Here is a 72,089-nt window from a genome sequence, read left to right as displayed (position 1 = left end):
ACAAAATAATTATCCCCCTATTTGTCAATATAAATTGGCAAAGGTACGAAAACTAGCGAGATCATAATGAAATTCTCAAAGAGATTATTCATGACTAAAAGAGAACCTTGGTTTTGATGATTTCACATAGTCTAAACATAGGAAGATTTGGCTCTACTATGGCGCATCTACTATTTCACATAATCAAGCGACTTTAGATGAGTTTTGACACAGTAAAATATGACAACCAAACTTGACATACCAGCGCTTGGTGAGTTCAACCGAGCTATGCTCTAACACACTCCCCAACTATTGTGATCTAGGTTCTCTTGTATGTAAAGTTGGATTTGGCAATGCTTTTTATTTTTCCAAAACCACTTTCAAAATCAATAATTTTTTAAATTAGTGTTTGGCAAAAAAAAAAAAATTAAGGCGCTTTTTATCCAAATCACTTCTCAAATTTGTCAACTTTTAAAAGCTGGGGAGGAGAAGCTTTTAAAAGCTATGAAAGCATAAGCTTTGGTCTCACCTAAATTTGATGCTTGATTTATCTTTTTTATCCCTACTTTATTTTATAAATGGAAAAAGTTACCCTTAAATTTATATACAATTATTTTATTTTTTATTATATTTTATTTAAAAGAATTAAAAATTTAAGAGAATTTACAAATAACTTGTCGGCAACCTAGCAACGAGCTCGGCACCAACACCTTTTTGAATAACAATTCCTAATCTATGGAAAAGAAAATCACTAATTTTAACATTCATATCATGACTACTTATAAAATTCATAGTATCTTCGTTACAAGGAGCAACACCACTAGAAGTAAGAACTTTAATTGCAGCAGTAAGCCTTCCCTGACTTAATTTTCTTTTACATAAGCGTAAGTTAGTATCTTCTTGCTTATGCTTCCTGCAGGATAAAGTACGACTGTACGATTAGTGAAGAAATCATGGTTTTCAAGTAATTCCTGAACTAACTTGATGCAACTATCTGGATCTCTCCATTGTGTAAGAGCATGATTTATTGAAACAAACTGCATCTTCTTTCTCACCCCAGACTTCTCTTCAAAACTACACTTGGGAATGTAATTAGGATACACATGGGAAAGAGAAGCAACTTAACCCAAGAGGATACATCCATAGGGTTAGAAATAACACCATCCATAGTATGTTTAAAAGCCCTGGAAAAACTAAGCCTACACTTAGCAGGTATATGTCTTACAATATGAGTTTGAGACCTAAAAACTTCATCTAGTAATTCAATATCAAGACATGTCATTCGGTGCTCAACATCCATACAAATATTTTCATTAATAGAGAAAGTTACCTCTTCAGCTGGTTTTGGGATACCATGAATGAGGAATTCGACATCGCCACCAGTGAAGGGTGCAGGTACTATAACACTTCCATGTACTTTGCAGCATTTCCTCCAAGCATGCAAATGCATACACTGCGTGCATAACCACATCTTAAGCCGCTGAAGTACATCTTCCCATAACGCATATACCGCACCATTGTTTTGAATCCTATCCCTGCATCTTTCTTTACCTTCATCATTAGACAAATGCTTATCAGTGAGGTGTTTGACAATATAGCCTCTAACAAAACCCCTACCACCAACACCATTCTTGCAACCCTCAAATCCTCTGAAAGGGCACTGGAACAAATCGTTAGCATTCTGTGAAGCAGAACATTGAGAGATGGGACTCAAACATGGCTCTGGACAAGAACAATTAACCCTAGGCATAGTGTAAAAAACAGAGAAAAGAACAAAGGTCGATAATTAAGGTTTTAAAGTATGGGAAATTAAGATTTCAAAGATCAGAAGAAACCTCAAAATGCCATACAACAAAACTTAATTAGAAAGAAACTATGCAAACGAAATTGGAGATGGTGAAACAAAGAATTCCAATAACAAAAAACCTCTACTGCAAAATCCTCTAGTTCTCTGAGATGAGAAATTGGAGAAAAACAGAACACAAAACCCCTACTGCCTCTTCTTCGACCTCTTGATTCCCTGAGAAGAGAGAAGCAAATCCCTAAAACCTCACTGCAAAACAAAAATCGTTTACTCAACCCCCTAATTCTCTGAGAAAGATGATGAGAAATTGGAGAAGACAAACAACAAAACCCAAATTTCAAAAACCCGTCTTCCAAACCCTAATCTTTGCTACGATTAACAAACCCCTATTGCTTCTTCTTCGACCTCTTGCTAACCACAAAACCCAAATTTCACTCTTCAATTCGTGAATCCCGTCTTCCAAACCCTAATCTTTGCTACGATTAACAAACCCCTACTGCTTCTTCTTCGACCTCTCGCTTACCACAAATCCCAAATTTCACTCTTCAATTCGAGAATCCTGTCTTCCAAACCCTATTCTTTGCTATGATTAACAAACGATAATATATACCATTTTATTTATTAAATATTATTATATTTTATTTTCAAACTATTTTATATACCATTTCATTTAATTGTCAATAATAAAAATAATAATCACTTAAAATTTTTGTTTTATTTTTATTTTTTGATATTTTTTTTTTAACAATAGGGACAATTAGTAAATTTAATCATATACTCTCTCCGTCCCACTATTAGATGACCTAGTTGTAGTTATCTCATTATTAGATGACCTATTTCAAATAAATAGGGTGAATTTCCAAAATTGTCCTTCTCCTTAAATTTCACGCATTTTTTCCTCGGTCTCACTCTGTTTCTCCCTTCATTTTTCCTCAGTGTCACTCTCACTCTCACTCTCCATTTCTTCGGTCGTGTCTCCACCACCACCATCACCATCAAGCGGAATCTCTTCTTCTACTACGATGACCACCATCATTTTTAAACCCAATAAAGTTGAACAAAATTATTTTCAGAGAACTTATTTTTAGCTTTTAAAAGTTGAACAAAATTATTTTCAAAGAAATGTCTGTTTTTGTCATTTGGTACAACAACAATGGTTGAATCTAGTGGGAATGTTTTCATATTGTACCAAACATACTTTGATTTCTTTTATAATCAAGTTTAATTTTAATTAATTTTTTACCAAATGTTTAACTGTTTTTTTCTCACAGCACAACATATCAATACACAAAATTTTTTACAAAAACCGCAGCAATACCAAACTAAACCTTAGAAAAAAGTCTAATACTTTATAGTGACTCTCTTTTATCTTGAAAGAGAGTGAGTCGTACAAGTCCCAAAACCCTCCATAATTCATCCGTCAAAACCGCTCTTCTTTGGTCAAAACTACTAAATCTCTTAGAATACCATCTTTAATCCTCTGAACCTTTCTTATCAGATCTATCTTTTCTCTTGATTCCTCATCTATTTTTCTTCTCTCTTTCATTCATCTCTCTACTTTCTCATAATTTTTGTGTCTTTGTAAGGTTTATCATCTTTATCTTAGTGAAAAGTCTCTGTTTTTGTAATCTCTTGTTTTTATCATCTTTATCTCAGCGAAAACCCCTTGATTGCTCATGAAGGAAGAGTTGATGTGCCAGTTGCTTAATCAATTGGAGCAAAATCTTAGTTCTCGAGAACCCTTTGTCAATCAGCTTCTTAAGATTAATGCTCTTTGTGATCACGCAGAAGGATTTGCTACCTCAAGTAAACTGATTCACGAGTTAGATAACCTTGTCGATGATAGTCATGTTTCTCTTTCTACTTGCGTTGTTGAATATTCAGAGTGTTGTATCACTTTTCCGGTAACTGAAATCAATCCTACCTACAATCTACATCAAACATATCCGATTAATCTTATTTCTTTTGGTGATAAGAATCAAGTCAAGTATTGGGATGGAAAGGTGAAGGGATGGGTCAAGACAATCTACCTATTTCTCCATGCTTTTTTCCTCTTCTGTTTCATAGAGGTAGAGTTGTTTTTTCAAATGCTAGAAGACTCAGAGAGTTATAATAATCTTCGATGTTCTGAAAGTAATCTCTCAGGTGACCTATACTTAGTTCCAGGAGATAGAAAGCAGTTTACCTCCGACAAGATTTTCTTCTCTGGCGGCTCTTCTAAACCGGCGGTCTATAACAGTTTTCAGGCAGATGTGGATGGTGATTCAAGTGATCTAGTCATGAGTCAAGTCTCCGCTTTTGACTATAAATGTATTGGTCAAGTCAACTCTTGGGTTGGTCAGGTCAAGGATTGGGTCAAGTCAACAACTGGAGTAGCTAACGGTATCCGGTATGCCCTAACTGAACTCTATCGGTACTTACCCCCTATCTTTTACTATGGAAAATGTATACTTGCTCATATGTATACAATGCTGCTTTATTTCCATTTAATCCTGAGACAAGCTCAAGATTACTACCCATGTGAGATTGATGAAAAAGATTTTTGGTGTGATTGGTTTATGACTTCTCCGAGGCTTACTGAATTAGTATATTCTCAAGGTGATGATATGATAAGTTATCTGGCTGATATGGATTATGATTGTCTAGGAGGAAATCTTAAGGATGGTTACTTTCATAAGGATACCTTTAGAGCTTACCTGGATCTTGCTGTTGGGATAACTACTGCCTCTAGACAAATAAAATTGGATGCTTACATGTTCTCTCGTGATTGGAATTGTTCCTATATTTTGGTCCTTAGAAAGAACGACACGAGTTGTATGCATACTTTTGATGTAGAGTTTGTCTTGCGTACTTCTTATTCAGGATGGCACCTGAGTTTTTACTTTAAAATAGACGATCTTCTATGGCTAATACTTGTTCTGAGAATTGGTTTTTTACTTCATTCCTGTGGGGTTGAGAAGAAAACAAAGTTGAATGATGAGATTTGTCGAGGCGTTGATCATAGTCATAAAGATGGTCTTGTTTATGATTGGACCTATAGAATCTTCTGTAAGTTTTTAACCATCAGAATTATTGCTTCTCGACAGATAGAACTAGATCTCTATTTATTCTCTCGTGCGTGGACTGGTCTAGTTTCTATGACCCTTCGTGAGTATGTTATGAACCTAATGCTTATCATGGAGGATGAGGTGGTTTGGGATGAGGTTGTTGGGTTGTCTTCTTATAACAATGGATGTCTAGGAGTTTGTTCAGACTCTGCTGGTAGTTCCTTGATTTTTTGGGATGATTAGTTGATTTTCAATTTACTCTTATATCGAGCATATTTTGTTGTCATACGTTTAAGCTAGTTATCACCTTCGGGGGCTTGGGATGTTAGTTCGTATAATTGGTACAAGTGTAAGGAGAATATGGGCAATGATCATGAGTGGTCTGTTCGGAGTTTTCAGTGGTTTGGATCTTCTTGTTGACATATTTCTGAGGAGTTTTTCATCTTGTTCTTTTTTTCCATCCGGTCTAATACAATTATTCGATTTGGAGGGAACAGGTCTTGGTTCACCTTTGTGAGTCATCTTTCTCTCTGGAGAAGTGATGCACCTTTGTATGTCACGCGTGGCTCATTTATGAGAATTAAACGTCAACATACTCACATCTTGAAAGAGGCTCCAGTAGTGGTTTATTGTAATCATGGTCGAAGTGGCGTTGATAAAGTATTAGCGAATTTGAAGATTTCTTCATTAGAACTGGACCGATTGAGTATGCATACTTTACTTCCTGGATGCAGCAACTCTTGTCTCGACACATATCTGCAATTTCTTTTGTTTCATTTTCCTCTCTGTTATTGTAGCTTACTTTTCTTGTCTTGTGTTATCTCTTGTAATGGTTCGGCCTCCAGTTTAGGGTCTATTATCTGTGATGGCTAATTTGTAATCGTTTGCTTACTAAAAAAAAAAAAAAAAAACCTTAGCTTCACTATTTAGCACTTGGGTTATAACAATAATGGAGAATAATATACTCAAGAGGTATAGATGAGTGCAGCAACATTAATATTGTAATTTACAATATATGTCTTTTTTACCACTTCTATATGACGTCGGTATTCTTATGTTTATTGGGACACAATTTTATTTTGAACATAAATTGTTAACTGTTTGCTCATGAATGCTAATCGAGGATACCAATTCTTTATTTGGGTGTGTACCAATTGGTTTAGACATATGAATGTCATTTATTCCTTTGAATATTACGCCAAAGGTGGGTTGGAGATGAACAAGGGAATTGTTACTCAACCTAGAGCTTCTCGTTTGCCTAACCTGTCCACTGGAATCACAAAAGGGACATACTTTTTGTATGTTAGAAAGTACTGTCTTAGCATTCTGTGGAGATTTCCTTCCTTCATGCAATGTGTACCATTTTTGACAAGGGGGTATATGCGTATCTTTTCCACAAGAAAAAGACCTTGACTTTTTTCTTGGATCTTCCTCGGTCACAGTTGTGGATGATGAAGATGGTCTAGAGAACTTCCTGAAACATCCTTGAACTGATAGCATGTTCAAGCGATGTTTGATTTCCAATATATTTCTTTCAAGACAAGCCTTAAGAAAAAGCAGAGCTTCAGATTTTTTGGAGTTGTAGTCTCTTATTTCCCCAAGAAGAATTTCGACATGTTGTTTCAACTGATCAGCTTGAACTTTAACAAAACTTATCATCAGTTCACTCTCTTTAGTTATTTCCCGTTCATTTAGAGAGAAACACTCTTTTGAAGGGTAATCGTGATAACACATGTCAGAGCATGTCTGTCTTGTTAGAACACGTGGTTCGTCTATATTCGAGATTGAAGAATCTTTCTCTTTAATAGAATTAGACAAGACAAAGCCTTTATTTCTGGTGATGCGTTTATCAGAGATACTATCGTCCATCCTCAGATCGCTACAAACACAGACTTTTAAGGTCTTAAACGTGTTTTCCTGCTCTGATGCCAATTGAAAAAGTGGGGGTACAACAACCACACCCAATATTTCTCTTAGCAATCTGTATGGACAAACTCCAATATACTTTCTAGAGAATCAACTAGACAGTCAGACTCAATCTAGATAAAAAAGTATATCAAAGAGTTTATATCTCAATCTCTCGATTTGATATATACTCAAGCAAATATAAATCTACGAGTCTTTATCAAATACTAGAGAGATAACTTGGATGGTACCAAAGACCAATATCCAAGTGTCAATCAATTTAAATCAACAACCAAAAGGTCAGATATTCTAATTGATTGAACAACGCACAAACTGTGATATTTCAATTATATAACAAAATATAATGCGGAAAATAAATAACACAGACACCAGAATTTTGTTAACGAGGAAACCGCAAATGCAGAAAAACCCCGGGACCTAGTCCAGATTGAACATACACTGTATTAAGCCGCTACAGACACTAGCCTACTCCAAACTAACTTCGGTCTGGACTATAGTTGAACCCCAATCAATCTCACACTGATCCAAGGTACAGTTATGCTCCTACGCCTCTGATCCCAGCAAGATGCTACGTACTTGATTCCCTTAGTTGATCTCACCCACAACTAAGAGTTGCTACGACCCAAAGTTGAAGACTTTAATAAACAAATCTGCATCACACAGAAAAGTCTATCGTGATAGATAAACTGTCTCCCACGAATATACCTATGAGTTTTGTTCCGTATTTTGATAAATCAAGGTGAACAGTAACCAATTGATAAACCATACTTATATTCCTGAAGAACAGCCTAGTATTATCAATCACCTCACAATAATCCTAATTGACGCAGCGAAAAAAGATATTGTGGAATCACAAACGATGAGACGAAGTGTTTGTGATTACTTTTAATCTTTCCTATCGGAGATATAAATCTCGAGCCAATTACTACAATCATACTCGTAACGATAGAAGACGCAAGATCAGATCACACAACTACAAGAAAAGTAGTATCGGTTTGGCTTCACAATCCCAATGAAGTCATTAAGTCGTTAACCTGGTTTTAGAAGAAGAAACCAAAGGTTAAAGGAGAATCGACTCTAGCTATGCAACTAGTATCACACGTAAGGTGTGGGGTTAGGTTTCCCAGTTGCTAGAGTTCTCCTTTATATAGTCTTTCAAATCAGGGTTTGCAATCAATGTTAGCTTGGTAACAAAGCATTCAATATTCACCGTTAGATGAAAACCTGATTAGATTCAAGCTAATATTTCTCAACCGTTGGATCGAAAACTTAGCTTGTTACACAAATGAAATGTCCAATTTTGGGTTTACGAACCGTTCCCAAACATTAACATTTGTTGGTTCAACAATAGTTAACCAAATGGTTAGCCATATGATCACTTTCATATCCATCATATTCTTCTTCACCATAACTAGTTCAAATGACTCAAAGAACTAGTTAGAGAGTTGTTCAATTGCTTAGATCTTATGTAACTACACAAGACACAATCGAAGCAAAAACGGTTTGATTCACTCGAATCGGTTCATGAACTTTATAGACACAGTTTGCAAAAGCATTCCTTAGTTTAAATAAACATAAGTTCAAGAACAACCGATTTTAGATATAACCTGCTCAAGTTCGCGGACTGGGTTCACGAACTTAAGCTCACAGAAGGAGTTCACAAACTCCAGCAGAAATTCTCAGGTCGAGAACTTCCGCCAGTTCGCGGACTGAGTTCGTGGACGTGGCTCACGCCACATTCCGTTTCTCTTAATCAACAAAGTTCGCAAACTTTGGTTCAAGGAATAAGGACTTATACATATATGTGTTTCCACAACAATGCTTATATCCTACCAATGGTTATATAATCTAAACTCTCATTTCAATCATTGAAACATTCTCAGAGGACGTTATGTAGCCGTTATTCACAGACCATTTTTCTTCAGAGCAATTTTCAAAGTGATTGAAACATAACATGACATTCGTCACTAGGTAAAGATGAATTTGGCTAAAGCGAAAGCTTACCAACACATATTTCGAGAAATAGATAGGCGAGGTAAACTCGGCTCGAAATAGCAAATGTGTATAATGAAAGTCTATACATCAACACGACTTTTGTCTCAAAAGTAGGAGATAGAATAGATAGACTTTTGAGTGACAGATAAGTTCAAGTCTCCACATACCTTTTAGTCGATGAAGATCCACCAGTTCCTTGAGTAGTCCTTCGTCTTGTATGATGATTGCCATGGAGTCTTGAGCTCAACTACACTTTCTATCCTAATCCGAGACCTTTAGCTATGTAGGCTAAAAATCAAGACTTATAGTTTTGATCACTAACATTGACAAACATGCTTGAGATAGCAACGCATGCGAGTTCAACCGAGCAATGCTCTAACACCGTGACCTGAGCCGTGACCCGTTTTTCAAACCTTGGTTAGGAATAACATATATGCATACACGATAGAGTTTCCAGCGAGCGATAGAGTGTCCATTACTCGATGGTCAAGTCAGCGCTCGGTGGTCTTTAAGTCGCCAGCGCTAATCAAGCTACCGCTCGCATCTCTGATCATCGCTTATCAGATCTTCATCCAACGACTATTATTTTCCCCCTCTATAAATACCCAATTTCAATCTCATTTCAACTCACACCAGAATTTTTAAACCTCTCTAGAATTTCTCAATCTCCAATTTTCATCACTCTTCCAATTCCTCAGAGAGTATGGATGATAATATGAGCATTGCTGAGTTCGCTGAGTTAGTAGCAAACCGACGTGCTGACGCAAATCGAAGAGTTGTTGATCGTTCCAATGTGGATAATTAAATTAGGAGAAGTCAAATTAGATTGAGAAATCAAAATAGAAGAAGTCAAATAAGGCGGAAACCAAAATTCACTGTTGCGGAAGATGAATGTATTTGCAGGAATTATATTTCTTCTATTGAGGATACTGTATTAGGAAATGCATTAAATCTAGAAACATTATGGCAAATGATTTTTGGGAAATTTCAAGAACAAACAATGAATCTCAACAATCGTGATGTTTCAGAGTTGAATTAACGCTTCAGTACAATCAGTAAGGAAGTTAGTAGAATTGTTGCTTTACTTCATCAAGAAGGTCCAAATTTGAGGAATGGTGAATCCATGATGGAATTTCAACAAAGATGTCGTGCGGATGGTGCAACTATGATGGAACTTCGACGTAGGTGTCGTGCGGAATATCGTCGCATCTACGAAAAGGACTTCCAATTTGAAAATTGTTTTGACATTTTAAAATATTTGCCCAAATATTATCCAATATTTATGTATTAATTTTTCGATTGTCCACTTAATATTAGGTTTTAATATTTAAATTGTATAAGTTAGTAGTTTAAGTTCTTATATTTTAATTTCATAATTTTCTAAGTATTAGGTTTTAATATTTGTTTAAATGTATCTCTTATTAAAATGTAAGATTGGATTAAGAATTGAATTAAGCTTAATTTTCAACATTACTCGCAAATTTTCAAATTCATTAAACTTCGATATAATCATTATATAGTCATTTTTTACAAGACATAAAACTAGACTTCTTTGCTTCTTACTTATTTCTTTATACTTATCACATATCTTCATAACAACACATTCAAGTACTACTCCCGAAAAATCAAGCTGTGTTGCCGAATCAAGTTGAGTTTGAAATTGTGACATTTGGAAAACTTCAAAAAAATAAATTAGATTGAGAAAGAGAGAAATAGAGAAATTTAGATTAAGAAAAAGAGAATTAGAAAAAAAAATTGTATAAATTTTTTTTGAGGTAAACTTCTGAGTTTGAAAATTACCAATTTATAGCGATAAAGTGTTAATCGCTGGCGTTATTCATAATATCGCTCGCTAGAACCTCTGTGACACAGTAGTTTTCTCATAGTGACACAACTCGCTTGACAAGCCACCAGGTATGCCAAACAACATTTTCTTTTGCCATACTCGTAGGAATAGGCCCTAACAGCGTTGCCTCTGCTCATCTAGGATCTCATTTTTGTCTCATTGCCATAAATCTATATATTTCAACCCAAGTTCCTTTTTCCTTTTCATTGGGTTTATGTGAAGTTCCCTACCCTTCGTCGATCTCTTCTGTAAAATTAGCGATTTTCCTCTCCTTGTATTCTTCTACAGGTTAGAATTAGGTTAAAAATGTCTTCTTCGTCGATGAGAACAATGTCTTCGTCTCTTAAACTTAAACTCCCCACCGCCACCAGAGTTACAGGTCGAACATATGCCCTAGGAAGGAGGGTTGATTTCAATGGAATCAATAGAGAAATTGCAAAATCTGGCCTGGTTGTTAAGTCTAGCATGCCATTTCAACCGTTGATGATCAAAAGTAGAAGTTTAAGCAAGTGTTGTTCCATAACCGGAGGAGGAGGAGCGCAGAGCGAAACTGTAACCCTAGAGACGCCAAATGTTGTTGTATCTCCCTTTATCGGGAAACAGAAGGATCCTGTGTTAGATGATGGTGGGTCAGGATTCGGTGGTGGTAATGAACCTCCACCGTATTATCGTGGTGGAGGAGGTGGTGGCGGCGGCGGGTTTTCTTTAGGTGGAAGTTTTTCATGGGGAGCGTTTTGGTTTTTCCTTGTTGTTCAGTTTCTGAAATTCTTTCTGATGAAGAATAAAGAAAGCGAAGAACGGTATACGATTGTTACAGGTAGGAGAAAAACAATTCGGCACTATTTGGATTATTGAATTATGGAAATTGAGGTACGAATTTCATGAATTAGGGTTCTAAAATGTATTCAGTATCTAATGGGTTATGATTTTTGATACTTTTAATCCTTAAACTGCATTAATATATAAGTACGAATTGTGTGAATTTTGCATTATGCAACTAAAGATTGTTTGTCACCAGAAACTATATTTTGATTAGCAACGTAATTACATATAGTTTAATTTATGCAACAAATTAACCCTGCAGTAAATGTTGCGCTGCAACTGCTATGTAAATTGTAATGCACTGCTGTTTCAAGTGTTTGCAGGCAGAAACCTGTTCTGATGAAGGGTTTCTGCCGAGCTCTTTTTACTATATCTTTAGTTCAGGGGACAGAATACTTCTCTTCATTCCTGCTCTTGATCTTGTATGAAGTGGCCTTGAAGGCAATCCTTGTAAGTTTGATTACAGGATTCTGGAGTCTGGAGAGAGTGCTGCAGCTGATCGTTTTTTGGAATGCCAATATTGTATGTTCTAATTTCTAGGCAGCAACCATGAGCTTAAACTTTCTTATCCTCAAAACTCTGCACCACTGAAGAAACCAAGAAAGGACTTGTAACCAGTCTCCCCCATTAGTCGAATAGTGAGATAGGTCCTGCCTAGCTCTTGAATAGTTGATGACTTCTTAAACCCTCCCGTTGGACTAGTTTATTCCCCTCTTATCAAGGCCACATTGTACATGATCAAGGAAGGGTTACTTCCACAATTTGTTTGCAACACTTCTATGTCCCATGGGTTTGGGATATTTTTACACTAATTTGTCGGCAACACTTTATACAATCAAATGAGAGCCAAATGTCAATGGTTTTTTCCCCCAGTCCATATAACTCTATTCCTTAAAAAAATGTTTCTTCATGTGATTTCCGTCTGTAGATTCTCCACACAAGATGTACCTTTAAACAACCAGCTTTGAAGAGGCTACGACTTCCTGAACTGGAGTCTGGTACTATTTATCAAAACAGATGGAAAAATTCCCCAGCATCTTACATTATCTCCTCTCATCCAAATTTGGAGATTACTTCTACCTTCAGCAGGCTGGTCCTCAAAAGGGTTATTAGCAAGACCCGCAAAGAACCAATGGCCATTTCTCCTGCAGCTGTTTCTTGGTCCATCTGGCTAGAGGGGAACATATCAGCTTTTTCTTGTAAAGAAAAGACCTAGATGTCTTGCTAGATGAAAATCCACTTCTGGGCAGCAGTTGCAAACCCTCGTGTCCCCCTCTCTTTTAATCAAACTGCACGCACAATTCATGTTTCTTGAAGTAAACAAACTACAGAATTCTCTCTAAGCAAATTCAGATACCTTCAAAAGTAAACACGACCTGTAAAAGGATGCACACCAAAGCTCTTTCACCATTGCAATTCGGACTTAGTTCAAGTACTATCAAAGAACACAAGGTGATAAAGAAAAATAATCCAGAGAAAAAAAGTGCAAGCAACTGAGAAAGACGTTGTTTTCAATACTGTCTAAAGTATACAATATATTATGTGATCACTGTTAAAAGGGAACAAAACTTATACTCAGAAATGTTTTGAGACATAGGTTACACACAAATAATTTAAATTGAATGACTACAACCAATATGTAGTGGACTCTTCGAGTGCTTGCTTTAGTTCTTGACTGCTTGTTGATGCTATAGAACAGCTCTTATTGGCGATAATTATTCAAGCTAGTATACAATATTCGTCAATCAAATCACCATCACAAGTCCAAAGCTGACAATCAAATTGATTTCATCTAATGAGCGAATCCCACCACCAGATGAATACCCTAAAACAGCCAAAACTGGTCTTTGCACAATTATAATAAGTGCCAGTAACAACTTACCTAATCTTTCTACACTCTTCACATGCTTGTCCAGTTGTTGCAGTCGTGCATTAAAACGAACAGGATACAATCAACAGGGAAACCAACTGAATTGTATCATAAAACAAGTGGAATACCGGATTCTTCTTCTGAAGAGGAGGGTTGTAGGGCACGAATTTTAACATTATACTTCCTCCTAATTGAAATTCCAGGGGCTGAACCTGAACCTGTATCCGAGCCATCAGATTCTTGATGATTCCGAGGAGCACTCTCTTCATAGGCATTACCCACATAATTCCCACACTTACGACAAAGGAGCTTAGTTCTTCTCTTTAACAATCCCAACGAATTTTTGGAAATAAAATCAGGTACACATGTAAACTCATCCATCTGGGTGAATCTGCTCTCATCGATTGAGAAAAACGAAATGATTCCTCTTTTCATGGATTTTCCATACTTCGACCCAATTGCTGAGGTGTTCCGGTCGGAGGACCGTAGGTTCAGTTCATAACCACAAGAACCACATCTGCATCACACAAATACGAAGCTCATTAAACTTTTAATACTTCAATTTGGTAAAACAAACACAAATTCTCATGACAACTATCAGAGACAAAAACAATCCAACTACTAATGATAGCTGCCTAGTTCTTCCCAAATTTCAATCTTCACATAGCAATTATTTCCAAATAATTCTTCATCAGAAAAGAAAAGAAAAACAATTATTCATAAACTTATTAAATTCAGACATTCATTTGGCTGTTGATAGTTGACCATTTCCTAGTTTACAAACTTCAGCCCCCTTCTCGTGATGGCAAACAGCTGGGATATACTTCTTAGTGTTCATTTAGACCCTTATTTTAGTATAAGGCGAAGTATACTCTAAAAGATTATGAAGCTGATAACCCTCAAAGTACCGCGATAGATACATCACTGCCTTGAAAGATATTCACTTTCTTCTCTACCACACTGCCTCAAAGATATTCAATTTCCTCTTTATTACACTGTTTCTTACACTTTTATCAGACTCCAAAGAAAAAGGATTTCATAAAAACTTTTGCTAACTATGATCAGCCTCTAAAAAGTTAATGATAAAAGAGCAATCAGAAAGAATGGTTTCTTGCAATAAAAAAAAACACACATCAAGGTAGAATTTCATTTTAGCCAGTCATCCAATCCAACTTGGATTGCACTTTTAGGGGGTAACAACAATCGAAATACACAAGGTTCCTTCAAAGTTCAACTAAAACAGATAGTTCCTCATTAAGGACAGTACTGTAAAGCAGTTCATGACTTAACCTACCAAGCAACCATATGTTTTGACATTGTCACCCCTTCGCCACCACCGCCACCACCCATCAATGCTGAGCCATCATGGATGATGTACAAGAATTTCAAAGTGAAGGGCGAAGGCTCAAAACTTCTTAAAATTACAAAATCCCAATTTCTTAAAAGGTGTTCTTTTTATCAACAAAAGTTAAACAATTTAGTTCCAGCTATTTTTTTTTTATGAAAAGAAATCCATCGATATACTGAGTGGCAACCTCATAAATCTATTACTTCATTATTTAAATCCAGAAGTGGAATCCCCACTCAATTTTGAATGTTATGTGAGATACCAACTCACCAAGAACTCCACTTTCCAACCTACCTATAGTAAGATTAACTACTCAACTACCAAATTTGGAACCCCAAAAAAAGAGGTCATTCTAAATTACATTCATTTGAAAGGGTACAGTACTAATCTTCATAATTAAACAATTTCACTCAAATTCATTAAAACTGTAAGTGTAAGTTGTAAAATTAGGTCTAAATTATTGGTACCATACACACACACATCAATTGATTGAAATCTAAACAAGATTAATTTATTAAACACCCAAAATCATTTCAACAATTAAACAAAAATGGAAACATGGATTAATTAAACCCTGATCATAAAAGTTAAAGCCTTAAAGAGAATATTTAGAGAGATAGCGGTGAAGTTCAAACCTGTAATTGACATCTCTTTGTGATGGAAACTCTTGATTACTGTTACCATAACGGTCTTGGAGATACATGGCTTGTGAAAATTCAAACGGCGACAAAGATATAAACAAAAACAGAAGGGTGGGTGATGGATTGATGAGAGAAAGAAACTCGATCAGTTTGGAACGGAGAGATTTAAACGTTACAGTGACGGCTTAGATCCAAACACAGTAAAACACTTAAGACCCGTTGGAAGCGTTTCAAGGAAGAAGAAGAATAATGAATGAGAAGAAGAAAACTTCCCTTGTTTACTTTGACAGTTTTGGTGTAAAATAGTACATCAAATATTTGATAAACGTCTGCTGAAATTGAATATTTGACACAAGGCAGTGTTTCGCTAGATGCGTACTGAACTTCGATGCCTTGAAATGCATTTAAATTATTTTCATTATTTAAAGAGCAGGAGCGGACTTTTCTTGTCTTTTTATGGTGACGTGTAATAACATGATGACCTGGAAATGAATTTTTACACATATGTCGGCGAGTCGGCTGCCGCATTAACTAGGAACGAAAAGGGTCCCACTTTTTGCTACGTGGTGTGAAACTACTCGCAGCTTACTTTTGGTCTTCATTATTCTATCCATGCTGCTGCCTTCAGCGTAAGCTCAAGGGTGTTTCTGTGCGGCTGCTAGAATGCTTAATTTGTTCGGCACTCGGCAACACAAGGGTGTTCGTTATGAGGGCATTTTTGAATAATTTGAATGCAAGCTCGGTCATATTAAAAATTGAAGCATGGAGCAAACACAATTTAGTTAAGGGACGTGAAAACACTCACAAAACTCATATTTAGATTTGGTTCGATACTAAATACTAACACAATAAACAATCTTGTACATTGTATTCTTATTGATTACACCAAGTTAAACAAAAAACAAGAAACGAATCCATCCATCTAACCCACACTTCAACCATCCATCATACAAATGATTAGTAAACTTATTTGCTAATCATTCTTCTTCTCCATCATCAGTTACAAACTTTCCAGAACCAGGATTTAAAGCAGCAATGAAGAAGAAGACAACATTGAACAACACAAGTGGTTCGATTTCACCGATTGGGACACCAGTTTCAATGTTTAGTTGTGCTAAAGCTCCTTTCCCTGTGATGATTTCTCCGATGATAGAGAATGCAACTCCAAGTTGTGCTAATCTTCCAACAAATAGCTCATTTGACTTTGTGAATCCAAATACGGGCCCTAATTAAACACACACACAAAACAAAAAAATGTAACTTGTTAGCAACTTTATACCATTTGCGTATCCGTGCTAAATGTGTAGCTCTGGGAAATATTTACCTCCTTCTTTGAGACCTAGAGCAGCTCTGAATCCCTTTCCGGGTGGGATGACGGCTCTGTCAATTCCGGTAGCAGGTGCATCGTCGACGAATTTACCACGGTCTCCAAGGGCTCCAATAGCTCCCAAGAGAGTGAACAAAATGAAGAAAAGAAGTAGGGGCTCTGCTTCATAAATTGGGATTCCAGTTTCCAAGTTCAACTGCGATAGAATTCCTTTACCAGTAATTGCTTCTCCCAACAAGGATGCCTGTGAAAACCATTATTAATCTCTCCTCTTCTCATAGAAAGTAGGTAAAACAGTTAAAAAATAAGTGAAAAGGACTGTAGAGGCAAATTGAGAAATGTACTTACGGCAAATCCCAACATAGCAACACGACCAACGAACAACTCGTTTTGCTTGGTGAATCCAATTCCTCCGGATGTTCCGAAAATACCATCTTCTACCTTTGGCTTTGGTGCTGGTGCGGCCTATAACACAAAATAAGTAAAGTTTATACATGTTTAAAATAAAATGTGCAACGCAAATTGTAACAGGAATGTAAATTTTTTCCCCGATAATATTAGTTTACGTACCTTCTTGGCTGGAGCTTTGGTTTTGGACTTGAACAAAGCAAAAGTAGTGAATGTTTTAGAAGAGGAAGAAGTAGAAGGAGAAGAAAGGCTTGAAGGAAGTAAGAAATGAGAAAATGGCTTGGGTTTCAATCTATCAACCAATGCTTCTCTTTTGAAGTTTAGACCTTGTCCTGCAACATTGGACATAAGCATCATTGATTGAGCCATTGTAATATTAACCTCTTCCTTTGTATTTTTTGAAGTCTACCTTTCTCTTCTTCTCTCTATATTATTTTCTATGTTTTTGATGAGAAGAAGATGAGTTTTTCTATCTCTAAGTCTCCTAGATTTTTTTTCTTTTGAAGGGTTGGAATTTAACAAAGAGATTTGGATAGGGTGTGTGTTATGTGATGGGCAATGGAAGCAACCACGTCAAAATATAAATGCAAGTACTTTTTTTGTGTTCGTAAGAAGATAATGTGAATTTTTTTGTGTGTTGTTTAAGTGGCGAAGTCACCAGAGAGTCCAAAAAGAGTCAAGTTTTTGAAGGAAATGCATGTGTGGTAGCGCTAAACATTGTTGGGTGTCTTTGGCTTAGAACCGATGAAAGGAGTTGAAGTGATGAGAACCATTAGTTGAATGTCTAGTATATTCCTAGTTTCTGGGATATAACAAGCAAATTTTGCATTTATTAGGACGTGGATGTGCCTCCAACACTTCATGGCACTTGTTCTCACTCGAACAGTTGCTATAAGGTAAATTAAGCAAAATTTGTTATTCGTGGATTGTCTTTGAGAACTTGGAAATCAACACCAAGTCTTGTGATGAAAGAATTCCATTTTCCATCTTTCACGCCACCTTAGTATTTGGAATGGTTCATGGAAGGTCAAATATAGTGGTGGAATTGTATAAACGATAATAAAGATCAGAAAATGGGCTATATAGCCAAAAAAGAGAGTTTTCTGGGCCATATAGACAGTTAGGATTCGGCCTGGGTCAAATAGCCAATGGAATCTTTTTAGTGTGGAGAGACTAAACTACCCTTTCTATCACTGCTACTTAACATTTCTTCTCGTCTTCTCCGCCTCCACATAACCAGATCTAAAAAAACCATTACCATCTCTCTCTCCATCAGCGTCTGCAACGTATCCTTCTTCTTCATTCTTCACAGAAACACCACCACAACCAATCCACAACGACACCATGACCACTCGACGTCTTTGTTTATTTTGGAAACTAAAAACAAGAGATAATTCATCTGATTTTGGGTAAAGGCGGTATAGCATTAGGGTTCTTATGTTTGATTTGAATTCGTTAAACGAGAATTGACTACTTATTAATTGCATGTTTGATTTAGGATTTTTTATTTTCTGAAAACTCCCGGTGTTGCATGACCTTTTCTCAATTCAATCTCTTCTGGTTGAATCCCCTTGGAAAAGATGTTAAAAGACTTTACCCTAAGAAACCCTAATCATCAATACCTATTTATCTTTCAATTCTGGATCTAATTTCTGATTGTTTCTGTCATGATGAGTTCCAACGGCGCCTCCTCTGGAAGTAAATTTCTTCATCGATATTCTATTTCTCATCTTCACTTTATGTTGGTAGGATGGGGTAATGTTGAAATCAGCAAAGATGTGATGTGATTGGGGAATTTTTGGTTGGATTCAAATCAGTTGAAATGCCATTAATCAATTGGTAAATTTCTTAAACTTAATTGTGTTTTTGATTGTAATTGATTTCAAATTTGGTGTAACTGGATTTTAGTTGGTTATTGTAATGAATTTAAAGTTTATGTTGTGGATGAAAATGGTTTGCATCTGGTTATGTGTATTGTATGGTTTGCATCTGGTTATCGAAGTCGTGCCGCAACAAGTGTTTGTAAGAAATGCCCAAGTGTGTTTTTATGGCTAAATGGTTAAGGATGTAACTGGTTTTCATCTAGAACTAAGATAGGATGTAACTGGTTTTCATATGATACATGCATATTTGAAGTTTTAATAAAGATGATAATAAGGAGGATGTAACTGGTTTTCATGTTATTTGATTCTGTTATTTGTCCACGTCCTAGTTTTCATGTTATTTGATGTAATTAAGTATCTTTATACTAGGATGAAAACCAGTTTCATCCAGGTTTAATTTGTGGTGTATATTTTTCAGCATCTTTATACTAGGATGACAACCAGTTTCATCCAGGTTTAATGCTCAAAGTTTAGTCAGTTGACCAGAGATCTCATAATTTAATGTAAACCTTTGCTCACAATTCAAGGTCTGGAAAGAGTTGTCGACTGTCCCTCCGATGGCTATAAGGCAGAAAAAGAAACGATCAGTATAATATAAACTAGGATGAAATCAGTTTCATTTAGATTTAATTTGTGTTGTATATAATTTCAACATGTTTAAACTAGGATGAAAATGGTTTTCATCCAGGTTTAGTATAGTAAAAACTAGGGTGATATCAGTTCTATTTAGGTTTAATTTTTGGTGTATATTGTTTCAGCACTTTTAAACTAGGATGAAACTGGTTTCATCCAGGTTTAATGTGTGAGTACGTGTTTAAGTAGTAGTAGTAGTGTGTTTACTAACCAGCAATATCATTTTATAGTGCAGCAGTTTCATAGTGCTAGTCTTAGTGAATCTGAACTTGTACATATCAGGTTCTTGACATCTTTTAGTTCTGTTTCAATCCCAATTTATACCTTATGCTTATCAATCGGTTACTTGTAGATTTTAGTGCAACATATTAAAACAGCACTTCCAAAGTTGAAGTCACGCATAAGTTCTTCACCAGTGGCCGTGGCGAAGGAGCATGCTAGCTATGGGGAAATAACAGAATCAAAAGTATGTATTAAATTTTCCTTTTGAATCGGCTGCATTTTAAATGTCTTGAAATTTGATCAAATCCGAGTAGTTCCACTGACCGTTGATTCACTAATTATCTGCAGGCTGGCCAGGGAGCACTTTTACTGAAAATTCTTTCAAAATTTTCCGAGGGTAAAATATATGTTTCCATAACCTTTTATCTTGTTATCAGAAAGCTAATTTCATATGTATCTTAATCATATCAGGTCAACCACAGGAGTTATTAAATGTGTATGAACTCGTGTTTTTTTCAGTGTATTTGAAGAATCGATTAGAGGAGATGATTTAAGTGTATAACCATGTATCTGGAAGTGATTATGGGTATATGGAAGTGTATAACAATCATCGTAGTTTTCATGTCAGCTTGCTGTACAAGCTCTGTTTTTGCTATTTTTTATGTACTCTGTTTTATGTGTGTATCTGTGTTACATACTCTGTTTTTTACTTTGTTTTATGTACTCTGTTTTTTGCTCTGATTTAGTACTCTGTTTTGCTTGCAATTAACTCGTAAAACAGAGCAAAAACAGAGCAATTAATTTTATTTTATTTTTGTACTCTGTTTTTTTGTTTTTTGTTGTTGTACTCTGTTCTTAAACAACCTAATAAACATTTGTAGAAGATAGGGACATATTGGTCTGTTCCAATTAATTAATAAAAAAGATTCTGGGTGAAATATCCATTTTGGCTAAATGAACAGTATTTTTCTGTTTTTTGGCTATATGAACAGTATCTAAACCTAAGAATATATTTCACCCAGGATTTGTTGCAATTGGTCTTTTTGACCAATTTTGTGAATAAAGATAGCGTTTGACGCTAATGAGAATAGCGTACAAAAAACGCTAGTACGAATAGCGCTTGACCTTGTCAACGGTCAAACGCTAATGAGAACAGCGCCAGACGCTATTAAGAATAGCGCTGAACGCTAATAAGAATAACTTTTTTCTAGTTTCATTACAGAAAACCAATGGGCTCTACTCTCTTCTCCAAATCACTCACAAGTCACAACTCTCTTCTTCTTCTGCAAAAGAAAAAAAAAACCCTAGTTTTCCCCCTTTTGATTTCTCACCACCATGAATCAAATCAAACCAATTGCTTCAAAGGGTTTGTTCGTTGGTTGATAAGGAATCTAACCATACTTTAATTTCTCAATTTGGTTGACAATCCAAAGAGAGGTAAGTTAATTTGTGTTCTCCTTTTATTTTGAATTTTTTTCATAATTTGATAAAAATAGTTGATTGTTTGATCAATGATATGATTGTTGAACTCAAATATGACGAATTTGACATGAAAACTTAGGGTTTAGATGATCAACATAGTTACTTTGCATGCTTTCTTACTTTCATTTGATGATTCTATATAGATTATGGATGATTATATGCAATTGAGTGGAAAGAATTGGGAAGATAAACATATTGCGGAAAGTATAAACCCAACTGATGAATCCTATGACATTCAGTCTAGAAGTAATTGGTAACAACAAGACGATTTTTATGATCTTGTGGTAACGAATGATAATGTTAGGGATGTTCTTCAAAGGTCCGGGCTTGCCAGATTTTATTTAAATAAGAATGAAGAGAAGTGATCAACAATTATCTTATGGAGTCTTAGAGAGATGGTGATATACCAGTAATTCATTTCATTTTCCAAACTTTGAAATTAGTTTTACCCTTAGGATTTCGTTCACTTATCCGGCATTCCTATTAGAAATGGTGGTACAACCTTGAGACATTGTTACAGGTGGACGGGCTCGTAGAGAAAATCAAGAAATATAGGAAGCTTTAATGTTGGTTTTTAGTTCAGGGTTAAAATTGTAAAACCATATATTTAATGCGTCGTCATTCTGCAAAGAAGATTGAGCCATTTAAAAGTGATGAGTTCCCAAGCCTCTTTACTTACATATGTATTGAGCAATTCAGTATATTTATATGAAATCTATTCAGAATGGTGCGTATAGCAACAACCCCAAATATTCTGTAAATTTCTAAGTATTTATTCTATGCCATGTTCCCCAGTTGAACTCTTAATACTGATATGACATGACGACTAATGCTCGCTCCCAGCCGCGTAGCATGAATCTCCTGAAGTGTCAGGATTAAGATGTGTGTGGAAGTACTCAATCAGAGGCACGAAAAGTTATGCTTCCCTTTGATATTAAATTTAGTGATTTTTTTTATCAATATGCAAAATTCACCCAAAATTGATTGATTTTGCGGCAACCCACAAAATTCAGTTCTTTAACCTAATTTATCAATTTGCAAAAAATTAGGTTTTAGCGCCCTGCGTAATATCTCGAACCCTATTGGTTGAGACCAAACCTATGTAAGCTAGGAAATTAATCCGCCATGGACTAGTAGGATCAAAGTCTTACCAAAAATTAGAAATCAAGAAATAAAAGAGGAGTTGCGGAAAATATGAGCAGCAACAAGAGGAGGCGTGGCCGCGCCACATGGCTGGCCAGTTCGCCCTAACAGGCACCACCTGTAGCCGGATGGCCACGCTCCATGTTGCCCTTGCCGGCCCCCCTTTCCCATCGACCAATCAGGTCTCTCTAAATGCGCCACATGCATTTAGAATGAGGCCGGCCCCATATTGCTTGTCGTCCCCCTTTCCATCGACCAATCAAGTCGCTCTAAATGCGCCACATGCATTTAGAATGAGGCCAGCCCCATTCTGCTTGTCGTCCCCCTTTTCATCGACCAATCAGGTCGTTCTAAATGCGCCACATGCATTTAGAATGAGGTGGACCCCATGATGCTTGCCAGCCCCCTTTTCCATCGACCAATCAGGTCGCTCTAAATGCTCCCACATGCATTTAGAATGAGGCCGACCCCATGCTGCTTGTCGGCCCTCTTTCCATCGACCAATCAGGTCGCTCTAAATGCGCCACACGCACTTAGAATGAGGCCGGCCCCATGCTGCTTGTCGGACCCCTTTCCGTCGACCAATCAGGTCGCTCTAAATGCACCACACGCACTTAGAATGAGGCCGGCCCCATGCCGCTTGTCGGCCCCCTTTTCATCGACCAATCAGGTCGCTCTAAACCCGCCAAACGCATTAAATAAATCCAAACCGCTCCAACACCTAGTGGTCGTCGCGTCAACATAGACGCACACACTAATAAGGGATTTTACATGCCAAACCCTAATTTAGTTAAGACCTTTATGCCGTCCCATGCCACCTAAGGCATTAAGTTTGATACGGCAACTAGAGCCAATATTGTTGGGCCATATTTGGATCTAACACCAACATGCCAAGATATAGTGGCCGCGCCATTATGCCACTATGCCACTGGAAGGCGCTAACGAGATGTGGCCATAATCAACGACCACCCTCTTCCATAAATTACAATCTCGGTCGTCCAACTTCGCCAACCGAATTGATGGACCTAGATTAAATCTCAGGCTACCAACCAAGACTAACTTAATAGCGTCACATGTTATTTCTTGCAGCAAGTCTCATGACTTAGCTCACCACACATGATCACCCGCAGCCTAGTTTGCGCGCGATTGGTCAGAATAACTAGGTCTTGCACACAAGACCCACTCATCAATCTGCTGCATATTTTTCACGAAAATACTCGAGATATCAAACATGTCACAAACTGGGGGATGCTCACTGGGGTATTGGTTTAGCGGTTACAGCGTGCGGCGTGCAACGCGCCCATTACGAGAAAGTGTCGGGAAAAGGCGGACGGTTAATGAGCAGTAACTGAGTAGTGGGTGTAAGGCTGACCAGTCTTCCCTCGTGATGGAAACATGATGGTCACCACTTTTTACACTTCTCCACTACTTAACTGTCTCCACTTCCTACGAGATCAGGTGTGCTCAATCATGACTTGTATAAATAGGTTTTCGACCTATTGCGACAACAAGGACACAAGTGTTGTCAACACAAGTATTCGTAAAAACACAAAAGAACTGATAGCTTACATTCTGCAATCCAGTTTCAAATTCTGATACAAGTCATAAAACAACCACACCTTCCAAAATCCAATATTTTGATCTCAACACCTTCTTTGCTTCCCCCCAAGATCAACCCTTCTCTTTCACTTTGTGACCGAAGCAAGTCTGAAACAACCATTTCTTGGTTTAGCCAGAATTGTACAGATTGATCTCTCGAATCTAAAGTACTCCCGTGCAATGCATTTGTTTAGGGTTTAGATTCGTTTCTCGGCGGCACACCCAAATTTACCATTTCCAAGAGAATCAGTTTTTACCCCAAAACAACTGGCGACCACAGTGGGAGATTAATCTCTCTGTTGCAAGATCAATTTTGAATTTCATTCTAATTTTTTCAAACTCAAGATGGTGGATCTTAGGTCTGGATCAGCAACGAATCCCAATGTTACTGGCTCCGACAACACCCCTGGCGTCAACATTCCTGCAGGTGACACCAATGTACCACCTACCAGCACGATCAACACATCTCGTGGCACTATATCCCCTGCCACCAACACCAGAGGCGCAGGAAACATTCCCTCCAGCGTGACACCTCTTGTCACCAGATCCAGGGCCGTTGCCGCCACTCCCAATGTTTTTTCGAGTGTAACACCCCCAATTGTTACTAGAGCCATCACCACTCCTCCATAAGGACGAGAGACTGGATGAGCCAGAGGAACCCTACCCCCTATTACCATTGTTGATTTGATGGAAAGACAAGAAGTTCTCGCTAAGGCTCAGACGGACATGGCCACAACTCAGAAAGAAGTGCTTACTTTCCTCAAGACACTAACAGAGCGGCTACCTCAAAAATCACGCCAACCCAAAATGGAGCCAACAAGGAGTAATTTTAATGCTCCCGTTGCAGGCACCTCAGCAGGACGCGCCTTTATAGATGAAGAGACTCGTTTTGCCCCTGAACGTCCAATGGAAAGAAATCAGCTATCCAATTTCATCACGCGTGAGGATCTGGAGCGACTTCTTCAAAATCGAAACAAAGAAAACCCGGTAGACCTGCACCAACATCAACCTCCGTATCCTCCTGATGTGCAAAGAGTTCCTCTCCCGAGAGGATATACTCTTCTCCTCAATTTTTCCTTTATGATGGTACTGGTAATGCTCGTGAACACATCTCTCTGTTTCTGGAATCCTTAGGGAAGCACAAATACAATCATGTCCTTCGCCTCAAAGAATTTTCAAAGTCACTTACCGGAAGAGCATGCACCTGGTACAACAACATCGCACCAAACAACATATCCAACTGGTCTGAGATGGTGACCGTTTTCTACAAGAAATATTTCTTTGTGTCTGAGCAAATCACCTTTTCAGACCTGGGAAGAATGTATCAACGAAATAATGAGCATCCAAATGATTATGTCAAGAGATACAGAATTCAGGCATTGGATTGTCACGATCCAAACGTGACTGAACAACAGTTGGTGGAGTCATGCATTAACGGTATGGTTCCTATTTATCACGCTTTACTATAAAACCTGCGCTTCCAGACGTTTTTCGAACTCCATGAAGCTGCAAAGCGGTCGGCTACGACGGCGCCAACACTGTTGGAAAGAGCCAAACCATCCAGGAGTGAAGATGCACGAGAGACTCGAGGGAACATGCGTCTCATTAACAAACAATACAATAATGGACCCTCTGTAAGTGTAGTGAGTGAATGAGGAAAGAGGAAAGCTCCAGCGGCGGAACAACAACCCAAGCGTGCAGCACCAGCGCACCAGACGGCTCCACTCCGGAAAGGCGCGACTAAAACTCCCGCACAACCACAAGAAACCGGAGAGGCTGCTCCAAACTTCTCGTTCCCTATTGAGGAAGTAATTGAACTCCTGGAAGCATGGATTCAAGATGATGCCAACAAACTACCTCCCCTCAGACGCCCGCTAACGGAGGAAGAAATGGAAAATCCCAAGTATTTCCGTTAACATAGATTCATCAATCACCCAACTAATTAGTGCAACAAATTGAAACGCATCTTCAAAGAGAAGGTGGATGCGGGAGAACTTCAGCTAGGCACTGAAGGAGTTCACATAGATCCCCTTCCTGTCAGGAGCTGCATGATTTCTGGGGACTCTGTCCACAAAAATGTGCAGTCTACGATGGAGCATTTATGTGAAATTCTATATTTCTCCAAGGCACATCGTCAAGACATATTTGCATCCCTCAACCTTATTGTATCAGGCAAGCGGCTTTTTCCAGTCGGGGAAACCGATCCCAAACCCCAGCATCTTCTGGAAAACACGACCAAAAATTGTAACCGGGGACTCCTAACCACTGCTCGCTTGAAGATTGTTGAGTTTGACAACACACTGATTGACACGGCCTCTGATTTCAACATTATCACTATCAAGACTCCGAGAGCTGCGAAGATTTTGAAGCAGGAAGCTGTTTACTACCCAACTATAATCAAGAGTACTCAGAAGGAGAATCCATAGATGCTTACGAGTACATCAATCTCGAAATAAAGGTGTGGGATGCTCTAACACACGCCAAATTTCATGTGGTTAAAGAGTACCTGAATTATGATATGATCTTGGGGCCCTCATGGATACATGATAACAAAGCAAAGCTAGGAGTATGACCTTTTCCAGTATATATACCTGAAAGGGTCTCCAACAGGCCGTTCAATCCTGAAGACAATTTGTTGTCGTATCAACAACTTGCGAATGTGGCACAGCTGCCTGGAGAGAGCGCATCAGCATTTGTTCGCAGATTCTGGACACAAGTAAGTCTTATTGAATAACCCTTTTTGAAACCAGTCAATCCTCCTTCCGCCAAGGCTTGGGGACTCGATCCAATTATCAACCCAGCCGTCACTAGGAGATGTGAATGGGATGCAGGTCCTTTCAAATGTTTTATTAAGAGTTTAGAAGTTGTCACGATTAAGGATGAGGAATCGAGGAAAGTAATGGCGCAACGCCCAAACCCATTTCAAGTTGGAGATATGGTTGTGAGAGTTGCTTCCCAACCTGCTCCGACCGATTCCACAAAAGGGAAAAGCGAGACATACCTAGTGGCAGAAGTTATTTTGGGAGGTTATTGCAAGCCCATCAATGCAGACAAACTAGAAGGCGTAGTAATGCACACCCGGTGGCTCAAACCCTTCAATACCTAAGATGCCATACCACCCTTTCGCCCAACGTCCCTTTTAGTGTTTCCTCTAGCAATTTCCCTTTTAATGCAACATTTGTAATTCCTCCAAAATGAATGCACTGCTTGCATTCATCATTAGGATTTCAGTTTATCAGTTAATTGAAGTATTATTTCTTTTCATTGCCCTTGAATCATTTCAAAACAAAACCTCAAATAAACTCAAAACCCTCAAACACAAACACAATTACCTACCGGCTCAAAGCCAGAAATATTAAACTACAGAGGAAGCATCTCTTGTCTTCCAGAACATACTCAAAGAGGGAATATGCAAAGGAAAAAGGAGGGACAAAATATTCAAGGGAAATTTTCCAGCAGCAGTATCCCCTTTTTAGAGAAGACGTCTTTCATGCCCTGAAGAGCATCCTATTTCGAATCCAAGCCCCGAGGCAGTCTCGAGGAATCCGTAGAAGGAAATTTGTTATTTTCAGTCTACGAATTTCGTATTTTGGAACCCTTTCACAAAACTGGAAAGCAGCGCACAACTACTTCTTCAGAAACGGCGTCCATGCTCATACATATCTAGTTGGCGCGCCACAAATCTTCAAGAAGCATGTAATTTGCAAGGTAAAATCAAACAGAAGAAGCGGTATTCTTTTCCATGAGGAGAAAACACGACTTGCCGACCAGCACTGTTGGTGTGTCGTCTTCCCATCTGCCATATCGTATCGCCTCAGAAGAATGAGAAGAACTCGTTTTTCGAAATTAAGGGTTAATGGCTCCCTCACTGGAGTTCTCTTCAGAAGCCGCTTCAACGTTCTCTCCAGAAGCCGCTTCAACGTTCTCACCAGAAGCCGCTTCAACATCCTCTCCAGAAGCCGCTTCAATGTCCTCTTCAGAAGCCGAAGCCGCTTCAACGCCTCAGCAGATCTATCAAATACGACTCCCGCTCATTAATCAACAGATGGAGAATCCAAAATATTTCCGCCTTCATCAATTCGTCAACCACCTTACCAGCAAATGCAATAGAAGTACATCTTTCAGGAGAAAATGGGCTCATGATAATTACACTTGGGGACTGCCAGCACGGGATATCTTCACGTCCCTCCACCAGGTTACTTTTGACATCAGTATCACCACTGTCAAAGCTTTATGAGCTGCAGTAATTCCTCAACATGAAGCTGTACACGTGCATCAAAGACTCCAAAAGTACTCCAAAGAGATATTTTCACATATCCGGCCATGCCATCGGATCTAGCACGCATCTACAACTCCTTACAAGACTGCATTGTATTTCCAAACCAACTCAAAATACAGCTCTAGTAATTAAACAGAAGTGTAACTGGGGACTGCTTAATCACATCTCATTCCGTACTACGATCCAAGATTCAGAAGATAGTTCAAAGGGTATATACGCAGTCCTTGAATACTTGGTAGCAGCACGTCGGAAGCGGAACGCTTCTCAGCTGGTCTACTCCACCTAATGGCTCTGGAAGATTTTTCCTATACAAGCATCCCAAGCATACCGTCATCAGAATGGAAAGAACGAGCCTATGAGATAAAGAGTCAGAATGAACCCAATTTCATTCCAGTCAATACTCAGGAGTTTAAAGAACATTTTAGTTGTGACTCAGCGGTACATACACCAAATAACTTAAAGTCAAGGCCTTTTGCAATTGGGCGCAATGGATTTTGGCAAATTTTCAAATCCACTGAGAGGCTAGATACTCATTTTTCTGGAGACAAGACCCCATTACACACTTCAGAAAGGATCGATAGAGTTCACTCAGGATTTGATGAAATTCTAAAACTGTAAAAGTTATACGTACAAATAAAGTTCATACCTGCAAACAGAAGAAGAAAGAACAAGATGTACTTACCTTGCCACTGACGATTGGCACGCTCGTGATGGAGCTGTTAACAGTGACGAAGAGGAGCCGGCTGCTGCAGACGAAAGCACGGAATCGGACGAGCTATAAAAACGGAAGAGGGTCGATACCCTTTTTTTTTACGAACGAACAGAAGGAGGGTTTCCTTTTGGACCATGCACAGAGAAATACAGCTGGGCCCGCGGCACCAACGCTCCATGGCCGAACTAGCAGCACGTCGGTACGAAGAATCACCAGCCGCGCGGACATGTTGCCAAAGGTCAATCAACATTTTCCTGGTAACCTCTACATGTCTCGCCTTTTCGATTTTTATCTTCGTCTGTCACCATCTAGTGCTTACCCCGCAACAATGTCACTGTTACGTACTAAGCATGGACTTAACGTTGATGGTGGTTTTTAGTTCAGGGATAAAATGGTAAAACCCTATATTTAATGCGCCGTCATTCTGCAAAGAAGATTGAGCCATTTAAAAGTGATGAGTACCCAAGCCTATTTACTTACATATGTATTGATCAATTCAGTATATTTATATGAAATTTATTCAGAGTGGTGCGTGTAGCAACAACCCCAAATATTTTGTACATTTCTAAGTATTTGTTCTATGCCATGTTCCACAGTTGAACTCTTAATACTGACATGACATGACGACCATTGCTCGCTCCCAGCCGAGCAGCATGAATCTCCCGAAGTGTCAGGATTAAGATGTGTGTGGAAGTACTCAATCAGAGGCACGCAAAAGTTATGCATCCATTTGATATTAAATTAGTGATTTTTTGTATCAATATGCAAAATTCACCCAAAATTGATTGATTTTGCGGCAACCCGCAAAATTCAGTTCTTTAACCTAATTTATCAATTTGCAAAAAATTAGGTTTTTGCGCCCTGCGTAATATCTCGAACCCTATTGGTTGAGACCAAACCTATGTAAGCTAGGAAATTAATCCGCCATGGACTAGTAGGATCAAAGTCCTACCAAAAATCAGAAAGCAAGAAATAAAAGGGGAGTTGCAGCAAATAGGAGCAACAACAAGAGGAGGCGTGGCCGCGCCACATGGCTGGCCAGTTCGCCCTAGCAGGCACCACATGTAGCCGGATGGACACGCTCCATGTTTCCCTTGGCGGCCCCCTTTCCCATCGACCAATCAGGTCCCTCTAAATGCGCCACATGCATTTAGAATGAGGCCGGACCCATGCTTCTTATCGACTTCCTTTCCATCGACCAATTAGGTCGCTCTAAATGCGCTACATGCATTTAGAATGAGGCCCACCCTATGCTGCTTGTCGGCCCCCTTTCCATTGACCAATTAGGTCGCTCTAAATGCGCCACATGCATTTAGAATGAGGTCGGCCCCATGATGCTTGTCGGCCCCCTTTTCCATCGACCAATCAGGTCGCTCTAAATGCGCCACATGCATTTAGAATGAGGCCGACCCCATGATGCTTGACAGCCCTCTTTCCATCGACCAATCAGGTCGATCTAAATGCGCCACACGCACTTAGAATGAGGTCGGACCCATGTTGCTTTCCGACCCTCTTTCCATAGACCAATCAGGTCGCTCTAAATATACCACACACACTTAGAATGAGGCCGACCCCATGCCGCTTGCCGCCCGCCTTTCCATCGACCAATCAGGTCGCTCTAAACACGCCACACACATTAAATAAATCCAAACCGCTCCAACACCTAGTGGTTGTCGCGTCAACATATCCGCACACACTAATTAGGGATTTTACATGCCAAACCCTAATTTAGTTAAGACAGTTATGCCGTCCCATGCCAATTAATGCCACCTAAGGCATTAAGTTTGATACGGCAACTAGAGCCAATATTGTTGGGTCATATTTGGATCTAACACCGACATGCCAAGATATAGTGGTCGTGCCATTACGCCACGATGCCACTGGAAGGCGCTAACGAGATGTGGCCATAATCAACGGCCACCCTCTTCCATAAATTACAATCTCGACCGTCCAACATCGCCAGCCGAATTGATGGACCTAGATTAAATCTCAGGATACCAACCAAGACTAACTTAATAGCGTCACACGCTATTTCTTGCAGCAAGTCTCATGAATTATCTCGCCACACATGATCACCCGCCGCCTAGTTTGCGCGCAATTGGTCAGAATAACTAGGTCTTGCACACAAGACCCACTCAGCAATCTGCTGCATATTTTTCACGAAAATACTCGATACATCAAACATATCACAAACTGGGGGATGCTCACTGGGGTATTGGTCTGGCGGTTTACAGCGTGCGGCGTGCAACGCGCCTCTTACGAGAAAGTGTCAGGAAAAGGCGGACGGTTAATGAGCAGTAAGTGAGTAGTGGGTGTAAGTTGACCAGTCTTCCCTCGTGATGGAAACATGATGGTCACCACTTTTTACACGACTTCACTTCTACACTACTTAATTGTCTCCACTTCCTACGATATCAGGTGTTCCCAATCATGACTTGTATAAATAGGTTTTCGACCTATTTCGACAACAAGGACACAAATGTTGTCAACACAAGTATTCAGAAAAATACAAAAGAACTGATAGCTTACATTCTGCAAGCCAGTTTCAAATTCTGATACAAGTCATAAAACAACCAAACCTTCCAAAATCCAATATTTTGATCTCAACACCTTCTTCGCTTCCCTCCCTAAGATCAACCCTTCTCCTTCACTTTGTGACCGAAGCAAGTCTGGAACGACCATTTCTTGGTTTAGGCCAGAATTGTACAGATTGATCTCTCGAATCTAAAGTACCCGCGTGCAGTGCATTTGTTTAGGGTTTAGATTCGTTTCTCGGCGGCACACCCAAATTTACCATTTCCATGAGAATTAATTTTTATCCCAAAACACATGGATATCAAAATTACAACAAGAAAAGAATCGGATTTTTCTGTTAATTGTCTCACAAAATATATTAAGGAAAATCCAATCAATAAAGAAAATTGGGAGCATGTGACTCGATATTTGTTACTGTGGGTGATTTCAAAAGTTTAATATCACGTTCAACTACAAGAGTGAGCAAAGGGTGGCTGGAATGCTTGCGTGATTTGAATGTAATAGGTGATTATGATTAGGGTTCGGCTTGTTTTAGTCGCTTGTATAATGAAATGATTTCGGTTATTATTGGTGGAAAAAACTTCCGTGGAATGTGGATGCTTCTAGAATATTGGATTTACATATATTTTCGTACTTAGACGCCTTTTCTCATAGAAGACGTAGACCTTGATGTATGGCATGCAGTAATGATTTTTAACGTGAAAATCTAGTGAAGATGCAAAGGGATAGTGCTAGACACTCTCTTAATACAGCTCGTCAACAAATAAATTTGAGAACAATTGTTGGAACGGAATAACAACCATGGTCAAATAGTATGTTTCGTGAAAATCCTAATGTAACACATGCTCATGACCTCTCCATGCAAAGAGTGACTTTTTATGATCTGGAAGCTGATTGTTAGAGCACTGCTCGGTCGAACTCGCAAGTGTTTCTATCTTAAGCTTGTTTGTCAAGGTTAGTTGATCAAAACTATATACTTGAATGCTAGTCTACTGATAGCTATGTCTCGGATTATGATAGAAGTGTGTAGCTGAGATTTAGACTTCATGACGTTCACCAATTGAAGAAGAAGATCTATGAAGAGCTTGGAGGAACTTCATCAACAAAAGGTATGTGGAGACTCAAACTTATCTATCACTCAGAAGTCTATTTTATTCTATCTTCTAAAATAGACTAAGTCGTATAACTATATAGACTTTTACATTATACACAACTGAAATTTTGAGTTGAGTTTATCTCGTTTATATATTTCTCAAAGAACATATTGGAAGCTTTTAGCTTTAGCTTAAACTTCATCATCTACTTGACGAGTTTAGTTGGAGACAATTTATTTGTTGGAAACTAAATATTAAGTCAAGATGATCATGTGAAAATTACCTTGAACATCTTATATGGTATGTGTGAGATAATCATTTGATGTTAACTTGGGAAGTTTCGTATTGATCGGTTACTCACTTGAAAATTACTTGAAGCAAGTGATATGTGTAAGATTACTATTGTTCTGTTCTAAGGATGTTTCAATGATTAAATGAGAGTTTTAGAACTACTACCAATGTCTGGATATAACACAGTATGTATACTTTGTATACGAACTGCGTAACTCCCGAACTCCGGAACTATTATTTGTGAACTATGTTTGCGAACGGGTTTACCTGTGAAAGGTCTGGAACTGTAGTTCGCGTACTCTGTTTGCGAACGGCTAGACAAGGCTAAGTCCAGAACTGTGGTTCGCGTACTCTTTTTGCGAACGACATGACTAGGCCAAAGTCCGGAATTGTGGTTCGCGTACTCTGTTTGCGAACACAGTGGTTAGTATCTAAAATCGGTAAGTATGACTTCTCATACTCATGAACTCAGGTTCGTTTGTGAACTAAAGTCCCTGGAATTTTAATGAAATAAGGTATGCGAACTTGTTTTGCAAACCATGGTATTATGTTCATGAATTGGTTCTTGTATAAGTACTTTGTACAATTACAAAGCAAACCGAATATGTTTCAAATGGTACATATATATTTTCTACGAGATCATGATCATTTGAAAAACTCTCTTAAAGCACATTTAGATTCATTTGATTATCAATCATGATTGATTGGTCATCATATTTGATCTAGAAGTGTTAGATGAATGTGGCCAACTTCGGTTAACTATTATTGAGACAATAGTTATACACGTATAGGTATGGTTCATCCATATATAAATATAAGTATATTTCATTTGTATGTATCAAGCTAATATCATCCAACAGTGGAGATTGATTGCTTAATTTCTAAGTAGACTTAGCTTGAATCTTAAATCAGGAGTTCATCTAACAGTGAATATCAATTGGTTGTTACTAAGATATCTTAGCTTTGATTATAAGCAACCCTGATTTAAAAGACTATATAAAGGAGAACTCTAGCATCTGGGAAACCTAATCCCGACACTCTCGTGTGTCCTAGTTGCAAACTAGAGTCGATTCTCCATTAACCTAGGGTTTTCCAAAACCATTATTAGGTTAACGACTTGAAGAATTCATTTGGGATTCGTGAAGCCAAATCACACTATTTTCTCTGAAGTTACGTATTCTGATCTTACTTTTTCTATCATGTTGAGTTTTATCTTCTTTAAGATTTACTCGAGATTTATCTCCAGTAGGTAAGATATAAAAAGTAATCACAACAGTTCTTCGTCTCAGACTCTTGTGACTCCGCAATAACTTCTTCTGTTAATCAGTTTGGTTATTGTGAGGTGACTAATATTTCTAGGTTGCTCTTCGGGAGTATAAGACCAGATTATTAATTGAGTTTCCTGTTCACCTGGATTTATCTTAAGACGAAAACAACAACCAGAATAGAATTATCTGTGGGAGACAATTTGTTTATAAGTCTTCGACTTTGTGTCGTAGCAACTCTTAGTTGTGGGTGAGATCAGCTAAAGGAATCACGTGCACAGAGTCCTGCTGGGATTCAAGAGGCGTTAGGAACGCGAATGTACATTAATCAGTGTGAGACTTGGTTAGGGATTAACTACATTCCAGTCCTAAGTTAACATATAATAGGCTAGAGTCTGGTGGCTTAATACAGTGTGGTGTTCAAATCTGGACTAGGTCGCGAGGTTTTTCTGCATTTGCGGTTTCCTCGTTAATAAAATTTCTGGTGTATGTGTTATTTCTTTTCCGCATTATATTTGTTTATATAATTGAAATATCACAGGTTGTGCGTAGTTCAGTCACAGTTAAATCCGACCTTGCTTGTTGGATAGAACTTGATTGACACTCAGACTTTGGTCTTTGGTACCATCCGAGCTATTCTCATATCAATCAGTCTCACGGATTTTTATCTAGTTGATTTACTGATTGTATTGAGAAAGAGATAAAGCTCTTTGATATCCTTCTTGATTGAGACTCACTTTTAAGTTGGTTCTCTCGGAATTATATTGGAGTTTAGTCCATACAGATTGCCGAACGAAATATTGGGTGTGGTTCTTATACCCCCGCGTTTTCGCCAATACTAGTATATTGTATCTTGGTGAACGGTTTTTAAGGAAATGAAGGAAGATGTAGCAATTCCAAGAAGTCCACTGGATCATTTAAAAAACATTAATTAGTAACATCCCGGATCATATTAATGTGGTAGAAGGAAAACACTATACAATTGTTGACGAGACCGCTTATGGGGTGTGGTGGAAGAGAAAATCTATTGGATTTTTGCTTCCAGACATCAACTAGATGAAGTTGGAGCTGCAAGTGCTCAAGATCCAACATTTGTTGTAAATCAGGTCTACCCAATATATCCATCAACGTCTCACGAACTTCACCAGAATTTTTTTGTTTTCCATCTCTTCTAGTTTTTTTTATATTTCAAACCTTCTTTCAATTCATTGCAAGTATGGCATACAATACAAATGAAGATTTGGAAATGACAAGAGCTTGGTCGAGAGTTAGCCTCCATCCAAATGTTGAACATGATACAATCAACAACTTTTGGGAGAGGGTGTTCCAAGCCTTTGTATAGGATTTTGGAAATGAAAATGGAAAAACAAGGCATAATATATAAAATATGTTTGCAACGATGAAAAAAGAAACAAAATTTATAAGGGTATCATACAATCAATTTATAAAATTATGCTTATAGGAGGATGGACGTTAGAAGAAGTTGTAAGTATTATTCAATGAGATCTCTTATTTTCAATTACCTACATATTTTTAATAATTGATCATCTAAATATGAGATATTATATTTATTTATTTTGTAGGAGGTGCATGTCAAAACTCTATATTTTGAACTTAAGAGAAGAGAATTTACACATGATCAAGTCTACCAAATTATTAAGAACCTTCCCGGAGCTTAAATCTCGCGATCTTACCGATGATGAAGCTTAAGAATAAAAATTAGATAAATTGATTTAATCATGCTTTTTAAGTTTATTGGTTCAAATGTAGTTTAATTGAAATATTTAATTTCAGCTATTTAAATGTAATTTAATTCTAAATTTTAGTTGTTTCGATCCATGTAATGTTAATCTATGAAGTGAAAAATGGATCATGTTTTTATGTTGGTGGCTCAAATTAGTTTAATTTAACTATTTAATTTCAGGTCTATAATTTTATTTTAAATTTCTTAAGATGTATATTTATTTCAATTTTTAGAAAAATATGAACCAAAATAATTAACTAAATAAATAGACGATAAACATGATTTAAAACAGCGTTCAACGCTACTAAGAATAGCGCCCAGTGGAAGCTAGTGAAAATAACGCTCAATGCCATTATGAATAGCGCTGACTTACATTATCACCAATAGCGTTCAATGCTATTTTGATTAGTGTATTTCGTTGTCTCGCACGATATTCTGAATAGCGTTGGACGTTAATCTGATTATTGTTTTCCTGGATTCCATCTAGCATTCCACCATACCATGGAACATGGCTTGGAAAAGGTGAGGAACACACCAACTTGGAAGTCATTAGATTTGACATTCCAAAGTTGTTTGCACACTTGGAATACATAGGTTGGATTCCACCATAAGACTTGCTCTAAAGGAAGAAATTCCATCAATACTATCTACAGTTAATGTAACGTAAGTACAATGTGTTTGGTTGGGATAATTGAAAACCCAGCAATTTGATTACCTTGTGATTGGCCCAATTCTCCCAAAAAAACAGAATACTCGAGTGCAGACTATATTTTTTTTTGAAGGAAACATATATTTAACAGAACTTAGAAGTTACAAAAGGGGAATAACTTGCTTGAAAGAACGTTGAGAGGATGTGTTTCCCATTTTTTTAGTTACATTAGATTATCGAGCTAACCTAGCCAGAACATCAGATGCTCTATTAAGTTTTATAGGAACATATTTACATAAAGGCTTAAGAAACTCCAACATTCCGCTTTTACAGTCATTTACATAAAAAAAAAAGTGTCTAGCAAATGTTAGAAGCTACTCTATTCATAGTATATTCACCAGAGATAGATTGTCAGAGATGAAAATTATGTGATGCAGTTGTTTTTCTATAGCCCATTCCATAGCATGAGAGAGGGTTTTAAGCTTCATCTGCTATCATTGAACTTGCATTGTGGTCCAACATTTTGCTTCTACAAAGTCTTCATTTGGACTGTACTAGACAACTCCACAACCTGCAATATAGGAGGATTTTCAATAGTAGCATCCACAAAATTTGGTGAATAAGTACTAGTTCAGACAAATATGCAAGACTTAAGAGAAAAACATGTAAATTTTCTTAAGCAGTAAGAGTACTATTAGTTGAATACTTATAAAAAGTAGTGGTTTGTTGCAGAGATTGCAACTAAGAGTTAGTACTTTGTATAACCATAAAAGGATGTTATTTCAAATGTTCAATATTGGCTTTACACCTGGTCTTCCAGATTTTCCACAAGGTTATAGTATAAAGTCGATAAGTTTCAGGGATGGGTTGAGTAGAAAACCAATATGCATTATCCAATATCTAATGCTATAAAAAGAAGAAAGGATAAATAGCACCCGAGGACGCAAAGAGAAAACCACACTGTTATAGCAAAATCACAATGATAAAAAAAGGCGATCAAAAGTTTCATCATCTAAATCACATAGAAGACAATACCAAATCTAGCTAAATAAGTTTTCGATGGCCATATATTTCCCAATGAAAATTATAAATTTAGGAAACCATTGGATTTGCTCTTGCTGTAATTAATGAAGTACATTATGTTAGAGAATAACTCGGTCGAACTCACAAGTTTTGGTATCTCAAGCTTATTATCAATATCATATGTATAAAACTATATCTTGATTTCTAGTCTACTAAAGTCAAGTCTCAGACTAGGATTACATTATAGTGGTTGTGTATCAGACACCATAGAATAACCCTCGAAGTTTGAAGACTGGAGAACAAACGAAAATATTTGAGAGAAATTCATCAACAAGAGGTATGTGAAGAATGATGTATCCAATTTACTCACGACATTTACCATTTTATTTAATGAGATTATGCCGTATAATTTTAATAGATTTAATATTGCATAAAAAAGTCATTTCGCATTCAAGCTTGTCTTGGTTAAACTCTTGAATATGATTCAAGCAATAGATGTTACAGATCCTTAGAAATCTTAGCTAGAACAATTTATTATTCACAAACTATTTTTGTTTTAAGTTGGTCATTTGCAAATTTCCGAAGCAATAGTGCATATTGTTTATGGATATTTGAAATGTTTCAAATTAGTTTTGAGATACTGATAACTAGTTGACTCAAGGTACACATACTTGTATGTACAACCTTAATCAGTCTAAATTTCACAGACAATAGAAGTTCGTAAACCAGTTTGAAAACCCTTTACATCTGAGTTGCGGAACAGGGGAGTTATGGAGCAGGGGGTATGTTTGCAAACCCCTTTAAATTGACTTCATAAACCTCCAAACCCCTTGGGACTTAATTCGCGAACTATCAGTGCTTTGCAAACCTATATGGTTCTAGTTTTAGCATAAGTACACGAATATTCTTTATGACTATGTTCATTTTTGCTAAAACTCTCATAAAACTTCTAAGAAAACTTTGTTCATGTAATTACTTTATGCTTGTGGGTCATTGGTTAGTCTTGAGTATTATTGGATACCCCTATTTCTTTTAAGTTCAAAGGCTACTTAGCCACTATGAACCAACATTGTGCACGGTTCTAAAACACTGGATCATAACACATATTGTAATGTGTAATTTAAAAGAAAATCTCATGAATCCCTAATAAGAATTTCATCTACACTGATAAAGTGTTCGCTTGAATTCCAAGCAACCCTAGATTGAAATCAAAGCTACTTGGAGTCTTCAAAGTCTATAGATAGTCAGACTCTTCCAATATGATTTCTTAATTGTTGGTACTTTTGTGTTCTAGTTGTTAAGCTAAAGTCGTCCTCTAAACCTAGGTTTCCTCTGAGAAAATAATTAGGTTACAGATTTGAAGACTTCACTTAGGGATTCGTGAAGCCCGATCAGGCCATGTTTGACCTGATAGTCCTTGAATTTGGATCTTGTTCTTATTTATCTTTGAGGTTTTCGTAATCTTGGATCAAGAACGAGATATATAGAAATCACAATGTTCTCTTCGTCTCAGATTCTGTGATTCCTCAAGATAGATATATAAACTCTTCTTTAATTTTTTTGATTGCTCTTAAGAGATGGCCGGTAATCCATCCTTCTCAGCTAACTGGGTGTAAGTGTTCCATATTCATGAGGTTTGCTGGACTTCGTTAACTATAAACAAAATTTTAAACTTAGATTGAAACATATCAAAAGGGAAGTCAAATAGGCTTGTTTGTTAGAGAAATATTGATATTAAGAATCTTCATTGATGTTGAAGCAACTTTTAGGTTGTAAACGACGTCATCTAAGGGAATCAAGTACGTAGAACCTTGCGAGTTTCAAGAGACGTAAGGAACACGACTGCAGCTTGAAGGGTTAGTTATGTCTCAACTACATTCCGGTACGAAGTATGATAGTACGATAGTGTATTTAGTGGTTTAATATAGTATGGTGTTTAAAGTTGGGTGAGGTACCGGGGTTTTTCTGCTGATGCAGTTTTCCTGGTTAACAAAACTTCTGGTATCTTGTGTTTTTTTTTATATTGTTTATCTTTATAATATGAATATCACAAGTAGTATGTAATCAACATAGATAGTTTAAGTTCTTATTATTCGAGATCAAAATCAAGACTTACTCTTGTTGAATTTATATCTTAAAAGATAGATTGAAAGTTTCATACTTGTTAGAATTCAGATCTTCTTAGTTCGGGTACGACAAGATTGATCTTGGATATTGATTTTTGAAATCGTCCAAGAACTCTTCTTTATGATCAAGTTCACGGACCTTTGGTATATACATATTGATTGTGGAGGAGAAAAAAAATAAAACTCTATTATACAATCTTCTTCATGGGTCTTTGTATTGACCTACTTGTGATTGTGTTAGGTCTTGTCCATAGTACAGGTTGCCGAACGAAAAAGTTGGTGTTGCACTTGGTACCATCTCCTTTTCAATTGGTATCAGAGCAGGTAAACACGATTAGATCTAATGAGTCTATGTTTATAACAATTTAAACATTTTATCAATGAGTTAAAGCATGATTTTTAATTTACCAAGGAAATACTCATTGTATGTACCACCCAGAATTAAGAAAACCTCTGGTAAGGAGATTTATCTCTCAGGAAATTCAACTTTTTTAGGAACTCGACAGCATATCTCTAAACAATCCCAGAAGAAAGTTGCACGACAAGTTCATTAACTCTCATGATAAACTTGTTCCAAGAACTATGAGCGTAATCATTGATTCGTGTTCGGAAAAATAATCTTCTACCTATTTTGCTCTTCCGGACATAATTAGTCTTCTTGATGAATTGCTTCAATTGAAAGAACAAAGTGATGATATTATCAATAACAGACAAGAGTAAAGTCAAGAAATATATTAACTCTTGAGAATGAAACTCAATGACTCAAGAAAATATCTTATTTAAGCAGTTACAAATATTAAAGAGATAGAAGAAAATATATGTTTACTAAAACCACTTTGTGGTCAAGTGAAAGATTCTAGCTCATGTTCTTCCACATGCCTCGTGGGGAATCTGAATCTTCAGAGATTCTCAGTCTACTGATTAGGAGAAAGATCCAAAACCTTTTAAAGCAGTTACTTCAACACTCAAGCAGGTTAAATATGATCTCGTTAATCTCAGAAAACACGTTCTCTATATAGTAGGAAAGGTCATACTCTGAAACAGAGCAACAAACAATTACAAAATACTCGTCCGCATGTGGAAAATCTTTTCCATATTTTCCATCAACGGTAAATTACTGCAAGATGAAGGGAAATTCTTGCAAGAATTTTTTCCCAAAACTTGAAAATAAGAGAATTATTGATCTACATAAATCCTTGCATCGGATTCTCAAGGGTGTTTTTATTCTCAAGTCTAGTGAGACAAAGAGGTATGCTTTTAGAAAAAAAGTCGGTTCTTTGAATAACACCTCTTCAGTGACTTATCATCAAAACTGCATTGTCTCACACTTCAAAAAAAATTTTAATAAAATAATTAAAAATATAAACAAAAGAATTTTTGAATATAAATCTCTCATCAACCAATTGAGACGTGGCGTCAAAAAGGTGGAGAAGATGGTTATTTCAGGTAACTACTCTTACTCTCCTAACTGTAGTCCTTCTACATAGTCAAATAGGATTAAGGTTGCTACTGTAAAATTCAAGCAAAAATCTAAAGCAAAAGATCTCGAAGTCCTTAGTGAGCTATTACATACTCATCACAACACAACCTGACTGGGTTATCATATGCATCCTCCTTCTTATTAAATGGTAGGAACACACATTAAATACATGGTAGAGTTTATCTTTCTTATAGTGATAGGATGTGATCCTATCTGTACTTAAATTATTTTTCAGAAGTATATATTTAGTCAATGCCATGACGTTTTACGAAAACAAAAATTGACATATTCATTTGTTGTGAGCCTCTTCTCCAAGAGATGTACATCTCTATTTGTTGAGCCTCTCCTCCAAGAGATCTACGCATCTTCAACCGGTTATGTGATCAGTTGATTGGAATGTGAAAAGTAGGGGGTACCAAGTACACCACCAACTTTTTTGTTCGGCAACATATATGGACAAAACCTAATATAATAATTAGTAGGTCAAAACAAAAACCCTTGTAGAAGATTGTATATAACGTTTTTCTCCTTCTCTTCCATTGTCGATATCCAAGATCAATCCAGTCGCATCCGAATTCCATAAAGTATGAAACTTGTAATAATAAGAAGGAATTAAACTATCTAGATTGATTTAGGTAGTATTTATGTTATTATAAAGATAAATAATAGAATTTAAAAAATTAAAAAAATACAAGACACCAGAAACTTTGTTAACGAGGAAAACTGTACCTGCAAAAAAAAAACTCGGGACCTCGTCTAGATTTGAACATCATACTGTATTAAACCGCTATAGAGACTAGCCTACTATCATATTTCAGACTGATGATGAAGATGCGGATGAATGAATGAATGATTAATGGTGTATGAATATAAGATGAAATATGAATGTATGCAGAGAAGGAGTTGCGTAATGCCTAAGTTTGTCGCTGGAATTTGCACTGTTAGCTCCACAAAGCTGACAGGCTTGTGTCATTTCAGACTAGTCAGACGAGTTAGACCACCTGAGTCGGTGCCGACTTAGTAGACCTAAACTACTTTGACCGACGATATTTCAGGCCAAATTCCAACCAATTTTCTGAATTCCAAAGAAACTGAAGGGTTTGGATAACTATCGAAAATACAATTTGGTTAATATGGAAAGTTCAAAAGATGTCGACATAATATTTTGAGCATGTGTTGAACTCTTATTACTTAATGTTCAAGTATTTTCCTTGATACTCAACGTGAGATCCTAAACCGAAAATTTTCATAATATCTTATTTGATATTCGAAATTTATATGTATTTAATTTCCTAGTAATTAAAGCATATCTCTGGTAACTATATTAGTAAAGTATACTTGTATGCTAGCTAATATTGAGTTGTCATCCATGAGAGATTTCAGTATATTAGTTGGATTACGGTTGGAATTATACAAAATGGAAAACATGTATTTATTGCATATCTTTGAGTATTTTCAGATTTGGAAATTCCTTGGAGTCCAAACTACCTTGGTCATTATAAATAGAAAAATATGTCTTTCTTGCAAACTTATCATGTGACACACGTACTTCATTTTGTAATTGGTGTGAGGTAAGGCCACTAGCAGTATTCTTTTAATACTCATTGATATGAAAGTATCATAACTAGGTGAAATATATTACGTGTGTTTCGTTTAAAGACTTCTTTGGGATCAAGAAGCATCTAGCCGTACCGTTGGAGGGAAACTATAATCATATTGTTATTTTAATTTTTGATTATTGATTTGATTGACTAACGGTATAATTCAATCTTGATGTTAGTTATTTTATTTATTATGTGATCATTCTCTTCTGATATAAGGTAACTCTAACTAGATCAAGGATCGACGATTTCATATTTGCTTTATTGATTCAAGATCTGAAGATAAGACTTGTGATCATCCATTGTTAACATACTCCATTTTGTGCATGATTGATCATAAGGGAATTAAGTTGTTTGTGCAGGTACTTTGAAGACTAGAAGATTTACTTTTGGGTTAATTGGTTTTTGGTACTTACATTTTGTCTGAAGTTAGTGTTTGTTCTAATATTTGTCCAACATAGGGTTTGGTATTTGGAAATAACGTTTTCTGTCTTTGACTTTGTTAAGTCTAATATTAATTAAATTATTCATTTAAAAATTTAGCCATTTACAATTATATCCCTTACTTGTTAAAAATTTTATATGGATATCTACATGATAGGTGTTGTAAACGCCTTGATATTTATCTATTGTTTATACTTTCTTCGCGAGTTTTCTTGTAAATTATGTATCTTATGATTGATTTTGAGTTTATCAGGTGTCATGGAGTCATTTGGAGCAAAATGAGAAGAAATCATTCATTTGGAGCGAAAGGGGCAAAAAGGTCACTTCAAAGGAGATGTTATGCGGAGTCTGTCCATGGAGAAGGGGTAGCCAGCTGAGCTAGTTTGCTAATGTGGCTGTCTGCATCAATTTTCTGGGTGCCTGTATCAGTTTTACCCATTACCAAATGCTAAAAGTCAGAGAAGATTATTCCTCCCTATTATTCTTGCCCATCTAGAATTCAGAGAAAGAAACCATTGATGGTTGCCGTTTGGCGATTTTGGTTCAGATCGATAGAAGAATGATTTGGGTTTTGATTTCAGACAAGCAAGAAGAAGAGTTCACTGTTGCTGTTGTTTGAGCATCAGAACATGTGAAGAATTAGGGTTTGATAGAGATGATGTTCGATGGAGAAATCGAGTCTGCAGAGCAATTGTGCTTGATGGGTTTGCCTGTAATTTCGAGATGGTAATGCTACTGATAGAGGAAACTAGGGTTTGAGATGAATTTGTAAGTAGCAGCGAGTCAGCTCGAGATTGTTTGCTGGTGAAATAATAAAGAAGAGATTGATTCAACTCTGAGGACGAGCTGATGTTGTGAATCAGTCAAGAAGAAATGGATTTCTGGGTTCTTCCATATTGTTCAGTGAATTGAGCACAATGTGTTTGATGAGAAGGAAGATGGAAATGCAGGGTTAGATTATGTTAGGACCAGGGTTTGAACTGGTGGTGTTTGAGCACAACAAAGAAGAAGAAGGATGGGCTGTTGTTGCAGTGATGTGCTGCTGCTGTGCTCAAATGGGTGTTATTGTAGAACTGCAGGAGAAGTGGCCATGGTAACAGTTGTTGTGACAGTGCAGGTGGAATTGCAGGCTGGTGCTGCCAGTCAGTTGATGCTTGTTTGCTGGGTACATGCAAGGGTTGTGAGAAATGGATGGTGCTGTCTCAACAGTGAGCTGGGGACTCAAAGCAAGATATGGTGATGTTAGAATGGAGCTAATGCTGCAGAGAATGATGTTACTGGTGGTACTGAGCAGATGCAGTGCCGAGCTGTGAAGTTGAGCTACATCTGATGCAAGAGCAGAGTTGAGATGGAAGCAAGCAGAGGCAATAATGGTATGAAACTGCAGGCGATGGCGAACTCGCAAGTGAACTTGAACTGCAGATGTTGCTGGTTCTGGTTTGTAATGGTCAGTGGTTGGTGTTGTGTATGAGAAGCTACAGATGGGTTGAGCTGAACCGACAAGGGTGTCGTGTTTGATTGTGTGAAATTGGAATGATGCTATTGCAGGTGGAGGTTGTCTCTGCAGTAGTTGTGAGCAGTATGGAGTGATGCAGATGGAATTGAGACGCTGCAGGAAAGGGTATGAGTTGGTGCTCGAGATCAGTTGAGGGAAGTAGTGTTCTAGCCGTTGATAGTCATGGGTTGAATGTGCTGAGAAGAAGCAGGTGCAGTTAATGGAATGAGACAAGTTGTTGCAGGATTGTGCTTTGAAATGATGTTGGTGACAGAGACAAGGGAGATGGATGGCTTGAGTCTTTTGTGGTGTGTTTTGCTGTTGTTGTTGGTGAAAGGGAGGTCAAGAAATGATGCTTTGAGCTGAACTACACAATGGTTGAATGGGTTGTGCTGATGAGATGGATTAATGCTTAAGTTGCAAGCAAGTAAAGATGGTCTGGTGACAGCAGACAATGAAAAGAAGAGCTATGAAGTAGATGAATGTTAGGAGTTGAAATTGTGCAGAGAAGAATGGCCGGAATCGGTTGGGAACTGATCAGAAACAGTCAAAACTCATCTGGGATCGGTTACGACCGAGTTGACTCAGTGATCCGGAGCTGGCTTGGTTGGATGTGGACCTGCTTTCAGTGGGCTTCACTCATGGGCTGTTTGAGCCACTGATTTTTGGCAGACGGGTGTGTGACCTAAATGAGGTGAACATAAGATATAAAAGGGGGAACTTAGGGGGAGACCCAAAAAAAATAATATTCTCATTGTCAAGCCCACAATTAATTTTGGGTACCGTGATACCCATAATTATTTCCGTGACACCTATAATTATATGAAATTCTTAAAAATGTATGCATGGCGGATTATGCATCCGCATGACAGGTTATGCATCAGGGGTATAATTGGCAACGCAACTTGGATATAACATATCTAAAAATCCGCGCCTTGGAATGTTACAAATTTTATATCGTTGGAAATCTTTTTAAGAGAGCTGCGCAACGAGTACAAACAAGAATATCAAATTTTTGTTTTTCACGAAAAATCGGAGGTGATCATCATTTTAGGCAAAATTTTCAAAAACTTGATACATAACCATTATGCAGCCACCAAAAAAGATGCATAACACATTCTACAGACGCATGGCAAATTATGCAACCATTTTCTCCACTGCATAACAAATTATGCATTTGGATAACAAAGTTATGCATCTATAACAAGTTACGTAACCATTGTATTAGTGCGTACATAAAAAATTGATGCATAATGCATTATGCATCTATTTTGTCGATGCATAAAAGATTATGCAACAATTTTCCCGATGCATATTGCATTATGCAGCCATATTTTCGGATGCATAACAGGTTATGCATCCATTTTCGTGACTGCATAACATGTAATGCAGATGTTATTGTAGGTGCATGACAAGTGTCTTTGTTTTTGTTGGTTTTTAATAGTGACAAAAAAGTTGCTGCATAATGTGTTATGCAACCGTTTTCTGGAATGCATAACAAGTTATGCAACAAATTTTGTAGATGCATAATAGGTTATGCATCCATTTTCACGACTGCATAACATGTTACGCAGACATTTTCTCGACTGTATGACAGGTTATGCAGTCATAACGGCATCATCATCATCTTTCCTGTTTCAATATCTCCCATGCATACAAACCAAAACAGCATAAACACCCAATTTCAGTTCATTGTTGTTGAACTTCCGGCAACAATCCGTACAAAACCAGCCAAAAATTATCTTTCCCTAACTCATTTGTGTTCAGTCACATGACCAACCACAGATTATAGACTACATTGCCTTTCTGAAACTGCAATAACTCATAGGGATGAATTAGTCAACTAAGTTGGTAAGCATCAACTTCTTATTGAGGTTCTGAGTTTTCAAAATTTAAATGCCGTACACGTAGAGATCATTCAAGTTCCCTTGCCATCACAGATTTGTTGCGGCGGAGTCACAAGAGTAAAGGGAATGTGTGTGACTATAGATGACAGACCTCTTGCCTGCAACTGCATCAAACAAGTAGCTACCTGCATCAGTGTCATCAAAAAAAGTGTTGTTACTTCCCTTCCCATTGCTTGCAACCAACCTCTTCCCTTCCCTATCTCCACCTCGTTCGACTGCAACTCGTACGCACCCTTTGCATCCATTTCAGACCATTTTCCTCCATACCAGGCCTTCCACAGTAACCAACACCACTAGCAAATCTGTATGTTCTCAACAACAACAGCTGCTTCATCTCCAGAATCTGTTCTTAACTGACTATTCATCACCATCTCCAACCCTTGAGTCTCTTCACTTTCTGTAGCTTCTTAACCAGATTCAAACCAAATCAGAACTCATCTATTTTGCAGCCAACCTCAAATTCAAATCAAACCCATGACCATCAGCACCTTTATCCCCTCAAACCCCATCTAATCACACAAGTTCTTCATTAAATTTCTTCACAGAATCAAACATCCTACAAACCCTAACTTCTCTATCCTCAACCAATTCAGCTGGATTCTCAAATTCAATGTGTCAGTCTTAAAATCGAAGAGACCCATCTACTAATTTCATCGATTCTTCCCTGATTATTTCATCAAGAATTCTTTGGTTCCTCATCTCTTTCTCATCACAGACACACAGATTCATCTCTCCTTCCTTCAGTATCCACCAACACAACATCTTCCCTGGTTTCTCTTCGAATTCACGTGAAGAATAAGCTTAATACTTTAATGATTACCGACTAATTGACGGAGTTCTTCTTTCTTTTCCGTGATTTCTTTCTATATTTAACCTCACGGTAAAAAGAGAGAAGAAAAAAAGAAGAAAGAAGAATAGTATGGTAAATCTCACAATAAAACTAAATTTCAGTAATTCTGGGTGAGAGAATAATTTTTTCTTAAAAAATGGGCGCGCGCCTTTAGATTTCTGGGCGTGAGTTTCACAGTAGTTAAAAGTGTAAGAATGTGTGTGGCTGTAGTTTTCACATATAAAAGGGAGACCTCTTATCTATTTCATCCATCTCTCCTTTTAGGGGATATCTCCATTAAGATCTTTTATCTTCTTCTACTACTTTTGTTCTAGGGTTTAAAAACATGAAACTTCTTTTTATTCTTGTTATGAACTCCTATGCCATGAGTACTTAATTTTACCATTTGTTATGGATTAGTTGGATTTTACAAAGCATGTTTCTTGGTCAATAAATTAGTTTTGTCTCACAATTATTGATTATGATTCACTAGAAATATCGCCATGTATGATTGATTGTTAGTTTTGTCAAGTTGCAAATTGGTAAAACTCGTAATCATATCTATTGCTAGTTTAGGGTTTATTATACGTAAACGTGATACACCTTGAATACACGTAGCATAATTGTGATTATTGCTTGTAGTGATACATCCAAGTAGTCACATGTGAGTCATAACCTTTGTTAAATCGGATTAGTGCTTTTACACGTTCGATTGCTTTGATTGGCATGATTTCATAAAACTTAATGCATATAGGGAATTAAACTTGATTAGTGCTTTTACGCGTTAGGTTGTTCTCTTAGGTAAAATTCATCTTCGCATCTTTTAATGTGTTTGTTGATGATAAGAGGAAATTAGCGGGATATTCTTGCGATCAAGATATCCTAGGGCCTTTGATAAAAGTTGAGATTAAAATATCAATTCTAGTTATTGTGTAGAAAACATGTTTGTGAATGAAGATGAAATCCGTGACCAATATTTTCTCATCCTTGATTTGATTTGTTTACCTTTATTGTTTGCTTTTATTTATTTTAGTATATAAAAATCAGAAAAAAAAAACCCTGGCTTTACATAAGAAACCGAAACATATTGACAACCTAGTCCTCTTTGTGGGAACGATCCTTTCTTACCCTTGCTATATTATTTATTTTGAATTGTGAGAAAGTGTAATTTATTTTTTACGCATACGACAACGATTACTACACCCAAATACTTCATTCTTATCTCATGTTCATAAGAATATATCTCCTCCACCACTACACCCGAAACATAAAGTCTACTTATATCGCCGCCACCATTATCACCTCCTCAAATTGAAAAAAAAAATCCACGGATGCCTTCACTATAGAGGTGGGATTTTCCATTTGGAGGAGTGAAATCAGATATAGTCATCCATTTGTTGGTGGGTTAATTAAGTTTTATGACGAGGATTTAACAGAAGTTAGAGAACAGGTACGGATTCCAAAAGCTAAAAGAATGTCAAAAGAAGGGTAATGATTGTGGATAATGATAATGACGATGATGAAATTGAAAACACAAATGAAGAGAATAAAATTGAAGTCATGAAGGTAGTGAGAGTGGGTGATACTCATGTGAGTAAGATAGGATCATAGGAGAACAAAGGGGATCGAACAATTAGATTATAACTCATGATTGATCCCATTTATAGAGGTGATCCTTTGAAATTCATGTTTGTAGCTCTTGATTGCTTTGTTGGCATATGTGATCTTAAGTTTTTATTAGAGGCGTCTGGTCCGTTGGGATTGAACAAATGAAATCAAAATTTTAGTTTTAGTTTCTATTCAGATATGAGGCGAAAGAAGAATAAGAGTTAAATTTGTAATGTGTATTTGATCTCGTACGTCGTCTAAATGGTTTCATCAGAGTCTTTGGATCCCAGTCCCACTTCAAGGATATATCTATAAATTCTGTCATATTTATATTATGAATTTAATTGAAGTCTGGTCAAACACGGTAAAAGATAGTCAACGTCTTTTTCAGGTACCAAACTCTAAGTTGGACAAATATCATACTAAACACTAACTTTAGTTAAAATGTAAGTGCCAAAAACCAAATAACCTTTGTGATACTTCGTGTATATTTCATTGACCGGAATCGGACAAGCTCGTTTATCTTGATAGACCTTTCATAGCTTGTTGTATATATCGACTATCTATCACTTGTGTTTGTTTTCAGGAACCGAATTTGATAAATTGTGTCATTGTGAACTAAGATTGATTATCTTTGATAATCTTTATATCTTAGTTGATCTAACCGATACAAAGAGTTTATATTGATTAAACAGAAAAACCTTTGTAACTCAATATTTCTCTGATTAACTTGTTGTCTAGGATATTTATAAAGTGATTACTGAAACAGATTACTACTTTATTGTTTCAGAATACGATCGAAAGGTGTTGAGTCATAGAAGTATTCGCAACAGGTGAAGCGACTTAAGATAGTGGACTCTACTTAGGATTCACGTGCGTATACCAGATTGGTAGTAGGCGCAGGGATTCTGAAGGAACTGAGTAACTTAGAGTTAGTTTACTTGGTCTCAGCTATACGAAGTTGGTTGTAATCTTTGTATAACGGCTTAATTATAAGAGCATTCAAAACTAGACTAGGTCTTGAGGTTTTTCTGCATTTACGGTTTCTTCGTTAACAAAATATTTTGTGTGCTTTTACTTTACTTTACGCATCAAAATTATTGTTTAGTTATAATAAAGTAAACGCACTTGTATGTTGATCAAACACTTGGTTTGATCCAATAGTTGGTTTGGTTCCAGACCTTCATTATATGCCAAGTATGCATCTTGTAGCTTTCATCTTCTTGATAGTTCATGTCTATATTAGATCTCACAAGGTGTGTCTTGAATAGTGGATATCTAAAAGATTATGGTGTACTTGGTACCCTCATCATTTCAATTGGTATCAGAGCATAACAAACACGATAAGATCTAACAATTTGTGTTTGATGCGATCCAATCTGGTAAGACTTGAATCTAAATATGGTTGTGGAAGAACCTAAGAATGATTTCGTTAACGTATCACAAAATTATAAAAATCCATAAGTTGCATATGTTGTTGCATCCACGTCTCATAATTCTCGAGATAAGATAACCAAAAACACATATTATATGTCTGGTTCTGATGTTGAAAGAAATGCTGAAAAGAGTTGGCCAAACTCCTAAATCCCATTAGTCTTTTGTCTACCGAGGTCCAGAAATTGAAAACAAAAACGAATTCTCTTAGATAAGAGATCAGAGAGAAGGATATGCAACTGAATAATTTAGCAGAAAAGAACATGTCTCTCTCAGTTAAAGTAGAAGTTCTTGATAAAACTCTTACAAAAAAAAAAGTTTCGAGAAAAGACACTGACTAGTGCATCTGTTATATTTCTTCTGATAAAGAAAGTTCATCGACCCAGCAGTCAGGATCGTTTTGTTTTATATGGGTTGGTATCACCCCTGCCAATACCAATACTCCCCTTTATAAATTATGCAAAAAGTCCTCGCACGACTTTATCGGATGGTGACAATAAGCTTATGTCACATCCGAAATAGATCATAATTTTCTTGATAAAGGTTTACAAATTGTTAGATGCATCAAGTCAGAAAAAAATCTTGGAATTCCTTTATTTACTGCTACTGTTGATCATTCGATATTATCTAGTTCAAAGGGAACTTCAAATCGATCTCGAACGAAAGATCATAAGGATATAACTTTCAGTCAATTGATATGAAGCTAGTGCTACTTCAAAATACTCTCGTGAAAGTGTTAAAAGAAGTATCTTGTCTGAATGATCTGGAAGATTATTCTGCAGTATACAATGTATCCAAGTCTCAGATGAAACCCATCAACTCTATAGATCATGTTAAAAGAATTGATAATCTCTTCTGGAAAAAGATTGCTCTACACTCATATCAGAACAACCATAATTCACACGAAGATTTATCACCTATGAAGAACATCCACAAGATTTGCTTACCCTCTTAAAGAAGTACGATAGAGATATATTAGAAAATTTTCATTAAGTAAGCAATTGTCAATATGTCACTAAAAACCCAAACTCTTTTCCAATTTTCCATATAAGTTTCCAAGTTTACGTTTGATTTAGTATTTGATTAAACTCCTCCAATCCTGGATACTCTTCCGGATGTTAGGAGATGGCCTCTGAATTCAGATGGAACCTTTTCAGTTAAATCTTTAAATTCAAAGGTGACTAAAGAAGATGTAGTAGCTAATTTTCCTTATGATTTTGTGTGGGTACATGGAATACCTCCTAAGGTTAATTTTTTTATTATGATGTGTTGTCCATGGAAGATTAAATTCTCAAGACATATTGCAATACAAGGGAGTGGATATTGACAGTTCTTGCAGCTTATGTGGAGACAATACAGAATTCCAAGATCATATTTTACTTCACTGTAAAGTTGCTCATAAGGTTTGGTCCTCTATAACTCCTTCTGCAAGTTGGGCATGGGTCTTTCCAGATTCTTTCTTTAATCTGGCAAATACATGGTACAATACTCCATTCTCTGGCAATGCTAAGGTGGTATGGAAACTTATCCCTGCTGTTGTCGCATGGATTCTATGGAGGGAAAGAAACTGCAGAGTTTTTGAAGAAAACTACACCTACAAGCTAGATGAGGAATTATGCAGTGATGCAAAAACACTAGTTCTCACTTGGGCAGCGGCTTTTGGTAATAAGGTTCATGTAAACTTTGCTTACACTGTACAAAACTAGAACATTGTATTTACTTAATTATTTTTTCTTACTACCGATGGTAGTATCTTGTACATTCTTTTTTTTTTCAATAAAAGATTTAGTATTTGATTAGATTTTCTTTGAGTGAAACCTAATGAAACACGTGTATCTTAGATATTTTTCTAACTATCATTGGAGATGCTCTTACAACTCCATAGAGCACCAAAACCATTTTGTTTTATCATTTTCGCGGTCATAATCAGTCATCGGACGAAGAAATACAGCAAACCAAATGGTTTTAGAGAAATGACAATGATATTCTCATCGGCAAAAAACATTGGTGGAAAAATAATTCCACTCCAAATTGGCCCTACCGTTATACAAAACCGTTAGGATGAGACAAGAATCTTATTTTATCCTAACGACGTTAGAAACACGCCGTTCAAAGCTACCCTTGTTTAATCAAGAAGATAAATTTGAAAATTTCATTTACCTCATAAATCAGGTGGGAAACAAACCCTCCACTTTCTCTCAATCTCTCTATCTCTCTCTGTGTTTACCATTAAACACCCAGAGCTTAGAGAGAGCGAGAGAAGGAGGTAAACCGTAAGCAAAACCCGAATCCAATACTAAATCTACCATTTTTCAATCTCATATTTATTAGTATTTTTATTTTTCGAATATTTAAATTATAGAAGAATCTTTCTCTCCTTATATTTAGGGTTTTGTTTCATTTTTCAAAATTTTGAAAATCCATTTAGGGTTTGAAATTTGAGTACTACCTATTATCAATCTCGTTTTTGTGTGTTGGATTCCATAAACCCTAAAATGAGTAGTCAAGTTATTAATCCACCAAGAAGAAATCATCTGTCTACAAAACGCGGTGGTCCTGGTCCATCGACGGTGAAAAAAGCTGTTTTGACTGACAACGGAAGCAGCAACGGCAACGGCATCAATGGGAACTCTACAAAACCAACTTCTCCTCCTCATCAATCGTAAGTTTGTTTCTTCAATTTCTAAAACCCTATTTCTTTGATTGATTTTATTGTGTTTTGATTGGATTTTTGTTTTGTTGAATAAGGTCTGTTGGTGGAGAAAGGACGGTGAAAAAGTTGAGATTATCGAAAGCGTTAACCATACCTGAAGGAACTACTGTATCTGATGCTTGTCGAAGGATGGCTGCTCGTAGAGTTGATGCAGTTCTTCTTACCGATGCAAATGCTTTACTCTCTGGAATTGTTACTGACAAGGTGTAGAAATGTTTGATTCATTCGGTTTTTTGCTTCATTTTTGCCATTGTTTATTTGTTTTTTAACAAGTTTTTATTTTGGGGTATAGGATATTGCAACTAGAGTCATTGCTGAAGGGTTAAGGCCAGAACAAACGATAGTTTCCAAAGTAATGACAAGGAGTCCAGTATTTGTGGCATCTGATTCGTTAGCTATCGAGGCTTTGCAAAAGATGGTTCAGGGTTAGTATTTCTTTTAGTTGTATCAACATGAAGAATATGTTGTTTGATGGCCTTGGTTCTGAAGGTACTAATATTGTCATGACTTGTGATGAGCTTATCGAGTGGTTGGGTGGCACTTGCTTCGTAACTAGCAGTATATACATATATCCTGTTGTGTAGCAAGTACTGAAGTGCTTCAACTAATGGTCTATGTTATGTTATATGATTTAAACCCTGTGTGGCCTTAAGTCTTCACTGCATCAGTGTCTACTTTCTCACAAGGATATATCTACACTGTTGTCTGTCTAATAATCCAGTGTTAACTACACATTCTGGATTGTTACAATTCTGGCCTCTACCATCTCTCTGCTAAGCTGGGGAGCCTGTCTTATGTGTTATGGTTGAGGACCTCTATATTTCAAGTCTAGTTTATTGATTTGGGTTTGGTATCAAATCTTAGAATCAGTGTAGCACTACTCGGAAAACATCTTCTTTGTTCTGCATTTAAGCTTGCTTTCTTTTCTTTCACTTGCTTTTTTCAGGAAAATTCAGGCATCTTCCTGTTGTTGAAAATGGTGAAGTTATTGCACTGTTAGATATTACAAAGTGTCTATATGATGCTATATCCAGGATGGAGAAGGCTGCAGAACAAGGTAGTGCAATTGCAGCTGCTGTGGGAGGGGTGGAACGTCAGTGGGGAAAGGATTTATCTGGTTGGTTTTTCTTTGCCAACAATCTAGTTTTTGTTTTTGCTGCTGCGTGCTGCTTGATTATTTGCCTAAACCACTTTACTAGTACAAGTTTTATGTTTTCAATTTCGGACTCTGTAGTCATATGGGTTTCTGATGTGCATTCAACTTTGCAACTTAACCAATCTCCATTACCTTTGTGGTTGTAATTATGGACAACCCTACAAAAAATGTAGGGTTAAGTCTTAGTTTAAATATGTATGCAATTTAGACGTGATTACGAAATGTCAAACACATTCACCCCGTGAACCTTATAGTCAGATCATCCTGTATTGTTTATTTCAAATGCATTGAAAGTGCGTCAATGCTGGGCAAAAAGTGTTCCACAGATAATGCCTGATCATGGCAGTTAGGTGATATAATTCGAAACTTAGTGATGCTGGTCAAGCTAAAATTCTTAAAAGCACACTGCGATCCAGTGTTAGAGGACGGATGAACCAGTACAATTCAGTTGAAACATGTGGAACTTATACACATGTCTTTACCAAGTCTTTAGCTTTAAAAATAGATTATCTTATTTAACCTAAGGGGCTCGGTACTATTCTTTATTAAATTTTTGTTCTAGAAAGTATATTCACATAATAAATGGCTACATATATGAAATTGCTAGCTTTATGCACATCTCTTTACCAAGTCTTATGTTTTCTTCACTTGGGTTGCAGGGCCATATGCTTTTATAGAAACTCTCAGGGAGCGGATGTTTAAGCCTTCATTATCTACCATTATCACTGAAAACACCAAGTAATGCTACTCTTTGTTATGCAGCAGTTTCTTTCTCTATTGTCTAAGCAGTATTATTATTATTATTATTGTTCTTTTTTATGTATTGCTATTTTGTTTCACCTGGTTTCATCATCCATCTTTTTTTTTTCCAGGGTTGCAATTGTCTCACCCTCGGATCCTGTTTATGTGGCTGCAAAAAAGATGCGGGATCTTAGAGTCAGTCAATTCAGTGATAATCACAACAGGAAACAAGCCACAGGGAATACTTACGTAGTGTCCTTGTCTCAATCCACTAATTTTTCATTTTTTTATTTTTAATCGTGTTACTTAAGCAGTTTTTGCTTTATTACTTTGTATTAATTGCAAATCTTATGGTTGGTTTGTTACACTGTTGCAGTTCGAAGGATGTGCTTATGCGAGTCGTGGCTCAGAATCTTTCCCCTGAATTGACTCTAGTGGAAAAGGTACTAATGCTTCTACTACTTGGTATTGCCTAGATTAGAATATAAACTTACAGCTTAATGATTTTAGCGAGTCAACAATTTTGGCCAGGTTGTATCTCATTTGTCAGTTTATAAATTCTGAGAAATGTTCCAAGTATTGCATTTTGATCTGCATAACCTCATTGTTATGTATTCCTTTGGAAGGTTATGACATCTGACCCTGAATGTGCAACGTTAGAGACAACAATTCTTGATGCCTTGCATATAATGCATGATGGCAAGTTTCTACATCTTCCTGTTGTAGATAAAGGTAAGAATTAGTTTCTTAAATTATAGCTATCTTCTTATTTTTGTCTATCTTTTGCATTTTTCAAAATTGAATTATGAATAACAGCTCCCTGTGACACTTTGCAGATGGGTGTGTTGTTGCGTGCATCGATGTTCTGCAGATAACTCATGCCGCAATTTCTATGGTATCGATTTAGTCTTTTTGTTCGTTTCTGCCTTTGTAACAAAACCATCTAAATTCTTGTGACTATCCATCACAATACTCATGGCTATTTCTCTTTCAAAATGAAACCTGACTGAAGAGCCCATGTGTCTTAAGGTTCATCTGCCCTGAGCTTTTTAAGTTTAGCTTGTAATTATTTAGAAATTCGAAAGGCTAAAAAAACATATGTTACAATGGTCATGATACTAGCAGGATGAGGCAATGAAAAGTATGCAATGTATAGGTGACAATACTCAAATAGCTTAAAGGTTGCGTAGTCTACCTTTCTTAATTAAGCTGTATCTCTTGAAGGTTGAGGGTAGCTCTGGAGCTGTCAATGACATGGCAACCACAATGATGCAGAAGTTCTGGGATTCTGCCCTCGCTTTAGACCCACCTGAAGATGATTATGACACACAAAGGTATCATTTAATAACATCTACTTACATAGTGGCTGTCCTACCTGGTTATTTTCGGTGCTAATGCTGCTGCAATCTCCTGCAGTGAAATGTCCGCATTTATGGCGTCAGATAGTGTAGAACAAGGGAAGTCTTATCCCTCTCTTGGTTTAGGAAATTCATTTGCCTTCAAATTTGAGGATCGTAAGGGTCGTGTACATCGGCTCAATTGCAGTATGTTTTTCCCGAGCTGTATACATGTGGGAACCTTAGCTTGCTCAGTAATAGAATAACAAATTCTTGTTTTTGAGTTTTCACAGGTACCGAGAATTTGGAGGAGCTTGTATCTACCGTTATGCAGAGGATAGGAACTGACAGTGATCAAGATCGTCCACAGTTTTTGGTATGTTCGGTGTTTTATGTTTCCCTTCTTTCTCAACTTTGTTTGGTGTATATTATTCAATTATTTATGTAACTCATTTTTCTTATTTTCAGTATGAAGATGATGAAGGCGATAAAGTGCTTCTTACAACTGATAGTGACCTAGCTGCGGCTATTAGCCACGCTCGAACAACGGGTTTGAAGGTAATCATTTTTTTTCAGGTTGTTGCTTTTGGAATTCCTCGCCTCTAAATACCAAGCATGCACATTCAGAAATTTTTTTTGCTTGCGCGCCGCTCAAGCACATTTTGTCTAGCAGCATCACAAACCAATCATTTAACATATGGTTGGTTGTGACGATACTTGCAAATAACATTCATTAAATGAAGAAAATTGCCCAAATTAACTAGATTGATTAAATGTTGTTCAGATCTTCAAATCGTTGGTTTGTGATTCTGCTAGATAAAAAATGATCGAGCAGCGCGCGAGCAAAAATTTTCATTCGTAGTTATCTCATGGAGTTCTCATCATGATTCTCTGATAGCAAATCAGATGCTCCTTTCTTTTTATTTCTTTTGTTTATTTTTTTTCGTAGTTATCTCTTGGAGTTCTCATCATGATTCTCTGATAGCAAATCAGATGCTCCTTTATTTTTATTTCTTTTGTTTATTTTTTTCTTTTATTTTGTTTTTATATTATTTTTGCCATATATTCTAAAAGGGTGTGGCATTTTATGAGAAGCTTGATTGCCTAGTGATGAGTTTTGCTAATGTCCTATAATACTCAATTGACCGATCCAGAGATGAGTTCTGAACGTAGTTTCCTGTCTTAGTCTATCCAACATCACGTTTGAGTCAAGTTTGAAACTAACTGCATTTGATGCTCGAGAGTAGTGAATTTTGAAGTGTTGAAGTGCAGCACTTAATAGTTCTTTTCCCCTTAAAATTTCTTATATTCTGTATGATAGCTGAATTATTAGCATCGGTGTTTCTTCGATAAAAAATTTTCTTTGAAAAAGAAGTTGTCCAGGTGTTTAGGGATTCTTAATGTCTTTTAAATCTTAACATTTACAAAATTTTCAGGTCCTAAGGTTGCACCTTGAGTATTCTGAATCACCTAAATCCAGAAAGAAGCAATTACAAGAAAAAACATTGGACACTACAGCAAGTGGTACAAAGACTGGGTTTGGGACTCTTCAAACTGGAATTTTGGCAGGTACAATTGTGTTGACAGGACTAGCTGTAGTGGTATACTTGAAGCGATCTAAGGGTTAATGTTGCCTTGGTGGATGCATCGAATGAGAAATATCAATTGGCAGGACAAACCCAACCCTGGGAATTTGCCTAGGGCTTCATTTTGGGAGGACCGGCATCTAGCCCAACACGAAATGATTATATACAATAATATAGATGTAAATTTGCTTCTCTATTTTTCATTTCTGTCCGGAAGTGGGGGAAAAAAAAGAATTCTTTCAATACAAAAAATCAAAAAGAATATGCCTGTCTGCTTTGGGAAGCTTAATCTTGTCATGATTCATGACAAATTCAAGGGTAAAACCCAATTTTTCACTCAACACTGGTCAAAATGAATTTTCTACATGAAATGTGTTGTGTTAGAACCTGTAAGTTCAAAATCATAATGTATAAGAGGTTCCCAAAAACGTTGGTGCAAAAAGAATTTTCCACATGGAACATGTCTCTTACAAGAGCTTGTAAATTCTAAATAAAGGGTGCCATTGAACATGAGACTACTGAACATATTCTCCTGCATTGTAGTTTCTCTAAGTCTGTGGGGTTGGCTGTTCCTCATGGGAGTTCAATGCTGTAAGATTCTGGCAGTAACATCCCTATAGCCAAGTGGATTAATAAATGGCTCTACTACAGTAGTAGTTAAGATCAAACGAGCTTTGTTTTCACTATAGCATGGTCCATCTGGAAGCAGAGATGCTGTAATGTTTTGCTAGACAAGCAACCATTTGAATGTGGCTAGATATGCAATTAAGCTCCACTCAGAATTCACCAATGTCATGTCCTAAATTCTGAACATTATAGGTCACACCACAAGTAACCAACTTCAGAGGAACATTAGGTGACTTGCCTCATGATTGTACTATTGTGATGCATCTTTTGACACAAACACTCACAAATCTGGCATTGGGTTGTCATGATTGATATTGCAGGAAACTATAGGTAGTGACATTTTTGCTCAAATAGCAAAGCACCTGATTTTTATCCATATAGATGTGGGTTCGGCTCCCAAAAGGCACATTTTAAGTGTAAGAGAATTTACATATAAGTAAAGGTGTAAAACGATGCCCAGACAGATTTCACGTTTGCTTTAGTCTCGTCATCCTCAAAAGTTACAATATAGTCTCAATTCTCAATGGCTTTTAATTCACCTTTTGGTCACTTTGTGTAACATACTTAAATACCAGAATATCCTATAACTAGGAAGTTTGCCTGCCGTATAATGGGTTCAATCTACGGCATTCCAAGAGTATTCAGACGCATAGAAGCTAAGAAGCTTATTCGGCGGAGTGCATTGTTTTCTGTCATGCTATGATTAATGGTACAACACAAAAGGAAAGCAAATAATGATACAAAAGAGAAGATAGGGAATTTACCTTAAACAAAGCAGTTGATGATATATGGCCTTGAGGTGCTAAAAATTTGTTCTTCTTGAAAGATCAATCTCAAATTACTACACGCCAATAACTGCACCAACCATAGAGCGGACTATTTGGATATTATTGAATGTTATGATAATATACTCTCTAGGAATCTGATAGCAGGAGCAAAATGGTTTTAAAGACGATTGAGAGAGATTATGAGGAGATGTCAAAAAAAGGGAGAGAATCGTGGTTACTGAGCGCGTGAACTCACTTAAATGCGTAGATTTGTTAATTATTGGATTGGATATTGTATTATTAAGTGGATACTTGTGACAGGTTTACACATGACTGTCTGGGCACGTGGATTCAAGATTTTTTTGAACCCTGTTTTAAGGCATACCTAAATCTTTTGGGGCATACTGAATAAGGACAAAAAAGGGTTGGAAATATCAAAATCAATAACCCCTTAACCAAATATTTTTGTAACGGCATATGATTAGTGTTAATTCTAATGATTAGTTATAATAATCATGATTAGTGATTAAGATAACTTAGTTATATATGTTTGAGTAGATGAAAAATTTTGAGGAAAAAAAAAGTTAGGTTTTTTTTGGAGGGAGAAGGGGAAAGTGAGAAAAAAGCTTGTATTTTGATTCAATGGATGAGGAGGGTCAATCTTCACAAAAAAAACCTAGGAAAATACACATCAATTACAACAATGATCCGGAAATGGCTGATTTCTTAGATTATGAGAATGATTTTACACAAACTCAAACTCAAACTCAAACACAAACTCAAACTCAAGCTGATGATTTTTATGAGCCAAATCTATATGATGAATACTTATATGAGGAACCCAATGCTTCTAATACACAGGTACACTTCTATCTTAAACAATATCACTTTTGTAGCTTAAAATCATCAAAAATTTGGGTTTTTTCACTAAGGTTCGGCGAGTCTGGATGAACAGTTCGGCTAGCTGAAAGTGTTATGATTATGAGCTGAACCTACTGTGAAGACCTTAGTTCGGCTTGTTTTGAATAGTTATAATACGCCGAACCATACACTGGAATTCTCGCGTTTAGAAATTTGAATAGGTTCGGCACATATGATGATTATCGTACAAGCCGAACTTAGTGAATGTGATAGGTTCGACACGTATTTAAATTATCGTACCATCTGAACTTAGTAAGTGTGCTTGGTTCGGCACATATTTAGATTATCGTACTAGCCGAACCTGGCCATAATTTCGCATTGTATTATCTTACCTTGTGTTATTTTTTGTAGATCGTGCTTGATGGACATGTACCGATGGAAAATCAACCTGATCCCGTAGACATAATTCACAAAGATACTAAGGATCACTTTCAAAATGATTTGGTATGTAAGAAATTGTTGTTTACCTTAATGTTGTTGGAATATTACGAAGTTTTTCGTACTAATTATTTGTGTTTGAATGAACGTAGAGATGGAAAACTAAACCCGAAGCACTGGCTTGGGCTGAGGAACACGAGATGAAGATAATTTGCGTACTAGTTAAAGGAGGACAGAGCCGAGGGGATCAGTTTGAATTGATTTGTGAGCGAAGTGGAACCGGCGATAGCAAGGCTAAAAAGGGTTCTTTATATGTTGGAAAGACCGGGAGAAAGAATAGGACAAAGACGAAGAAAAGAAACTGCCCTTTCAAGATCGTTTTCAACCTCAAGAACAAGAATAATTCCTTGAACAAAGATGATGAATAAAGATATGGATTGTCGTCATAACCACCCATGTCCACGTGACCTTCATGGACATGCGAAAGTAGCGCGACTCAAACCCAAAGAGATGCTAGAAGTGGATAAAATGACACGAGCACGTATGCCACCGTCTATGATTCTTAGTAAATTGAAGGAGGGTGACAAGAATAACAAGTCGACTATTGCAAACTATCTACAACACAAGAAATAAGATTAAAAAACTCAGTTTGCAAGGTAGGATGGTGATGCAACAAGTGATGTGGTTAGGGGTGAAGCATAACTACGCTTGCCAAAATAAGTTGGATGAGTTTGGTCAAGTGACACACCTTTTTCTTGCGCACCCTGAATGCGTCCAATTGGCTCTCTGCTTCCCACAAGTTATTATATTGGATTGCACGTACAAAACTAACAAATATGAGATTCCGTTGATTAACATTATTGGGCATACGTCGACAAAGGCACCGTTCACCGTGGCTTTTTGTTTCATGAAAGACGAGAAGAAAGAGAGTTATGTTTGGGGGTTAGAACAATTGAAGTTAATCTTCCGGGAGAGTGATCTTCCTAAAGTGTTCGTATCCGATCAAGATTCGTCATTGATGTATGCTATTAATAAGGTATTTTCGGATGCTTTCAACTTTCTTTGTACGTTTCATATATGGTGCAATGTGAGGAAAAAATGCCAACCGATAATTCAACCACTTAAGATGAAAGAATTAGAGAATATTGCTAAACTACCGGTGAAAAAACGAGAAAAGGCAAAGAGGGAATTCTTGAAATGATATGAACACAATGAGATGTTATGGGCTTCTTTTCATGGCGAATGGGAAGCTTTGGTATGATCAATCACCAAGGATGTATACGAAGAAAATGTTAAAATGCTTATTAATCATTGGAGGACCGACTACCCCGACGTCATTATTTATTTGCTCAAAGATATGTTGGAACCTAATAAAGAAAGGTTCGTGTCTTGTTTCACAAATCGACACAAACACTTCGACAACCAAGCCACAAGTATGGTAGAGTCGGCTCATTATCGGTTGAAGAAGAACCTTTTTGGATGTGTTGACACCTTTGTTACGGTGTTTGATGCAATTGATGAATATTTCAAAAGTGATGTTGTGAGAATTAAAGCGGCGTTCGAACATAACATTATGTTCAAACACAAGGATTACAAAAGTCCTTGGCTACGAGGATTAACTTATAGACTCTCCCATCAATGCATTGATTTATTGATGAAAGAAGTAAATTTGATTGAGACATTTGGGGCCAACTTGGAGGAAGAGTGTGTTTGTAAAATAAAGACATCTATGGGACTTCCATTCCGACACGACATACTTCGGTACAAGGATGGTATCATACCATTTGAGGAAATTGATCCTTTTTGGAAACAATTAAGCTTCGATGCACTCCCGAAGACGACGAGGATGATCTAGAAATTCGGGACACAACAAATGGGAAAAAGTTGGCGGAGATGCATAGTAATATGTTCCGAGCTCAAAAACAAATCTTTTGGGATAACATGATGCCGGTCATGTATCCCTTCACCCAAGAGAATATTTTGGAACCGGAGAAGGGGGTCCCGAAAGGTAGAAAGAGTAACAAAATGAATAATTTCCAAACTAGACAAGCAAACAGCACTATTGGCTACCCATAGAGATCCATGCGGCGTTGAGATCCATGATGCAAGGTATGAAAAGGAAAAGAAGGAAAAGGTGATTAAGGTGGAAGAAGTGAAAGTTCCAAAAAAAACGTGGTCGTCCGAGTATTCAAAAAGGCGAAACAAGTAACAAAGAGGTCAATAAGAATAATTACCCGTCACAAGCAAAGGATGGTAAAGAGGATATCAAGGGGAAGAGTATGATGCATCCTTCACATACCAAGATAAAGGAAAAAAGGACCGTACATGAAGTTTGTAGGATGAGAGGACCCAGAAGAGATAATTCCGATAACTATTTTCGGCCTATCAATTTTATATGCGGTAACTACTTGGAAGATCTACCACCGGTAATTCATGAGCATATTATAACAATGGACGGCGTAGAAGGTGATGGAAATTGTGGATATTACGTCACGGCGGAACAACTTGGTCCTTTAAAAGAAGGGAACAATCCGGTGCCTCGAGAAAATGAAGTCAACTTTATTAGGCAATGATTGTTACAAACCCTACGCCGGAACAAAGAATTCTACAAGACAATGATGAGAGTAGGTCCAAGGGGAGATGCAGGAGTGTCATCAGAGTACATTGCATTCGAACGTTGTTTACATGGGGATTCAATCATCACCCAAGAACATTGGATGTCAATGCCCGTTTGTGGGTTTTTAATTGCGGAGGCATTCAATTGCGTCGTACATGTTTCGCGTGGATGGGTAATAGTTTTACTTACGCGCCTCCAACAAAACCTTGCCATGATGGTGTAAAAGATAGAAGACTTGTTATTGGATTTGTTCAAAATTGTCATTTTATCGGCCTCAAACTCAAACCCGGCTGCCCATTACCTCCCTTGATGAGTGCAGCCTTTTGGCCTAGATTTGAAAATAATTATTCGATGGATTAGTGTGAAAATTATGCGACGGAAATGGATCTTTGGAAAGCTTTGAATGTGTCGCTTGCAAGTGGACAAGTAATTATGTTTTCAAGTGATGAGGATGAAGATGATGAGAAAGAGGTTAGTTAAGATGATGATAAAGAGGTTAGTGAAGAGGTGATCCATCTAGGATCTCCATAAAATCACACTATCGGAGTGTTGTTTGCTTTTTGTGGTCCGTCCAATCTATTGTGGATTTTGGTTTTTTGGTAAACTAAGAATTGCACTTAATTTTACCTTCTAGACTCTATGTATTTGAATGATTTAATTTTATGTTATGGAAGGTATTTTAATTATTCTTTAATTTATCGAAAGATTTTTTAAGGTTCGTTCGACAAGTCTGTAACGAAAGTATATACACTGCACAGGGTGTGGTTCGGCAAAGCCAACACAAGCCGAACCCAATATAAAGCCAGGTTCGACTTGTATTGTAATTTATATACAAGCCGGGTTCGTCTTGTATTGTAATTTACGTACAAGCCGAACCTGACAAATCCCAAAACACAGAATTCCCAGTCAGGTTCGGCTTATTTTAGTTAAGTTCATATTAAGCCGAAACATATCCTGTGTTAACAGTTCCGTCATTTCGAAAGTTTTTTATCATTCATACGATAAAGGATTACATTCCCATTACATAAGAACATGATAGCAATACATAAGAACATGGTAGCATTACAAAAGAAAACCATCCATCTAGTATCCCATACGGGTTATGAGAAACTTTCTAAGAATGCGGTAGTGAGCTTCGTATTTGAAATTCTTTCCTTTCCATATTCGCCATTCCTCTAGCGCTCGCACTTCAATCTCGGAGGTTGTTTCACCCTTGAGTCGATAGCGATTCACAACCCGAACTAAAGCTATAAAGTCGGTAACCTTTTTCTTAATAGATTCAATTCGGCAAAACAAGGATACCAAATCCCGGTTGTAAGGATTACCTGTTTCAGTGGAGAATGCTTCATGAATTCGAACCAAATAGTACATACTCATAAGACCCTTCACTCGTCGTTCTTCACCCTTCTTTGGATAGTATGCTACATAGTTTGTGCAAAGAGACAAATCTTCATCTAGAGTAAACTTAGGATTAGGGGGTGCCATATTTTTCAGGAGATGTGCTTTCTTATGTGAAACAATAGGTGGGTATATATAGAATTCAGGTTTTCAACGACTATATTTTTGGAAAAAAAGAGTCGTTCCTTGATATTTGTGTAATTCTGTCAGGGTTCGGCTAATACGACTTTTTGAATATAATCCGAACCTTGATAAGTAACGTCTAAAATTTTCAAAAGTATGAAAATTCTAGAAAGTTCGGCTTGTAATGATAGTTATAAAACAAGCCGAACCTGGCAACTTCAATGTAATATTTTTTTTTGTCAGGTTCGGCTTGTATTGATAGTTATAAAACAATCCGAACCTGGCAACTTCAAGGTGTAATTTTGTCAGGTTTGATTTGTATTGATAGTTATAAAACAAGCCGAACCTGACACTGAACATGTACTTAACACAATGAAAACTGAAAATTATCTATAACACGATTAATACATAAAAGTCAGAATAAGAGGCCGTGGAAGTGGTCGTGGAACCGACAAAAGAGGCGGTGGTCAATGAACTATTATGTTTTCTATGTTTGATTAAGTACACTTTTGTCTAGGATTTGTTAACTTCCACGGCCTCTTATTCTGACACCTCCACGTTCATCTTCCGGCGCGTCGTCATGACCGGTTGGGCCGCTACTACTACCTCCGCTTGTGCCTTCACCAACTTCTCGATCCCTCTTCTTCGTCGGCCTTTTTATGGGTACCTGAGGTCCTTGTTCTTTGGTTATAATAGCTTCCAACTCGTTGATGAAATCATGTTGTTCATCAACCGTCAACGGTTGTTTGCAACTAGCTTTTTTCTTCATTTTCTTCACCAATTCCTTACCTGCCGTAACCTAATTTCATTTCTCAACAACTTCTAATTATGAGTAACTTATATAATATATTATTTATTTTATAACAAATTCAAGAGTAAAGATTAATGCAATTATTACCATTGTCTTGAAAGCCTTCGATAGTTCTTCATAACTGGGATTTTTGGAGATGATGGTCTCCTTTTGCTTCGGCTTCGCCTTATCAACTATCTACTGACTTTCCTTATTGATAATAAAGGGATGAGAAATTTGGTTGTACCAATCTATGTAGTCCGGATCAGCTTCATGAGGATCATCAGGCACGGGTGCTATCAAATTCATATTTAATATGTGGGCATCTAAATTCTTCCAATGCTCATTGCTCGGCTCGGGATCATACTTTGGAGTCCATTAAGAAGTGGTACTTTTAGTTCGAGTAGAACTCTTTGGCATCAATGTGAATTTCTCGTCAAACAATGGGACCTTTTGGACGGCTCCTCCTTGATGTAGTACTCGCCGAGGATCAAAAATTACACAACCACCTGGATAAAACAATGGTCCATAGTACATACCCACTGGGATGAGACCATAAGAAACTTCATCACATTTAATTTCCACCGGCTTGGCATATGGATCAAAATCGACGTCATTGAGCTCCAAAGAGTCTAACCTCTCTCTCAAGTTTGCCACCAACTGCTCTTTATTCCTTTCCATCTCCTCCTCAAACTTGTATCGTGCCGCTGTTGGAAGTGTATCAACCCAATCGACATCCATTTCAAGTGTTTTGCACAACTTCAAAGTCGAGAAATGGTCATATACCCACACCTACATCCAAAATTAAAATAAGAAAGTTCATAAGAAATGATATGCAAACATTTAATTCTGTAACATACAGTGTAGGGTTTGGTTTGTATTTTAATTTACATATAAGCCGAACCTAAATAACTTAAAGTTCAGCTTGAAATTTATTTCCCCAACAAGCCGAACCTAAATTTTTTTGATCGTGTTCGGCTTATAATGACTATCATATATACGGCGAACCATACACTGAATAAAGAGACACTTGCACTGTTGAAAAAAAAGAAAGAATGGAATTTAGTAGAGAATTACCTGAAACAAAGTGAAGTTCCCTCCAATGTTTGTACTTGTTAACCTAGAAGCGGTCACAATTTGGTCGAGAAGGTAAGCTAGAGTGGCAGTACCCCAAGCGTATTGGTTAATGGTTGCAAGATCCTTTAACAATATGAGATAATTGACATTCACCTTGTTTACAGATAGGTCTGGGAAGACATCTCTGCCAAGAGTATAAATCAAATAGGCGGTTGCAATTTGCTTCACTTTGATCTCGTCCATTACCAACTCCCCATTCTTTACTTTCTCGGTTGTATTCTCAAATTCCTTTTTCAAATTAGTAAGCTTTACTTTCTTGAGCTTCTTATTTGTCCCACCTTCAAAGTGAACATAATTTACATATTTAACGGAACGACAAAACTTGAGTTCTGTCTTATAATTATCCCAACCAAGACATTACCTGTACAAATTATATAGCTCCTCCCAACTCATATCATAATAGTCAGCATCCACGCTTCTACCCCTCACTTTAAGCCCTGTAATCTTGTTCACGTCATCAGGAGTGATTGTCATCTCCCCAAAGGGTAGATGAAACGTATAAGTCTCTGGACAAAATCTCTCGGAGAAAAAGGAGGACGTCACACTATCATATTCCTTATTTCCATATTTAATGACAGGCCATAAATCAGAGGATTGGACGTAAGCAATTACCTCGGGAACCTCTTTAGACAACTTCCATTCTGCTGCCCTCTGGTGTCTCAATACTCGGACTGCATCGTTGTGATCAGGAGTCTCATATATTCTCTTTGCCTAAGATTCGGCGTAACCATGGGGCAAACCATCATCTCAAGCTTTGATTACGTTATTCTCACCAGGAATGTGCAAACCTGTAACCCGGCGTTCAACAACATGCTTCTCTTTCGGTTTATGTTGAGGTTCTTCATTAACATGACCACCATCAACTTCTTGTTATTCTCTTTGTATCTTTGGAAGTGATTCACGAATTACTAATGCTACGGCTTTGTCAACTCTTCTACCTTCAGCTCCCAATTTTTTGTTACCTCCTCCTCGAGGAACGGGTGTTTTAGAAGTAGAAGGTGTGACCTCCATCCTCCTTCTCTTTTTAGCTTCATTAACCTAAAAAAAGTTTAAAACTTTCAATTAGAATTCAAGTCTAGGATTGTAATAGAAACCAAATCATACGGTTTGTCACACAGGGAGATGTTCGGCTGGTTAGGCAAGGACCAATATAAGCCGAACCGATCAACTCTAGGGTTCGGCTAACCCGATAAATTTAATATAAGCCGAACCTACATCTAATCCATGTTCATTGCAAACTAAACGAATAGGGTTCGGCTCATATTTAAAACTATCGAATTAGCCGAGCCCTGTTTGTACTCCTACGAAAGTCTAGGTTCGGCGTATATTGTGTATTCTATTACAAGCCGAACTGTTCATCTACACGTTCAGGCTGCAATTTTTGAGGAACAGTTCGGCACAAATTGAAACTAAATTATGCGCCGAACCTTACTCTGCAACAGTCAAAAACCGTATTTTTTTTATTTTGCCATATTCAATCGATTAAATATAACAAATAAAATATTGGGTTTGTAGAACTTACTTTCTTATCCTCATTTAAGGAGTTGGTGCTTCGATTGGTTGATTTGGTAGTTGAATTTCAGTTCTTTCAGTGGGTTCCTCTTTTTCTTCTTCAATGGGTTGTTCTTGTTCATTTGAAGGATTTGCAGACGATTTAGAACGCCTCCCAGTTGCCTTTTCCTTTGTTCGACCTATTATATAGTTTAGTTTAATCGTCGATCAAATTTTGGCGAATTGACAATTAATCATGGCGATGAAAAAAAAACTCTCGTGAGAGAGATGAAGGTTCGGATAGAGGAGAAGATGAAGAGAAGAAGTATAAACTGATTTTTGATTTTATTTAAAACTGATTTTAGGTTTTTATATTAGGGGTGAGGGAAGATTAGTAATTAAAAAGGTTAGAGGGTATATAGGTAATTGAACTACCCAAGAGTTACCCCTTATAAGGGCACCCTAGATGGTACTATTGATTTGTATGCCCTAAAAGATTTACGTATTCCCTAAAACAGGGTTCTTTTTTTTCCTTTTTTTTTGTGAAGTCATTCTTTTGTTAGTAAGCAGGAGCTAAGTAAGGTGAAAAAATGATGATGAATGGTTGCATACTCGACCGATTTGAGATTTTTATCTACGTCCAGTCCGTCGGATTTAATACATACAGGGTGAACGGATTGGATATGGGTGGGTTGGCGGTTTTTGAAAAATAAATAAAATGATTTAAATAAATGTTTTGCGAGAGTAATGTAATTATTGAGCTTTAAGAAATTAAAACATAACAAGAAGAATATAAAGTATTTAAGGACTTTCAACAATCAACAATCAAAGGTAAAATAATCCATGATATAAAGACGAAGCCGTAATTAGTAAATTAAAAATAGGGGTTTTTAAGGCTAAGGCCCAACCCATGGATAACTCATAATATGAGGCCCCTAGTTAAAAGAGTTTTAAAATCAGACCCCGAATTAAAAATATATTTTAATAGAGGTCGAAATGACCAGATTGACCTTCAGTATTTATATGACTATACCTACCTTTTTCTTCACAACCACCACGTTCGACCGTTTTGGAGAGAGAGATAGAATTGCAGAGAGAAAAAAATTCAAATCGAAATCCGAAAATTTCCAGATCCAAAAACCCTAGAAAAAATACAGTAGATTATCGATCTGTTTGCTGAGAAGAAAAAGAAGAAGAAGAAGAAGCAGAAGAAAAAAGAAGAAGAAGCCGAAGAAAGAAGAAGAAGAGAGGTTTGCATCTGTTTTCGATCTTCTCCTTTCCTCTCTGGTTTTAGGTTTCGATTTCACATGATTGTGTTTTGATTTTGTAATTGTTTTTGAAATGAATCAGTTCTGTAGTTGTTTTTCGTGTGACTGGACGGAGCGATGTCGGTGCAGATCTCGTTCTGTAGATATAGGTGTTTAAGCACATCACTAATTTGTTCAACTTTCTTCATCACTACGATGTAAGTATTTCTCCATCTTCTATGTTCATTTGTATTTCAGCGATTTCATTTCTGTTTTTTTTTCCTTACAACTAATTTTATTTCTGAGATGTTACTGTTTCAAAACCTATAAACTCTTAAGTTGAATTAAAATCAAATAATTTGATTTTATCACTACTTCAACTGCAGATTCAGGATCAATTTTTTTTTTTGAACTAAAATGGTGAGAGGAAAAAAGAATCCACCTGAAGAAGATCCTATCATAACAGGTATTTAGATGTGAAAACTATACAACAAATTGATTGTGATGATCTCATATTTATTTCTCATGTAATACTAGTGAATTTGTAACTATACAAACAAGGGCATGTGTAACTATAAGTTACACAATCAAAATCTCACCATTGACTGTGTTGTGGTTTATATATTGATTGTGTAACTTATAGTTACACATACAAATGAGCCTGTGTAATATAAGCTGCACATTGAAATCTCACCACTGACCTGAATTCTTGATTGTGAAACCTGGATTACTGGTAGATAAATGCAATCATATGAACAAACTAAACATCTAGCAAAAATAATACAAACGTTTATGATATCATATTATGGTGGTTAGTTTTGCTTATAGAACTATACAAATAGAGCCTGTGTAACTATAAGTTACACATTCAAATCCACTGACTTGTATTGTGGTTTCTATAGCCTTAGGTAGTGTTTAGCTTATGTAACTTATAGTTACACATCAAAAAATGGGGTCTGTAAATTGAAGTTAAAACTTCATATGCATGTGTAACTTAAAGTTACAACACACATTATATAACATGATTCAGTTTATGTTCTTGGAAAAAAGATAAGCATGATTATACTTGGAAAGATACACATACTGATTCATGCTATTTTTTGTGTGATTGTGTACAGGAAAGTTAAGAAATTCCATTCAACGCGATTAAGGATTTGGTCAAGGAGATAAAACCATTAGGCCTATCTGCTAGAGTTGTAAAATATCTTAGGGATGCAGCTTATGGAGAGCTTGTAATGATGTATTATGAGGAATACGACGAGAAAGTGAAAGTGAAACAAATAACTACTATCAAGCACGGGGTTGCAAAGCTTCTGAACTGCTTTAACATAGATGGTGACATGCCGTATTCGTTCAAGTTTGGTGATAAGTATATAGAGTCTACATCGGAAAAGTTTGCAGGTATACTTGCGATGAAGAGGACTGGAAGTAGAAAGGGTCAAAAGTTGCTAAGAGAGTTTAAGATAAGTAATTTGGAAGATAGCGTTTTGTACAACAAGTACTTTAGTGATATTAAACAAACAACACATACAACGTCGATGACCAAGAGGAACATCATAGACAAGATAAAACAGGTTATGAGCAGAAGGAAGATGATAAATATTAATGATCAGCATGTAGTCTGTATGATAGGATTCTATCTTTGCTGTGTACTCTTTTTCGGGAACATAAATGCAAGCGCGGTGAATGTGAAATTTCTTGTTATTGTCGAGACTTATGTGGCCGTACTCAAAGTGTCTTGGCCCGATTTAATACACGAGTACTTGTTTAGCCAACTTCTAGAAAATGCTGGTAGTGTTGCAAACGTCAAAGCTTGTGTGCCATACCTACTGGTATGGATAATATTTTTACTTCACTGTTGTTAAATATTTTTGTAGATATTTTTGTTCAATTGACTAATTAAATTTATATGTTGCAGATCTTGTTTGCTGAGCACACACCAGCAGGTTTAATCCCCAAAGTTCCGAACCACGAACAACAAATCCCAAGGGTTGGAAGGTGGGACGTACATCAGATTTCGGATTTCGTATCTAGGACTAACATGACGGAGTTTTCAGTAAGTGTTCTATGTTACTTGGTTTATATTTTTGTATAATTATGGTACAAATGCATCTGGTAGTTGGGCATATATCAAATTCTATCATGTGTAGCTTTAAGTTACACATGCAAATGAGCTTGTATAGCTTTAAGTTACACATGCAAATGAGCTTGTGTAACTTTAAGTTACACATATAAATGTGCTTGTGTAACCTTACGTTACACATGCATATGCCGGTGAAGTCATCTACATTTTGTATATTTAGATTGTGTAACTTTAAGTTACACATGCATTTTTTTATCTCTTTCTAACCTCTCCATCTTTTAATTGCAGCAACTGCTAGCTTTGTGGATGAGTTTTGACAGCTTGAAAAACAGCTTGGTATAACATCCATGGAACCAAGCAAAGAAGACCTGAAAAGGTGGCTCCGAGAGCAAACAATTGAGAACGGAAAACTGAAGAACAACTACAAGCAAAGCAAGAAATGTTTGATGAAGTGCATGAAATTTCCAGAGAAGGGATATCAGAAGG

The 72,089-nt window shown here is 37.0% G+C and overlaps 3 protein-coding genes and 1 pseudogene across 3 annotated transcripts; 1 reads left to right on the top strand and 3 right to left on the bottom strand.

The window, feature by feature from the left end:
• Positions 1-602: 602 nt before the first annotated feature.
• On the bottom strand, positions 603-2,349 carry LOC113361356. The gene is made up of 2 exons (XM_026604621.1): positions 1,310-2,349; positions 603-892 (listed from the first exon to the last, which is right to left on the bottom strand). The coding sequence occupies exons 1-2, from the start codon at positions 1,727-1,729 to the stop codon at positions 884-886; spliced, it is 429 nt and encodes a 142-aa protein (XP_026460406.1). The 5' UTR covers positions 1,730-2,349; the 3' UTR covers positions 603-883.
• A 10,561-nt stretch (positions 2,350-12,910) lies between these two features.
• Positions 12,911-15,626, bottom strand: LOC113356478 (uncharacterized protein At4g08330, chloroplastic-like). Its single transcript, XM_026599632.1, has 2 exons — positions 15,273-15,626; positions 12,911-13,806 (listed from the first exon to the last, which is right to left on the bottom strand). The coding sequence occupies exons 1-2, from the start codon at positions 15,338-15,340 to the stop codon at positions 13,398-13,400; spliced, it is 477 nt and encodes a 158-aa protein (XP_026455417.1). The 5' UTR covers positions 15,341-15,626; the 3' UTR covers positions 12,911-13,397.
• A 434-nt stretch (positions 15,627-16,060) lies between these two features.
• Positions 16,061-17,551, bottom strand: LOC113356477 (photosystem II 22 kDa protein, chloroplastic-like). Its single transcript, XM_026599631.1, has 4 exons — positions 17,176-17,551; positions 16,954-17,070; positions 16,603-16,849; positions 16,061-16,503 (listed from the first exon to the last, which is right to left on the bottom strand). The coding sequence occupies exons 1-4, from the start codon at positions 17,380-17,382 to the stop codon at positions 16,256-16,258; spliced, it is 819 nt and encodes a 272-aa protein (XP_026455416.1). The 5' UTR covers positions 17,383-17,551; the 3' UTR covers positions 16,061-16,255.
• Positions 17,552-52,644: 35,093 nt separating this feature from the next.
• Positions 52,645-58,478, top strand: LOC113356476 (annotated as a pseudogene).
• The last annotated feature ends 13,611 nt before the right edge of the window (positions 58,479-72,089 follow it).

Source organism: Papaver somniferum, chromosome 3 (genome assembly GCF_003573695.1).
Source record: "Papaver somniferum cultivar HN1 chromosome 3, ASM357369v1, whole genome shotgun sequence".
NCBI lineage: Eukaryota > Viridiplantae > Streptophyta > Magnoliopsida > Ranunculales > Papaveraceae > Papaver > Papaver somniferum.
The sequence above is the reverse complement of the archived record's forward strand: the minus strand, read 5'-3'. Positions and strand labels throughout refer to the sequence as shown.

What these genes read in the sequence shown, in the direction of transcription:
- LOC113361356 (XM_026604621.1), bottom strand. Translation starts at nt 1,729, where the DNA reads ATGCCTAGGGTTAATTGTTCTTGTCCAGAGCCATGTTTGAGTCCCATC.
- LOC113356478 (XM_026599632.1), bottom strand. Translation starts at nt 15,340, where the DNA reads ATGTATCTCCAAGACCGTTATGGTAACAGTAATCAAGAGTTTCCATCA. An exon ending in CAAAGAGATGTCAATTACAG is followed by an intron (nt 13,807 to 15,272) that starts GTTTGAACTTCA and finishes TGTGTGATGCAG; the next exon opens with ATGTGGTTCTTGTGGTTATG.
- LOC113356477 (XM_026599631.1), bottom strand. Translation starts at nt 17,382, where the DNA reads ATGGCTCAATCAATGATGCTTATGTCCAATGTTGCAGGACAAGGTCTA. An exon ending in CCAAAGCTCCAGCCAAGAAG is followed by an intron (nt 17,071 to 17,175) that starts GTACGTAAACTA and finishes TTTGTGTTATAG; the next exon opens with GCCGCACCAGCACCAAAGCC. An exon ending in TTGCTATGTTGGGATTTGCC is followed by an intron (nt 16,850 to 16,953) that starts GTAAGTACATTT and finishes TGGTTTTCACAG; the next exon opens with GCATCCTTGTTGGGAGAAGC.